Raw genomic sequence first — 70731 nt, forward strand, 5'->3', positions numbered from 1 at the left:
GATGCCAATCACTCTTACCAACAAGTGGGACTGAGCATTTTAATCCATTTGTTCTCAATAAGTAACAATACAGTTAATTGTCAAATCTTGTGATTCATCTTCACTCATTTTACATTTTTGAAGAGGAATGTAAAGTTACCAAACATCCAAGATTGAATTTTCTTTTTGTAGGCTCCTATATTTGTAGTATGTCTATCTTAATGAATAATCATAGACAATGTCATTATATGCATTAAAAATATAATTTATTAAGAAATTTAACAGGCAAGAATGATTACAATCTTTTACCAAATGGACAGAGAGATTTGTTCAAACACTGGGAACAATTTGGTCTAACCGGAAGACAGATGGTCTGTCCAAACCCTACCAAAAGTGGATTGATCTCTCGCCAATGTTCCCTGGAAAAAACAAATTTTTAATTATCATTTCTAAAAAATAAATTACAGATCTAAAACTGAGTAAATTCTCAAAATTAGAAGACAGCTGGATGGCAGCCTACTGCTGAGGACCCAGGATAAAAAAAAACTAGTCATTTTTTGGGGATCAGTCTCTCATCGTCTGGCTGCCTTCTTGTGGGTTTGGCCAAACAATGAGTTTTCTAAAAACAAAAAAAAAAGGGTCATCATAATGTCCAAGAGTTTAAAAAATTCTTGATTAGTAACTGGATAGTATTGAGAATTATAGGAAAATATGTTTACATATGGAATAGATAAATTATTAGCTCATTTTTTAAATTTAGTATTTAAATTATGTACAGTAAAACTTTCTCAAAATCAAATGTGATGATACTAAGCAGAAAATTTAATAGAGGATTGTTTTTATTAATTCTCTTCTAGTGTTGGGAAGAAATGGCAGTGTTGTATTGTCAGGAAAAGTTTCTTAACAAAAAAATGCTGTAATTTTTGTCAGCAAGAAATTAATTGTATCCAAGTCAAAAAGTTACAGCATTAATTACAATTCAGAATTTAGCTAGACAGATTCCCAGCTTATTTTGTGTACAAAATCATTGTGTTCAAAAATTTATTTACCATTTAGACAGATTTTACTGTGCATGTTTACAATGCCTTAAAATAGTTCATAAATTAATAAACAATGTTCAAAGTATATGATTTGTTAAACAGACAGACATTTTTGTTATATAAACATCTTATATGATGTGAGGTTTGCTGATTGGGGAGAATGTGTCGCGACAATCGAGCGGTGAGCACTGTCGCATGGGAGTGGAAAAACTTATTGAGACAGGTCTTCCATCGCAAACTGTTTATTAAATATAAAAATTTCACTTACAACTACTGTTTTACTTCGGCATAAGGCCTATCCGCAGAGTGAATCAGTTTGTAAATAAAGTTCAGTCTTTTCGACGATCTTCTCTCCTTCTGGCGAAGATGATGAGGAAAACGTAGGCTGCGGGGCACACAGCACAACTTGAAGGGGTGATTCTTGTAGCAGGTTAACTTGGCGAAACTTGCCAGGATGGGATGGTGAAAACTTCTTCCAGAACGACGACCAAGTTTCCGTTGTTGAACCGCAGGAAAAATCCAGGAGCAGAGCACATCGAACTAAGAACCAAGAATGTCACATCCTTTTTTTTGTGCGGTTTTTATAAGTTTTTTCTGGGTCCCAGATCGAACATTCCGATAGGTCAATGCCAATCTACCCCTGTTCTCTAATTGGTCCCCCCTCCCCATTATGAATTGTAACGAGATCAGAGCCCAGATCGTGGGGTGAGTCAATACCGACCAACAATTTGATTCCTATCGAAGATATTAGATCTAAGCACTCAAATTCATCTATTGTTTCATTCTGAGAAATTCGTTTTTTCTCAGAAATTTCTACAGATATGTCTTTATATGGACATAAAATATTCATTTTGCATTTGATGGTTTCTTTTTACAATATGAAATAATAATTATAATTATTAAAATTTTTTTTCATACGAAATTAAAACATTTTCTGTGCATGAATTTTGACCCACTTCTGGAGCTTCACAATGAGAACAAAAATCAGATATATTGAGTTGTTCGGAAAGTAAGTTCGTTTTTTTTATCACTAGACGGATTAGTGGTATTTTTCCCACCATTTTCGTTCTAAACCGTATTATCATTATATATTTTGACAGCTAGCATTTTATGGCTTATTTGTAAAAAAATTTGTTTGATTTCGTGCAATTGTTTATTTTTTGTGTCCCATGAAATATGGAAGATCAAAAGCAGCATCTTCGGCATATTTTACTTTTTTATTACCAAAAAACAAAAATGCCATTCAAGCGAGAAAAAATCGTGTGACATGTATGGTGATGTGTTGACAGAACAACAGTGCCAAAACTGGTTTACAAAATTTCTTTCTCGCAATTTCAGTATTGAAGATGCACCATGCTATGGACTGAAGCCAATGAAAACAAATGAAAACAATTGAATTTGAATTGAAGCCAATGAAAACAAAATAAAAGTACCGATTGAAGCAAACTGTGGAATAACAACACATGAAATCACTAAGAGATTAAATTTGTCAAATTAAACTGTTTATGAGTACTTGAAACAAATTGGTTTCGTTTCAAAGCTCGATATATGAATTCCATGAGTTCTTAAAGAGAAATGCTCTATTTGGTGGGAAATTAAGAAAATTTTTTTTGGAGCTTTTACCAGACAATTTGACAATTGATTGGAAAGTGAACTGCATTCGAGTAAACAAATTGCATAATATCATCAAACAGAAAAAGCCAGCCAGAATTGATAAAAAAAAAGAACAGCTGTAGTGTTTTACCATAATAATGTCAAATTTCACACAAGTTTGGTAACTTGTCAGAAACTGTTACAACTTAGATGGGACGTGCTATCACACAAACTGTATTTGCCAGATCGAGCACACTCGGATTATTACTTGTTCCGGTCTATACAATTTTTTTAACTGTAAGACATTTACTTGAAATGACAATGTCAAAAATCACTTGGATTGGTTTTTTGTAAGCAATGATCAAAACTTTTATGAATGTGAAATCGTGCTACTACCAGAAACGATGACAACAGGTATTTGACCAAAATGGTCAACATATAATTCAATATTCTACAACACGGTTTGAAAATTGGGGATATCCCCCATACAATAAAACTTCTGTTTTGGAAATCCTCCATACAAAATTTCACAATTCTTTGTTATTTTTTTAAATTCAAGTAAGCACGCATGTGATCTCAAATTTGTCCATGAATTTTAGAATATTGAAATTTTCAATTATTTCACACTTTTGTCAGGTTTACTTTAATGAAAACTGATAGTGCAATTCTCTTCTTTGTTGTCCTAACTTTCCTATCAGCCAACTGTTGTTGCTTTCAAACATTAGCCCTTAATACTGTCACTGTGTTTTTTTTTTATAGATTAAATAAACTTTACTAAATATGAAGATTAAACATTTTTAGATAAATGCTATTAAACTTTTTTTAACCTGTAGGTAAGCAATCATTCATAAAATGAACAAAATATAGCAGTATCTTTGTATTCGGACACAAATTCTGAAAAAAAGTCACTCGGTACTTGACTGAACAAATGCAACCCACTAGAACAAATTTTCAATTAATAACATATTTTTATTTTGTCATCTATAAGAATTTTTTTTGATAAAACTAAAAATATGAAAATGTTGCCGCTACTCCTGATGAAGATTGACAAAAAATCTGAGATGACAACAATACTTTGTAAAAAGAAAAACACCCCAATTTAACTAAAATTAATATTAATATGCAATACAGTACTCTTAATTCTGATTGTTAATTAATTATTGATTGCTTTAATAAACATATTTCTTTTAATAACAAGAATTGTATACTTTTGCTAACTTCTGGAACATAATCCCATGTTTTGCATTAGTCCTTTGTTTCGTATAGCATGGATTTGCATAATATGGCAGTTTTTCGGAACCTAACTACCACATTATACGAGGGATAACTGTACTATGACAAGAATAACTTATTTGGAACAAATATGGATCAAGATGAATAAAGTCCCAGTAACTTTGTGTCAGAGAATGAATCCTTCACATGATCCTGAATACAATCCATTTGATTCAGCTGGAAAGATGCCATAGAAAGTTTTTTATAAAGTTTAGATAATGCAACTTGGTTATTTTATGCATAAGCTCTTATAATAGCATTTCCATTACCAGCAACATAAAAAAAGGCATTTTAAATTCCAAAAATACAAAGATTTGGAATGGGTGATTAACTTTTTTGAAGTAAAAAGGTAAATAGAAAAGAGTTGTAAGAAAAGCATATTTGAAAACAGAAGAAGAAAGACTGATGATGATGACACTGGAGAAGCTAAAAAATATTGACAGTAATTATAGAAGATACACTGAAGAAAGGTATGAAAATTTCTGGAGCAGAACAGTATTTTGTGAAAGAAGATAAAAGTAATTTAATGGTTAAGACAGTTTTTCCTGTATTGTTTTATATTGCATAAATGATGGTTTGAATTTATAATTTCTACCTTGTCACTTTTACATTTATACTAACAGGCTAAATGTAAAAGAGATAATGATAAACCAACTGTTGAAGATGAGATATTTGTTCTGGAAATGATAAATCAAACCTTCAGAAAGTCAAAAATTTTTCAGTTATATTCTTGTTTAGGCCTGTTTATGAATTTTTAACATTTTTACATGCAATTCAATAAAAATATGTTCTGAGATATATATTTATTGAGTGTGTTTTGTTCATCTTGACTCTCTTTCTTGATCTATTTAAAATAGGCTGTATTTATAAAGGCATTTTAATCAACCTCTGATCATGGATTTTTGCATTGTTGTACATATATTGCTGTCATTGAACCTTGCTGAAACATATTATTATTAGTTGAAAGATATACTGTAAATGATATAATCTCCATACAGATAATAGTACCTATAGTAGGATGTTTGCTTTGTATATGTGTGCATGAAACAAAGCAGTAAAGAAGCCACCTCGTCACTGTACGCTAGAAAATACATCTCCCTACATTATCTGTCTCATTATAGAAGCAACATCAGCATCCCAATAAAGCTGTAAACATCCATTAATTATTATAAAAGTACTAGAGATAACTGTAAGGGAAAAAATACTGCTTTTGCAAACTATTTCTTGAAGAAGCATCCACAAACTTGTAGCAAATGGACTATAGAACTGTTCAATACTTTATATAGTTTAGTTTTTTTCTGTTGTAATGTTGCTATATATCTAACCAAATGATAATAAGGATACCTGAAAGCTAACAAATATAAGTAACTGAAAATTTTCTGTTACAAGAATAATACATAACAACAAGAAAAACACTAGGTTTAAACTTGGATGTCCACTTAATATCAAACATTTTATAGTTTATTTGATTGATAAGGTCCAAAAATCTAGATAGATTATTAGGGCCCCTCATTGATTAAATGTAACAGTAGGCTTCTTGTAGAAATCACAAGATTGCAAGAGAATATAGCAAAATCTAGCAGTTGCATTCTAAAGCAGGGTTGTTACATCAATTCTGCACATTTCTCCAATCTATCGAGCTGATTTTTTAACTTTCCACTCACTAAATATCATCGAAATAGCCACCACTTTGCACAGTTTTCAACTAAGAGAAATTCAAGTTAGATAATAATTTCCTAAATACAAATACTACTGCATGAGATTGTTAGTATGTTGTCACTTGTGTGGATGCAGAAAAAAGCTTTCTGAGAACTCAAGTTCTGGAAGTATGGAACTTACCGATTGGAAAAATTAATTTGACAAATCAGATGATAACGTATCACATGAAAGGCCTTACCTCAACAAGGAAGATTGGAAAAGCATTCTTAGACATTATACGGGATGATGATTGATTACAACATGAAGAATATGTGAGGAGAAAGAGTAAAAAAAAATGTGTGAAACTTCCCTCTCCCAATTTTAATCTTCAAAGTGAAAATGGACATTTTATGTAATAAATTATGTAAATTGGGTTTTCAAAACAAACAGGTCACTAAATAAATATATAATTTATAAATGGGGCCTTTATAAAACAACAAAATTTTTTGATGAGAATCAATTGCAAAATGAAAAATTTATGCTTTAAAACATACATAGTGATGTGCCGGATCGTTAAAAATGTATATCCGCGGATACGGATACGGATCATTCGTGTCTAGATCCGCGGATACGGATACGGATCTCAACTTTCGTACTCAGTCGGCGCCGGTGTGTGTGACCTTGGACCGATAGTTGACGCTTTGCGTTAATAACGTGACGTGTTTTGACTTGCACTGCGCGTGTTTTTGTTTATGGTGTAAAAATGTGCTAAATTAGAATTCACCACAAAGGCAGACAGGATAAAGTAACAAAAGTTGATATAATTTTCCAATTAAGCTATTTCGCGTCTTTATACAGATTCTATTTCGGGGGATTCCAACTTCACGGTACAAACAGTAGCATGCGAAATTACAGCGATAATAATAGTTCGCTGTATCCAAAGCACGTGTACAATACAGATCCCGATCGCGACAATATAACCCGGAACCTTAAAACTAACCTTAAACACTAACTTAACACTAATAACAGAAAAAGGGATAGAATTAAGAAGACAGAAAAAATGGTAGATAAGATAGAAATAGGGATATCTGGGGTTTTGTCCCTTTTTTCGGCTTGTTTCTTTATGCGTACTGTTGGGTGGGATAACACACGTCCTTCTCCTATAACTGGCCAGTTCTCTTCTTCAATAATTAGGATTTTTCCTTCCACAGTCGTCAATACGACCTTAAAACAGGATCTTTTTTCTGAACTTATTTCTGAACTATCCGGTCATTGAAAATACGACTCCCAGTATTCTCACCTCGTCCGTACACTCTGCCGTCCGGTTTACGAATGACCTGCTACGTCACTTCTCTTTTTTCTCCGGCTCCTGTTTACACCTTTGCTCCTCAAATTTCTAGGAACTGCTCATCCCACCCAAGGGACAGGGAATAGATAAGAAAGTTCTAGAAGAAAATAGAACAATAGAACAAAGGGTAGAAAGAAGAAACGAAACTAAACTAAAATTAATATTTACAAAAATATAGCGTACCGCCACAATAGTTTAGTGCAGTGTTTCCCAACCTTTTTTGTGCTATGCCCCACCTAAGCCTTTCTAAAATTCTTATGTCTCCCTAACATATACAGCGGCTATACGGTTAACTCAAACTCTGGACAAGTACAAGTCCATTTTCGAATTGCCTTCTTTAGCAATCCAATTGCCCCCTGTGGGGCGTGGGCCCCACGTTGAGAAACACTGGTTTGTGGCTAGTGTGACACGGGATAGCGTAGATTACGTTTGTTTTTTGGAGAGTGTTGAGTTAAATTAAAATAAAAACAATGTTGACAAAAAAATTTAGTAGTGTAATATGGAAATATTTTACGATAGTAAATGACGAATGTGCTATTGCTACCTATCTTTAAAATTTCATATAAGTAATGAAATTCATTAAGATAAAAGATCCGTTAAAGATCCGCTAAAAAGTAACGGATATGGATATGGATACGGATCTTTTTTTTCCCTCGGATATCCGCGGATACGGATACGGATATGGATATCCGGCACATCACTAAACATACATTTCTTTGATGATAATCAATTTTAAATTGGAATTTTATAATTTAATAAAACATTTTTCATTACTAAATAGGATTAGTCATTTTATTTGACGGCAGATCATTTCAAACAGCCTATCAAATGAATTTATATAGCCTCAAAATCCAAGTTATAAGCATTCTAGATCTATAGTTTCTAGAAGAATTGTTTTATATTTCTGAAAATGTTAATAAATATTCAAGAAAATTAAATTGTTTTACTAAATGCAATAATTATTAACAATTTTTTTTGTAAGGATGTTATTCTTCTGGTATATTCTAAAACAGAATTTAAAGAAATTTATATCTTAATATAATAGTTACAAAAGGAATTTTTTTGACTCCACCCTATGAACACTAAGCAGGCCTTTTCTCAAGTTTATTATACATTCAGCCAGGCCCACAATAGAGCAGCTTGACTTTTCCAAGCTGCCCTATATGGGTCTGGCATAATTAAGATAGACTGCCCATGTAAAATTCTCAGGATCACTTACTTTGATCCTGGTTCCTCAGAATGACAGGCTGACATCTGTGTCTCAGCTATCTGAACAGCTCTTAAAAGGTTTTAAATATCTACTAATTATCAGGTTTAAATTTTTTTCTAAGAATTTAAATAAAAAAAAAATCTTACCTAGGTAACCAACTTTCTAGCTGAACACGAGTATCTTCAGGTGTGGAAGTCTGTTTTCCAACCCAATGCAGCCGGTTGGCAATTCTGTGAACGTGGGTGTCTACTGATATACCCACTGTTTTCTTCCAAGCAATCGACATTGCCAGATGTGCCATTTTTGGTCCAACGCCTGGAAGCAGACATAACTCTTTCAATGTGTCTGGGATGTCTCCATTATATTTTTCTGACAGTATTTTGGTTGTTTTACGGATATATTCTACTTTCCTCTAAAATTTGAATGTTAGTTTATAGAAGTATTTTTATACCTTTATAGAAAACTTTTAACTGTACCTTCCAAAATCCTACAGGATATATGAGTTCTCCCAACTTCTTATCATTTGTCTTTAAAATATTTTCTACTGTCAATCCGTGTTCTTTCAGGCGTGTCATTGCTGCATATGTAACATCATCTTTGGTTTGACTTGAAAGCATCAAGGATATTAATGTCTGATAGCGATAAACCTATAAATGAATGAAGGTAATAATTTAAGTTTATAAAGGTATTAATGCATCTTTTTGCATTAATATCTGTAGTAATTTAATTATAAACGAAAGAATTATGCAATATAACTTTGCACATAAATAATAAACTTAACAATGCAGGTACAGTAGAGCATCGATTATCCGAAACAATTCAGGATTGGGGTTGTTTGGATAACCGATTATGTACGGAAAAATATATTAACCTATCCCATGTTGAAATTCATTCAAATTCTCGTGTGTCCTTAAGTACCCTCTCATGGTTGCGCCAGTGCTGCCAGCTAAAATACGCACACCAACAAAATTAATATTGGAGTAGCCCATACTAAAATTGAAGTAGCCCGTACTACATGTTATGTTAGTATTGGAGTAGCCCATACTACATAACAATTGGAGTAGCCCATACTAAAATTTAAATTTCCACTAGTGCCACAGCACTAGTGGAAATTTAAATTTGCCAACTGGAATGCTGTCGATTAACCAATGTTTTGGTTGATCAAGGATAATCAATGCTCTACTGCAGGTGTGGCCAAACTTTTATCGCTTAGGGGCTATGTTTTTGGTAAAATATAGTCTGCGGGCAACTATGAATATGGGCAAACAATTCTAGGATTTTTATGTGTGCATGCATTAACATTCATTTGCATTGTTCATCGGAATAAATACAAACAGTATGGGTACGTTGCAAAGACAGTCTATTATTGTAAGAATAAATTATCAAATTTTAAACATTAATTTAAGTGAAAGCAAATTGTTCAACTTTAGCTTCGTGGGCTACTTTCAAAACCTTTGCAGTCGACCGGTCAACCACAGTCTACGTGTTGGCCATCCCTGCTCTACTGTATTACTATAGTTTTTACATCAATATAATAAAAATTAATCAAAAGTCCTTTTAAACTTTAAATTTAAATAAACATTTTTGTATTTCATTACATTAAAACAATATATAAAATTAGTTACATGAAAAATGTAAAAATAATAATGATTATACCAAAAAATTACAAATGGAGTTAATTAGTTTGGCCTTGAACAGCTCATTTACTTAAAAATCAATATCATGTAGTGAATATCCATAATATTTAATAGTAACCAGTAGTTCTTTAAGCAAGGTGTGACAAATAAGTTCCAAGAATTCTTTTTTAACAAATATGAAGTGTTGGCAGGTATATGTTGCACTGCACCCTAGAAATTAGCTAAACATTAGGGTGTTTGTGTACTAAATATCATCTTGGTGGCTCACAAGTAGCAGAGAAGCATGAAGATGGGAGATCATCTGTGGTGCTGGTGTTGCATTTCAAAATGTCAGACTTACAGGAGCAACTTCAAATTTCAAATTTTGTGTAAAATTAGAAAAAAAATGGCCTCAGAAATCCACAAACTGCTAAGAAGCCACAAAATGACAGTAAAAAGCATGGTTTATTCAACATAATGCACCATGTCAAGAGGCAGTCTGTGAACCAGTATTTGGTCAAAATTGCATTGGTTGAACACCCTCTCCATTTGTCAGATTTAGATTCTTCCAACTTTTTCCTTTTCCAAAAACTGAAAATTCTATTGAAATAAGAAACTTTCAAAGATATGGATACCATACGTGAAGACGTAATAAGTACTCTGAAGGCCATTGCAAAATCCAAGTTCCAGAACTATTCCAGCTGCTCTAGAAATCCTGGAAAGTGTACAATAAAGGGTAAACATGCCAAAATCAAGACACTGAAAATTCCCACAAATAAAAAAATGAACAGGAGATACAAAATTAATCTTATTTATTTTAAAATAGCACATTACTTTTGTAATTACAACACCTTAAGCAACACCATAACCTGCTGAATGGACTTTACAAAATTACTAGTCAAGCTTATGCACAAGGCTGTTAGTTACTTTATTTGATGCCCAAATCCATTTGCATTAAAAACTTTCTTCATTTTGAACAATTTTACTTGTTTTCTTTTCAAAATTCTTTTAACAACCAACCAATACTGTTCGATTGGCCAGAGTACTGGTGTGTTTGCTGGTAAATTCTCTTAGAATACAATACTATTATCCTGATACCATTTTTTAACATCATTATAATACTATAGTGACAAGGTTGAAGTCTGACAAGAGCAGTGGCTTATCAGTATGTAGCTTCAAGAAAGGCAAAAGTTTTAAAGACATTGTTTTAAAAGATTGTCTGAAAAAATGTCTTCAATGTTAGATGGCTTGCCATATCATAAAGTAATTAGGAAACCTAGCCATATTTATTACCTTATTTATTTATTACCTTACAGTTTTTTATTATATTTATTACCTTACAGTGCTCCATAGCATTTTCACAATTAGAAGAGGTGTAAAAATCTGAACAGCAAGACTTTCTAAAGTTGGCAAAACAATATCTTTCATCATCCATCACAATACACTGGTACTTGGACAACAAACTGTCACTATCTGGATTTCACTACTAAATTTTGTTTTGCATCCAGATCTGGAACAATCTGGGCTTTGTAACTCTTCAGTCTAGCTCATAATTTCACTTTTTGAACATTGAGATATTTTCAATTTCAATAAGGTTTTGATTTTCTTTGAACAATTATCAAACCTTTTGCTATTTGTCAGAATTAAATTCCCTATTTATCACCACTACTGTACTTTTCCTTAATAGCGAGAAATTCTCTGAAGTTTTTCAAGGCTTTTGCAACTGTATATTTTGAAAGTTTTACACTCTGTGCAAGATTTTTACACAAAGACATGGATCTTTCACTATACACGTGCAAAATCAGTTTGCAACATTCCAATTCTGATGCCAATGTTTGGACAGTTAGTGAATTAAATGCTATTGTAATTTTTTATTTCATACATATACCAAGTACCTTTTGCTAAAAAACCATTAGCTCTAATTGTTGAATTTAAATCTGTATAAATTGATCATGGTGTCCCAATTTTGGCATGTTCACCCTTTATCTCAAGGAGACTACTTTAATGGTGATCCATTCTAAGTAGCAATAAGTGCTTTCATTTATTTAATAAAAAATCATTCTTGGAACTTTTGATCACACCTCATATAAATTTACAGATAGCAGACAACATATAAAATATAAAATCTAAATCCATCATTGCGTGGACATTATGTATTTCATTATACTGATAATTAATATCAGTTTCATTATAATGATTGGTTTAATACCTCTATTGAATAGTTGCTTGTTAAATTGTTATGAAAGCATTTCAGACTAGAGAATTTACGTTACAACAAATCTTCCGTACAATAGAAGGTAATCTACAAAATATTTTTCAAAAAACTAAAAGCATCACATACACAATCTGGAGCATCTTCATCTCCACATCTTTCAGCACCCATGCTATCAACTGGTGCATTGCGATTCTTTCTCATCTCTTGTATATTCTTTAGAACATCTTTCCAAGAAGGTGGTTCCCATCTTTCAATCTTATTGTCTTGTTTGTCGCAAGTAATGCTAATGTGCTTTCTTTTTTTTGCTTTACTTTTCCGACTATTCTTCTCTAAAGTCAAATTTTTACTAACTGATTCAAAATTCTTTTCATCATTTGATTCTGTTGATTTTTTATTTGATCTTGTTAACATTCTCAATAAACTTGGCAATTTTAAATTACAAACAACTTTAAACATATGAAATCGAACATAGAACTAAAGATTCTACAATTTTGGCATGTTTTTAAAGTATACTTTTACCCAATTTAAACCAAAACTGTATAATTAACGACAGTAATTCATAGAAGAATGTGTATTTAAACTAACTGAACAATTCAACCGCAATTTAAACTTAAATTTAATGCATATTGATTCAAACGGTTATAAAAACCCGCCAACCATTACCACGTGTATTACTACAGCGCCACCTAAAATAATATGAATTTTGAAGTGTAGGAGGCAGTGACGTAATTATAAAACAGAAATGCTTTCTGTTACTAATTAATTTTTTAATTAATATTATTATTAAATGTATAAATAAAATTTTATTAGTTTTATTAAAATTATATTAAAATTCAATAAAGTTTTAATTTTAATTTTTCGATTCAATATATTATGGACAAAGTGTGGCCGCTCCGAGTAATTGCGTTCGAACTTTATAATTTAATTCTAATTTTATATATAAGAAATCATAATAAATGCGTAATTAATTACTTCATAATTTACAAGTATTTATAAAAATAATTGTTTAGTATTTGGGTAGAAGCGATAATATTTCGGAAAACACAGTCGGACCCGCAATAACAACCACCTTTAAACGGCGGCCATTTTTTCTGGAACGGTTTTTTTTAAATGCTTTCGAAATAACTTCTAACTACCGCCACCTCCGAACAACGGCCATTTTTTAATGTTTTCTTCAGTGACCGTTTAACAGAGGTTTATCTATATTTTAATAAATTTATTAATTTTTCTATAAGAATTTTAATTAGGAATAATAAAATTAAAATACACGAATCTACATTTATGTATTTATAAAAGCAAAGATAGAAAATTTGATAATCATTCGGGTGGCGATGCCGCATTCGGTCATGCTTCTATTACAAGGCGCTGAATCATAACATTTGCTTCCTATGAGATGCGGTTTCTATTTATTATTAGATAAAATTGGAAAGAAGAAATTAAAAACATACAAACTGAAAATTATGCTCAAATAATTTTGTTAATATTGTAAGTTTATTGGTGTTTGAAATTTGGAGTTGACCCAGGAGCGCGCAACGTATTGCTTCATAAACTCGATTTTAGGACTCGTAGATTAAGTTTTAACCTAATCCACGAGCGAGAGGACCGAGTTTCTGAATCTAAACATATAAAACACATTATTTCAACTTCTAAAGAAAGCCTAAATTGTTTGAAACTCGGTCACATTTCGTGCCCGGGTTTATAGTTAGACAGACACGAAGATATTTTTAGATTGCACAATGCAAATACAACTATTTTTGTGTTTGGAATCATAATAAACCCATTGTGCTTTGCGTAACAGTCCTATAATCCTACACTCATTAATCTTGTTTCTTTGGCCCGTCGGGTAGACAAAGCGAATTTCTTTCATCTGTGTGGTTTCGGATACAAAACGGTTCTCGTGGCAATAGTCCAATTTAGTTCTTCTATAGTATTCTTTTACAAATATCAATTATATAAATATCGTGAAAATTAATTATATTTTTTCATAAATTATAATTAACACAGCTTATACTTAAGCGTCCAAATTAATTAAATGTTTATTTCGAGTAAAAAAAATGAGGGCACAAGAATTCAAAACGGCGAAGAAGAAGCGCTTGAACTTTGATCCGGGAGCGGCTACTCTGCCGGTTTTCTTAACAATCTTTTCTATCTCACCTTGAATGCGGCTCAATTTTCTTGGAAATTAAGGGCATTCCGTATGCGGCTCCATTTCTATAAAATTTATTGTAAAAGTCGAACTAGTTTCATAAAAAAATTTACGAATTTCAAAATATATATATGAGAATAAGTAATAATTTCATCAAATAATTACTAATTAAATTAAAATTTTAATTAAAAGTGTTTAAAGTATTTTAAAAAGAAAATTTTTGGGAACACAATATTAAAATTTTAATATTTTTAGATTTTAGACAAGTTTCGAAAGTTGTTTTTAAAATTTAGGGGGCGTTTGCACATCCTGTCTATGCAAACATGACCCTAACCAGTTTAAGTTTATGTAATATTTAATTTATATATTTTTCCCCTAAAAGGTTCTTATTAATATTCAGTTTTGCACCAAAAACAAAAATAAATTTATAAGACTTTTTTTGTTTTCACCACTAGAAAAAATAAAATAATAATAAAAAATGTTAGGAAATCCAATTATTTTTAAAATGGCGAATTCTATTCGCGTCATCTAACTTGAAGAGAAATTTTTACTTTTTCAAACACTTTTAAACGACTTTTAAAATTAATTGGCGTGTTTAATTTAAGCATTTGAAATTCACGTTTTATTTTTTACTTAATTAATATTCGGCTCAACAATCACTCGAAGCGGGTCACGTCTCGCGTTTTTCAAACCCGAAATTTTGCTTCTCAATGAAGATATTTCTAAACATATTTTCATTCATAAAGTGTGTATCGTGTGCCCCACTTATCTATATTAAAAAGTTTGCAAATTCATCCTCTTTTATTGTTTCATTGTAAATGTTTTTACAGTAGTTGGAAAATTTGCAAATTTCAGCATAATAGCTACAGAAAAGTTTACCGAAAAATGTTCAGCTTAATTACTCCAACATTTTTAAAAGTCTATCCACCCTGTGGGCGCTAAGAAGGTCTCTTTTTTAGCATTCTCCTGGACCCATAATAGACGGCCGAATGGTTAGGGACGGGCCCGGTATTACGAATGGGTCAACCCCGAAAAATTCCTGGGCTTTTCGATTTATTCGGATACGATTTTGAGTTCCCCGGGGCGAAACGGCAGACCTTAATCGATCGGCATTTGGTCCGAAAAAGTGACTACGAAAAGTGCTTCCTGTAAGTGTCCCGTATTCTTTAAACTCCACTTGCCTTTCTCTATGCTTTTCCTCTTTGTATTATATTATTGTCTTATTATCTACGAATCCCTCTTGTTTTCCTCTTACTCGTCTATTAATCTCGTGTATTCTTTAGCCTCCTCTTGTATTCCTACGAGTCTTGTTGATTTCTTAATCTTATCTTTTATGAATTTCCCTTATTTTTAACCTCACTTTGCTCATCTATGAAGATCCTTTGTCTCTTCCTTTTTTCCGGGTTTCCTTCACATCTAAATAGGGACAAACCCATTAACAGTCCTCTCAGGAGTCATCGTCTATTGGCAAATCGCCCATGTGCCGCGTTATGCCATTACTCCCCTCCGCCTCCTTTGCTTTTTCTTAATCTTTTATGAATTTCGTTCGTTTCTTAACCTTCTGTTTTCGCCGTGTTTCGACTGTTTCTAAAACTCTTCTTGTTTCCCCGAGAGTTTCCTTTATTTCTTGGAGTTCTTTTCAGTTTTCCCCATCTTCCTCATCTCGCTCCTATTAACACTTAAAACATTAATTTTCTTCCTCTTCGAGAAAATGTAAGTGCATTTTTACCAGGAAGCTTCTAAATTCTGTTACGTTTACGCAATGCAAATTCAAATCGCTTCGAAAAATACAAGATACCAAAACAAGGCAAAATAAATATTGCAAAGGTCGAAGGCGAGCGTGACAACTCATCAATTCTAACACCCCTACGGGCATATCGACTATTAAAAGCGGGTTTAGTTCCAAAACTACTTCACTAGTTACAATGTACGGGTCATAGTTCACCCATCAAAACTAAACTAATTATCAGAGCAACGTGTATTCCGAGGACATATCTCGACCGGAACGACCCTACTAACTAACACGAACGGTACAAACTGAATTTTAAAGCTTTATCGTAAGCGTTATTCCTTTCAAGATGAGGAATATTCGTGTTAAATTAGAAATAATCTAGAAGCGTGAAGAGCAAGAAAGGAGTAGGAGGAGCTCGCCGGGCTTAATATATGGCATGACTAATGTATATAAATTGCCAGACGAGATTCCTAGGAAGTAAAGAAAGAAAACAGCTGGAGAAACGGGTCGGCTCGTTCGGTTTGTATTCTCCTGACATCTGTATTCCTCATCAATTTGCTGTGTTTAGTACCCCTGGAAGGGGAAATTTTACTTCATTTTCTATTGTAAGAAGTGTACTTGAAGACATTACTTCTGGCAATGTCTCGATCTAAGGCAATCCAGTATCGTCCGATATTGTAATTTATGAGCTAATTATAGTATAGAAAAAGGTGAAGGTCGTCATAGGAGGTTCTCGGAAATGTCATATGAATAAATCTGCAGGTGTAAACTTCAGGTGTAGATTGTTTTGACGAAAGAACTAGGAAGTGTTGGTTAAATAACTCTATAAGCAAATAGCACTAGAAAATATATTAACAAATTCAATAGCTAAGAAAGCGACAAAGAACTTTACTTTTCTACCCGAGTGTCTCGAATTACGCAATTAAAGAGGTCACGAGCTCGTATGAAGGATCTAATCACATTCTGAGTGACATTAAGTAAAATATTAAATTAAAATAGACATATTTACTGTTTACTTATTTAATAAAACTAACGAGAACATTGTTTTTCTTTAATTAAATCTAAAGAAATTAGATTTTTACAGCTTTAAAATTAATTATCGAGACACAATATTAGGGCAAAAATCCACTTTTTGAAAGTTAATTTAAACGTTAAAAAAATTTTATACGGAAAAATGGCATTTTAATTTGTTAAAATTATAAAATTAAGAAGTCATTTAAGTTGGAGAATGCCAGAAAAACAGAATATAATTAATTTATTTGATTTTACAACCCGAGGGATCCGGAACCATAGCACGTTGTACTCCTTCACGTTCCTCTAATTTACAGTAATTTCTTTATTTTTCAATAAAATTTTGTTAATTTTATAACACAATTCTTTGAATAAATTACTTAAAATTAATCGTAGATCTGTAGATACGTTAATTATCATTATTTTTCTTACTCTGATGATATCAACCCCCATGATTATTCGAAATTTTTTAGGTCGCAAACATATCTTCGCTATCTTTATAAAAATTAAATCGTTAAATAAATAAATTTAAATTAGCTAATTTATTTATTCAAACTAACTTAAATTCTATAAAAATTCGCCACTTTTTCTTATTTGAAACCAGGAAGAGCGGCGCGACACTAAGCTCGGACTCGTCCTTTTCAGTCACACAAATGCTGACTACTGTAATTTGGATTATAAAACTCTATCATTAATGGCAGCTTACGAACCTTAAGGTTAGACCTGGCCATGCCATACCGTAGGATCCATTCCAGTTCATTAGAATTCTGTACGCGTGAGATAACATCTAACACCCCGAAGATCAAATCGCCACACTTCAGAGTAGTTTATCTTAAACAAGGTCTCTTTAGATGTTTATCTTCCTGTTTATAAATAATAGAATAACATAACGGTTATGAGACCCCCAAAAACTTGAAAAAATTCCCCTAAGTTCGAGGACAAATTTAAATTATTGCTATTAATAAAGATATTTATGATGATATATGGCGAGGACATCTCTTTTCGCTCCATATATAGAAAAGGGATGTTTAAGGTGCGGAGTTGGAGAGATGCCAGAGTATCGCGGCTCACGAAAGAGGAATTTGTTGTTTTTTACGGATTCCGAAACTTCATAAATTACCCGTCCACAACTGCATGCAATATGTGTCATGGTTAGTGGACGTGTGGGGGAAAGTGAATGAGATCTGTAACGATGTTATGCTACTTTTTATTTCATTCTATATCAAAACTGGAAGTCGTCTTCCCCTCCAGCTATGTACATTTCTCTATTAATATTCTGTGACATTTATGACAAAAAGTGATAGAATAATGAAATGATATTTTTATTATTTATTTCATTTTATAAAAATTAAGGAATTTTATTTCAAATTTTTTGTATGTTATATAAAAGCTCCCCTAGTGAATAAAATTTAAAATGTCTAAGGATTTAAGTTTTGTCACTAGAGGAGCTTCTTGATTTTAATATATAATTTAAAAATTGTATAGCCCAAAATCAGCAAAGTATTTTATAATTAATCGAGATGTAAATAATTTGATTTAAGTTTATATTATTGTGTTCGATATTAATTTAAACAATGTAGATATTTCTGTAATATTATAAGGCTATTTATTCAAATATTTATGAAATAATGTGATTACAGTATTGTACTTACCGAAAAATCTTCAAAATAGAAGAGTTTCTTAATCAAAAATGAAAATTTTTGATGAAATTCTTACGTTGTTTCCTTTTATTAATGAGATTTTAATGCGAGAACCTAATAAATTTAATAAAAATGTAATTAAAGTTGTGAATAGCTTTCAATTCTTCGTGGTTGGGGCAATTTCACGCTTATTGAAGCGCACAGTTACAATAAGTAACGGCCGAATTGCAACGTCTAAAGCTTAAAAACTTATTCATAAATGCATCCAGGTTTCATTTATCAATCCGAATTTGGGATTTATATATAAAAGAAGGCAAATATAACTCACGGATGTCGTAAATTTCAAGATTATGCAACAAAACGCGCGAATTTATTCTCGTATTTACATAAGAAGCCCGCTTCTGGTTATACATCTTACGGTAGGGTTTTCATTGAATACTAAATTTAGGGTATAACAGGGTAAGAAAATTTAGTTAAGGGGTTACAGCGTAACGCCAAATGATGTTTCTTAACGTAATGCTTAAGACCGGTTGCAGCAGTTTTTGAGCATTCGGTTACCTGATAAATGGAACTGGTGCAAATAATTTAAAGATTAAATATAAATAAATTATAAATTTAGATAAAATAGAAGTTCAAAAACCTGTTCGAAAGCAGTCAAATTTGAAATTTTGTACTGTTTATACCGTTTTCTGCAATGGATCTTCCTTTGCGAGCTGCTGAACTCCGTAATACAGAGAGGAAGAGTATGGTTCGCACATTCTTAAAGATATCATTAACATGCTGAACCTGGCGGGAAAAATATATTTGTTTGTTTAGCAATACGGAACATTCGTCCAAACACTGTATATTATCAGCAGTTTACTTAACCTAGTTAAGAGAAATCGGTGAAACTTCGCTATTTAAGACCAGAAGTTGAGGTTAGTTCGAACATAATGAGTATCTCGATTGATTTATGGTTACTAAAATATGGAAAAATGGAGAAATTTTCAAAAATCGTAGCACGTCGATGTAAATTATGACCACGTCATTATCAAGGTTGCGAAGACACTCCGATGACACCATTTTTCTCTATTGTTATGGACGACCTATCGACCCCAGTTAGACATCCGTCACTGGTACAAAAGTATAAATAAGAACACACGGGATCTTCGCAACATCACAAGAAGCCATACGACATGATTAAGGTAAGGACAATCGCTTAATAGTGTGTAATTGGGTGGATCCTACTTTGGGTTCCTCCGTGCTTCAGGTTTCTACAGCTCTTGTACTAGAACGAGGGCTTCGGATAATCGACTATTACTTATTGTATTCGACTTCTTGTTGCTTTCAATGCACTTTTTCCATCAGTTTCTTCAACTTTAAAAATTTTACGTAACAATTGGTTCTCTTTTATAGTTGGTCTATCTTGCGGCGTGTTTGCTCTGTATTGGGGCGCAACTGGTAAGTAAAATGTCAAGTTTTCTAGCTAGATTATGCAAAATTTTTATATATTATAAAATCGTAATTTAAATACTGCTTTTAAGTAATTGTAGCAATTGAGATTTATATTACGACGGGAATCTTTATTGTTCCTATTTGTTTGCTGAAGACCGTAACGCAAATTCTTGATTCAATTAATTAATGGAATTCCGATAGAAGAAGGCTAATGTATTAATAACTAATTAGCCGTGTTACGTTTCAGGCGGATAAAGACGAACGTCCGAAACCATTTAAGTTCGAATACACTGCACAAGGACCCAACGGTACGAGCAATCACTTGGCGCAAGGAGACGAAAATGGCAGAGTTTTAGGGAGTTACGGGTTGAATCTAGCCGACGGTAGATTCAGAATAGTGAAATATATCGCCGACGAAAACGGTTACAGAGTGGAGAGCATCGAAACCAACGAACAAGGTACCAGAAACGAAAATCCTAATGACGTCAATTTTTATTCTTCTTACGAAGAACCTAAGCAACCCGCTCAACCTGTACGTCACGTAACGCCACGACCCAGAGCCACCACAAAACCACCTAAGGGTAAATTTGTACTGGTTGCAGAGGATTACTTGAAGCAACTAGGCGGTGCCGGTCAGTAAACCGTTATATTTCTATCGTTAATCACACGAGAAAATATATGGTTTCTACAAAGAATGGTTCGTCGGGGACAAATGCCTTCAAAACTATATAAAAAAAATTAAAAAATTATAGAGCAACATCGTTTTGTGTACCTGGTTTTGTTGTAATTAAACTACTGCAAATTTTTTTTTTGTTTCGAGTATTTATTTGCATAATGACACCGATAGAGAAATGCCAAATATTTATATAAGATATCGAAATATTTGAATATATGGACTTTTTCGAACCCGAAAAACCCACAAAAATCGCTTATAATGCCGAAATTTTATTATTACTCTCTTAAAAATCGCGTGAACTTCGCTTAACACATACATTTCCAACTATAATCAGCTTTCGTGGCATATTCTTCACGTTTCACGGAGTTACGAATAGAAAAAAAACGTACTTTTGATAGAAAACGCGAGTGAATTAAATGCCGTAGAACCTACAATACGTCCACATATCTATAGTAAAAATTTACACCTATTCCAATGCGTGAAACTCCCATAACTATGTGTGACCAAGGACAAATTTGGTGGATCGAATGTCGATTCCTCTACGAATACAATGGCCAAGGGTGGGCGAACATCAGTCAGTGTCAGTCAAGAATACACCCAGAGCTAATGTAACGTAAAAACTACATTTTTCTTGCTACCCTTCTACTTAGTTTTTGCTAAATTAAAGAAAGTGGAAAGAATTTTTCTTTATATTAAAACATCTTGCCGAATTAATTGTTCGCTTTAAACTTTTGCTGTTTTTAAACGACGAATTTTAACTTTAAATGTTTTTTTGTATATTACTGTACTTAAAAGCTCCCCTAGTGAATAAAATAAGAAATAACTAAGAATTTAAATTTTGTCACTAGAGGAGCTTCTCGATTTCAATTTAATAATTTAAAAAGTTGTACAGCCCAAAATTAGCCAATCAAAATAAAAGTTTAAACGCGTAACACACGGGTGTGTGTTACGCGTGTTTAAACTATTAATCGCCTTAATTTACTATTTAAGCATTTGATGTATTCGCGTAGTGTTTTCTCTGTGCAATTTCCTCTAACAATGGTATTACATAACTATTCAGTCGTTTCATTGAAGATGTTTAGTGTTACAGTTATGTATTGTAAAGTTGAAACTCTAATAAATAATTTATTTTGAAGTATTATTGCGGATCCTCTATAACGCTTATTTATTTTGCACAAACTACTAAATACCTCGATTTAATTATTTAATAACGATTAAATACCTAGAAATGCTTACATATTTAGTGGGAAACCAAATGTTTACATATTTAGTAGGGAATCACCAAAAGAGGCATTTCGCCTCTTTTGGTGATTCCCCACTAAATACGTAAGCATAATATAAGCATAAAAATAAAATTCTTTTGATTTAGTGGGAAAATAGTAAATACTCTTAAATATTCATTTCTATAGTAGGAAACCTCCAGATACTACTCATTTAGTGAGAAATTAGTAAATATTTTATAATGTTTATGTATTTAATACGAAGCTACTGAATAACGAAAAATATGATGTAGTAGGAAATTAGTAAATACTTGTTTAGCAAGAAACCATCGAATGACACGAAACATGAACCAACCTATTTAGTGGAGAAGTAATAATACCTCCAAATATTTATGTTTTTAGTAGGAAACTACTAAACCAAAACATAAAATACTTCGTTTTTCAGTATTAAATTAATAAATACCTTTAAATATTTGTTTATTTAGTAGGAAACTACTAAACCGACATACCTACTTATTTAGTGGAGAACTAGAATAAACCTTTAAACTTCTAGTAAGAAACCACTAAATATTTGAAAATACTCATTTACTAACTACCGAATAACCCAAATTACAGGTTAAGTTATTATTAGAGACTACAGAATTAAAATAATACTACTAATTAGCGGTTATAATAATTCTTCGGTGAACCGCAACCATTAAAAAAAACTCAACTTTCTGGAGGAACTTTTAATGGTTGCAACATCGCGTGCATTTGTATACTAAAGAATTCTTGCGTTAACTCACTGAATTCAAGAAATGTAAACACGCTAGCTACATCTACATTCAGTAAACAGGGTTTAAACGTGTTCGGGAAGTAAACTTTCCTTTTTAATTCATGTTTTATGTATAAAAAATCAGCTAAGCAAAATATTTATTAGCAGGAATATTTATTCAGTAGCGAGACATTAACTGCCCCTAAATATCTACTGTATCTAGTAGGAAAACTACTAAATACCTCCGTAGATCTACTAATTAAGTAGGAAGGTAACAAATACTTTTACGTATTTAGTTTTCTAGTAGGAGATGGCCGAATACCTCTGCATTTCTATTTATTTAATAAAAAAAAACTACTAAATACTACTATCGATCGGCTTTCTTAGTAGATTACTACTAAATTCTCCAAATATCTCCATATATTTATTTATTTAGTAGAAATGTATTAAGTACTTGGAAATATATATTTGTTTACTAAAGAACTGCTAAATACGTCCCCATAATTATTTAGTAGAAAAATCACTAAATATCACCGAAAATTTCTGTAGTAAGTTACTACTAAATACGAACATATTTGTTTCGTTTTTACACTGATCTACTGATATTGTGGAGATATTTAGTAGTTACTATTAAATTCTCTCATTTAGGCCTATGTATTTAATAGAATACTACTAAAAACCGCTATTTGCTTGTTTATTAGTTGAAATCCAGTAAATACGCGAACACCTATCTCTTCGTTTAGTAATATTCCGCATTAAAAATATCTCTACATATTTTTAAAGGAAATGTTACGAAACACCATCACATATTTGTTATTCGGTGGGAAAACCATCGAAACCTCCGCATATGTTGCGTTTATTTAGTAGCTTACTACTATATACTTCTGCATATTTATATATTTACTAGATAAACCACTAAATGCCGCACAATTTATATATATTTTAGTAGGAAAAGCGCTCCAAATACCTTTTTCTAGTTAACGTACACGGACGGAAGTGGCAAAATTTAATAACTTAAATTGCCTCTTTCCTCACGATTATTGGAAAAAGTATCTAAAAACTACACAACAGTTGAGCAACGGGGGACGGAATTAAAGTTTTCCTTCTTAATTTATCCTACTGTTTTTTCCTGGTTAATTTATCCGTCGTTAATTCTCTAACATCGTCGCCTAAATCGGCGCGCAACCGGTACCGTCGCGTAACAGAACCTAATTTGCATATTTGGCACGACGGAGGTCCGTTTTGAGGTTTTTCCAGGGGGTGGTCGCGAGCGAAACCCGAATAATCGGGGAGGGGGTGGCTCTTAAGTTAATATAGTCATTAGATCCCGCCACGGACCGTGACTTTCGGAACCTCGCTTGTTATTAAGGGTGGCGAAGGTCACGGTTTCTCGTCCCATAAGGTAACAATGCGCATCATCATTATTAATAAAGATAAACACCGGATTCGCAGAAAATTCCCACGTTGGAGCAAACGTATAAATAAGGCCAGATGGAGATGTTTGCGGCAGACCAGCATCAACGTTGACACCGGAACATGATTAAGGTAAGTCATCATCCCAGTAGACTCTTAGTACTTTTACTCCGTCTCTAATTTACTTTACTTACTTACAGTTGTGCCTTTTAGTAACTTTGGTGGTATTTTTGGTCGAAGCGCAGCGCGCGGTAAGTATTTCCCCTCATTTTTTTGATAGTTTTAATGGTTTTTTCTGAATAAAATTATCAGATTACTGTGTTTTTATTAACTATTTCTCACCCTATTTGAAAGCATTTTAATATTTTTTCAGCGCTTACCATTTAAAAATATAGCTTTACTAGCGGTTTACACTAAAATGCAACTGTTTTAGCCATCTAAAAATAATTATTAATTAAACACAATATATTTGTATTTTTTATTAGTTAACTGCCACATTCATCATTTTGTTAGTAAGCCACTATTTCCAGCGATTTCCCACTAGGCCGACTACTTTTATGGAAAACTACCGTCTTTAGTAGTTTACTACTAAACTCGACAACTTCGCGCGTTTAAGCCACTGATTTTTTTAGCGATTTGCCGCAAACAATGCAGTAAATTAACATTCGCTACCACACCGACATTAAACAACGAGGTTGGCTAGTCTCTACCTCCGATCTCGGCATGGCAACAGCTTGTAGTTTTAGAGGATTTTAGTACTAACGACTTCTATACTTTGTAGCCCCAGGACGAACCTCCCAGGCCTTACAACTTCCAGTACGACACTAAACTCGGAGGAAACGGCCAAGTAGGGGGATCTCTCAGCCAGAGCGAAAGTGGCGACGCGGCCGGGCGCAAGGTTGGCAGATACGAATTCGAAGTGGAAGATGGAAGAAAAAGAGTGGTAGAGTACGAGGCTGACGAAAACGGATTTAGAGCCGTCGTCAAGAGCAACGAACCGGGATTTTCCGAAGACAACCCCGCAGACGTAGTCCACAACCGTTTCAGAAGGAGAAAGTAAAGCGTCTGACAACTTTCTCTTTTCAGATACGCCATTTTGCTTCGCAACTTTCCCAGGTGGCTTAGTCGATCGATTTCCATGGGCTATAGTTTGTGTACGTGTACATAAGCGGGTCTCTCGCAACAAAATTTGTACCGCGGAGGAAATTTCATTATTACTGTACTTTTATGCCGAATAAATATAAAATTTATTGTCAATGTATTATTCTGTAGCGTAATTTCTCATTGCCACACTTAAATATCAAACTAGTGTGACACGGTGTGCCGAACAGCCCGTCGAACGGGTGCCATCAACGCTTATGTAAACCGAGAAGAAAGATATAGAAAGCCAACTAAAATTACAGAGGGTTTGGGGTATTTCGGAGGAATTCTAAACCTCAATTCTGATGTCCCTACCAACCGTCGCCCGACCTAATTCCGCTGCAACTGGACCGCATTCTTAGTCGTGATTACGAGAAACTGGACAAGGACCGTAAAATTCGTGTCGCTAACTTATTTATTTTTTGAAAAATCAGATAAAATTCTATTTAAAAAGTGAAAGCGAAGGCTAGATCCGTTAGAAACTAGGTGCTTGGCGGTAATTTCTACCGACGTCGCTGTACATTTATTTTTATTACCGGGTTTCGTTTTCACTAATGACTTACTCCATTTCGAACATTCGAAATACATAAAACCTGTTCTCGAGGAATAACTGGAAATATGACATTTTGGCATGTTTTCCGTATTTCTAACATTCTTAATTCCCAGAAAATGTGTTATTTGCCTGAAATTCGCAAGATTTAGCCTATTGACAGAGGTTAAAGTATTCGTTTCACTCTGTAACAACAACAAAAACCATGCTTTACAAAGAATTTAGAAGAAAGTTTCCTGTTTTTGTCGCAAAGTCGTGAAAAAGACACCCCAAAATCAACGGTAGTTTATCTCCCTTCTCCCGTTATATTGACTTACGAAACAGGTAGCGTTCGCATTTTTGAAAAGACTAAACAAATGTCCAGACTTCGCGTGTCGTAAGTGGATAGTAAGAAACCGGTTGTTCACGTGTCCCGAGACGAGGAAATTGTGGATTTTTTTACTTCTTAAGTGCCATCTAATCACCCGAATATTCCAAAAAAAAAAAACATAACACATACGACCCAATTTCTCTGGCGCGATATTTAGGACCATCTATCGATGTTTTCCCGGCTGAAAATAAAGGTTTCAAATACCATCTTTTGTTCCAAATACTCCTCGTCTTCTGTACACACGCCTACAAGAGAGTTAAAGATTGATTTAATTTGACGAGGGAGCCATTTTGAATCCTCCAATATCGATTTCTTCTTCGTTTTCATTGGATTATTCTCTTAGAAATCGATTAATTTTTGGTTAATTTAAAAAAATTAGTTCTTTTAAAAGAATGAATAAATTTGAAGCGAATATCATCTTTTAAAATCTAATAAAACAGGATTTTTTTGAGTTAGACACGTGTTTCTGGAGGGATGATGTTTATGGAAAGACACGTGTTTAAAAGAAACGTGTCCTCGTAAACGTTTCGCAAAGAAATGAGGCTCGGAAGGGAGGTGTTTTACTTAAAAACAGGCTCGATAAACAAAGGTTTTAGTAATATAGAAGCGCAATAAAACGTGCTTTCTTAGAAATGGCACAATTAAGAGTGACTTCTTTTTATAACAAAAAGTGTATTTAAAAATATCAAAAATGTATATTTTTTGAAGGAAAATATTTGAAATGATGTTCAAATGTTTTTTGGAAGAACAGGCCCAATACACGGGCAAAAATGAAAAATGATGCTCATTAAAGGACACTATAAGAAACACAATTATAAATATACGAATTGCCGAAAAGTTATTTTAAAAATCAAATAAATAAATAAATACCTAATTGTCTGCTCGACGAATGAAGTTTAGGAGAGACCGTTTGTATTTCAGAACAATTTTTAAGAAATTCTTCTAAAAAGTTTAAAAGATTCCTAAAAACTGAAAAAAAATCTGAAAACTTTTAAAGGACATTTTTAGAATTTTGATCAAGTTTTGAAAGCTCTCGATCTGTTTTTCTCCCACATTTTCGGTATTCACCCGTCCTACATTTTTCAAAAACACGATCTCACCCTTCTATTGCATTGCCAAGTCTTAGGCGTGCCACTTAACGGATGCACGAGGGGAGGGATCCTTAAAGGCTGTTTCAAGTACAAGTAAACCTCTTCGGAAAAAGGTATCTAAAAATACCGAGACGATAAATAAAGAACGATTAACTCATCACCCGATAATTTAGGGGCTGTAAAGCTGTTAGCCTCTTTCCTAATTTATAATAACGTTTGGGGTTACAAATGTAGTTAACCCCGCTTCCTCTAGTTGGTAGTTTTCTTTTAAGTAGTTGCGTGTCGTTAACCTCTTCTACAACGGACCAAAACAACGTTTTTTTAAAGGTTTAGGAAAGTGGATAACCTCTTCTTAACACACTTAAAACGAAAGATTAACGGGTTTCGGCTACTTTCTACTGTTTTTTTTTTTGTTTGTTTGTAGTGGCGTAAATATGGCCGTTACGCATCGCTAATTACGCGTCATTTAAAACTAAATTTATTAAAATGTCAATAAAATTTTAATAATTTTGAAACTTAATTTATATTTTAATCGATTTCCTACCCCCATACTCAATTATCTGGGCCCGATTCACCCTACGATTTCGATTATCCGTGTTTGAAGAATTAATGTACTGTAACGATTCAGTATTTTAAAAGTTAATTTTGTGACTTTTCTTCTTATAATTTTATTTTAAAACGTTAGAGTCGGTAATTTAAATTTTAATTATTCGCAACGATAATTTGTATACCGATATCGTTCGGAGGTCGGCGCAATGACCGTTAGGAAATTGGTGGCGGTAGCCGGCTTGGCAACACTTAATCAAGTAGGACGAGTTATCTTACCCTCGAAACCATTATTCATGGTTTATAAATATACTACTGCTAATTTGGGTTCGTCTAAGAGGTGTTGTTTTCATAATCCTGTCTGATAGACCACGTGTTTCCGACGCTAGAAACACAAATATCGTGCATTTAGGAACAGATGTTTTGTTCGCAGCGGGTGGAAAACAATTTTCGCTCATACTAAACAAGTTTTTTTATGTACACCGGGGCAAGTTTCGTGCAGCTTTTGCCATCCATTAAACCTATCTTCGTAGCATCTTTGCATAAATCTGTAATTCTAATGACGTATAACGATTATTTTAAAACAAACAATTATACGTATGTATACACATGTACACGAGACGTGTCTCAATATATCTTTATAAGTACCTTCTACACCCGTGTGTGTTATTACTTCTTCGCTATAAGGAAGTAAATGCGCTTTGAAATATTAAGCGTTACCGACAGACAAGATTTTAATGCATTCGCTTTCATTTACGAACCACTAGCTTTAATTTTAAATAAAGAACACTTAACATTTGTTTTACGGAACAAAAACGTTCCTGTATAATGTATAAAGTACAGTGGTACCAATACCGAAAATATGTCTCTCGTTACAGCGACACGCGGCGCTTTATCGAGATAAAAAATCTTTAGTATTATGATAGAGACGATCGGATCCGATGCCTCGTAATTATATAAAGTAGATATACATATATATAATATTTAAATACATGACATACTTTATCAGATGTCATCTAACCAGGCGAAGGTCGTATGTAAATTAAGAGTTATAAGTTTTTCATAAATTATTCTGTCTTTCCCACAATTTTCTGCCAATTTCTTTTTTATAGAAAGATGTTTTGCTTCGAGGGTGGCTCGAGTAAGGAAACGAGTTTATTGTTTCTGAAAATTTACATAAAACAAATTTTTTGAAGCCATTCCCGGAAGCAGAATCCACGACGTGACGTTAGCACCCCACTAAAAACTGCCAAGTGTCACACGAAAAACTGAAAAATGGGGAAAAGATCAATTTTTTCTAGTTTTAAGCGCAGGAATACTTTCGGACTTCAGCTCGACTTTCGAGGGTTCAAGGATTATCTGACATTATTTTATCAAAATGGTCATCAATGTCGGTGCGCTTCGAACCTCATACAATGCCAATTATTTTTATGGGGGATCGAGATGACATATTTTATAAATCCGTTATCCATTCTTTCAGGTATATCAAGTTTAACGGGTTATACAAACGTTCGAGCGAAGTAGGAAACGTACATTTGAAGGAACTCAACCTATTTTCGATTCATCTGCGCGCCCGTGTTCGTCTGACCCCTCGAATCAACATTAAAATTATCGTGCGCAATAAATCATAACTTTATGCCCATTCCAGGACCTCAAAATTACAAAAATATTTCCGAGTGATAAGCTTTGAAATATTCTCTTGTAATGAATTCTCAGGGAAAATGGGTAGAGCCATTAACGGGAATAACGCTTAACTCATGTCGTTCGGTCTTTGCGCATTTATGGATGACGTGACACCCGGGAGGCGATAGAAGAATTTTCACTGTCTCAGGGTTAAAATGATGTGTTCTATTCTCGTTTAGCGAGCGCAGTTCCTCGCACTCCTCCCAACATTTGGCTGGAAAATTAGTCAAGTGTTAATGCAGAATTTAACACAACCCTCGAAGAATCCTACATAGAAATAGGGTATCGACACCTTTAAAATTAGCTAATTAACTTAATAATTACGTTAAATTAAACTAAATTAATTTAATTTTAAATTCCAAACGAAATTGATACGGAATCTTCACGGCTCCAAAATGGCGCCGGCCGTCTCAATTATTCTCGATGCGGGTGTATATTACACATAAATTTATCGATTAAACGGAGACGAGGGGCATAATTTCTTAACTGTGACACGTATTGATAAAATATGATCACGTCAATATCAAGGTTGCGAAGACACTAGTGTGACACCATTTCTACTTCGTCGCGATGACCTTTACGACCTTGAACAGTTTGAGAAAAATATATAAATATGGCTGGAAGATAGGTACATCATATCAGAAGAAGATACAAGATGATTAAGGTAAGAACATTTCACTAAATTCTGTCTCGTTTATCAGAAAAAAGTATTGATATAGCTGAATACCCACGAACGTCCCTAGAAGATTCCTAGGGAGTACCCACGAACATCTCTGGGAATCTTCTAGGGATGTTCGAGAGTGCTCTTCGTTCTTCTTCCAGGTGAAATTTTTGCTATTTTAAACTCTATTTCGTTTTGCAGGTATTGTGCTTCATCGCTTTGCTCGTCTGTGTGTTGGCACAACGTGCGGTGAGTTTTTATCTCGCATAACTTTCTAGCATCTCGATACCGGGTGTATTTAATGATTCGTGTTTTATAATTTTAGCCAGTGGACGAAGCTCCAAAACCCTATCAGTTTGAATACGCGGAGCAAATCGGAGGAAAGGACGACGTAGGAGGATCCATCAGCCATAGCGAAACTCAAGATGCTCAAGGAAAGGTTCAAGGAAGATATTCGTTAGAAATTGGAGACGGACGAAAGAGAGTTGTGGAATACGTTGCGGATCAAGATGGATTCAAAGCCGAAGTGAAGTCTAACGAAGGTCTTCCTCCACATAATCCCGCAGACACAATCTTCAACGTGTTTAAGAGAAAGTAAACACCACCTCCTCCGAAATGGACTTAAGTTAAGATTGGCACCCGTCCCGATGGCTTAGTTTTACGTGTTTAATTACACCAGCCCTCGTACGACATCCTAGTAGACGGTTTCTTGTTAAGAAATGTCTATTTGGATTTCGTGCGAGGAGGATGGATCTTCTTAATCTTCTTCCTTCCGTTCTTATGGGTTGTGGTGGCAATCCTATCTGGAGTCTTAACATCCTCGATGCCAAGATTATTTGTTGTTATTGTTTCTGATATTTTATTGTATAAAAAAAGTAGTAAATAAATTTTATAGTTGCAAGTTATGTTTGGTCCACAACAGCTTCACAACGCGTGGCAGATTTATTAAAATAAATTTAAATTATATTTAAATAGTTATTTTTACTCTCTTCTTAGAAACGATGCAAATTCAAACTGCGCGTTATACACGATTTTCTCGCTTTTTACTTAATTTCTTTTCGATTTTAAGCAAAGTTTCCATTTGTACTTATTTTTTAAACAAACTAAAAATAATTAAAATCACGTTTAATAAATTTATGTACATTATAATTTGCTTCTTCTTTGGATAACTGTATCATTTTTCTATTGGCCATTAATATGGTGGTTACGATAAGTTTGGGTTTCCAGGCATATTAATGGCCAATAGAAAATGAACAAATTTAATTATATTTTTGTCATCGAGGTCGAATTTTCTTCGCACGAAAGCGCGAAAGTAAAAAGTTGAAGTTACTATGATATTTATTGACCTTTTGTACGGAATAAAATAAATAATTGAATTTTATAGATATACGCGTATAAAATATAATATAAAATCTATATTATTCGAGTTTGAAGGGTTATAACGGAATACTGACGCGTTGTAAATTGTCAAAGATGTCGCACTCTTTCTACAACTCGTTCTACATGAAATTATTCATTAAGTTGCTCGGAGTATCATCTGACCCAGTTAAAATAAATAAAAATAACCCCGTAAGGGCGAAAGTTCGATTTTAACACGTTAGATTCACACGAAAAGTGCACGATTTCTTCATTAAAAACAGCCACCATTACACGATAATTACCACCATTTTATAAAAATAATAAGAAGAAATCCGCCCTTGAGTAAATGATTTATGGTTCAATAAAACTAGTTGCGATGAAGATATCGTGGTTTTTATTAAAGTATAAATCAGTATTTTATGATTCGTGGCAGTTTCTGTGTAAAACGTGCATCGTGGTTCTCGTCTCGGCACACGTGGCACATCTTTCTTTCAGAAACTGCATATATTTTATGGCAATTTTTATACAAAGAAATTGCCTATAAACGATGTGGCACCGGTTTACGTGGTCCTCTTCGAATGAAAATGTGCGACATATTTCTATTTAAATCCATGCAGGAATTTCCGCGGCAAAAACATTTAAAATATATTTTATATATTTATATTAAATCAGAGATATTGCTATTAAGACAATCGCAAAGTCAATTTTCTGCACGCGCAAGAGACAATTGGATTAATGGGCCGATGATTTCAAATGGCGGACTGTTTGCAACGGTTTCGGGCTAATTCTTTTTGGATGAAAATGGGTTATTTAGTGGAAATTAACTTCAAAATTAATCTTTTAAGTTGCGCAATTACAAAATTTTGATAGAAGTTTTATACTTTTTTCATGTTGCAATGCTCAACCTAATGTATTATACTAGGAATATGAAAATGGAAGCTATAGATCTTGCAATTTTTTTTATTTTTTTCTATAATATAGTGAGAATTAATGTTAGCAATGCATAATTAATTAATTCATTCGAGATCGGGCAATAAGTTAATTATGAATTTGCATCAACGTCCCCTCTGTAAATGCAACTATATCTTCAGAAAAAATGAAAAGGATTCTCGTATAAATTACCAAAATTTATTCTACTTTTTTAGCTGTAACGCAACACTGAAAAGTATTCGCGAAGTAATAAATACTTTCTATAAGGTAATTAAATAAAAAAAGTGGTGCCGTAGTTTCGCACGTGAATATGAATGAATAAATGTAGGTCATACCATACATAAATATTTGAACCTCAAAAATAGTCGTTAGTAGAATATGCGTGGATTAAAAAATTAAATTATACCCGATAGAATACATAAAGCGTGTGTGTTAGAAGTGTGAGGTAGAGATTTTGGAGGCAACAAGAAAAATTAATTGATTTCATTTAAAATTATGAAGGCTCATTAACTAAATTGTGCGCATTATATACTACAGTTAAGACCTACGTATTATTGTAAAATAAAGAAAATGAATTAAGAATAATCGGTTTTTAATAGTACCCACGCTTCTGTAAATCTGCGTGTCTACGAGTAGCGCAGGATTATCGAGTCACGCATCGTGTAGAGAAGAAATAAACAAATTAAAACAATTTTACTCCGCTCTATCTCCTCTTTGGAGGTCGTTTTAAACATTTTAACACTGGAAAATGCAGAGAGGAAATGAAAATTGCACGAAATTTGGCACCGTCAACGTTGCAGCATCGAGAGATGTTACGCTCAGAAATGCCATTTTCGAGCCAAAGCTGGATGCGATGGTCTTTCCACTTTCTATAACTCGTCCTACATGACGTCATTTATTATTCCGAGAGTCGCCTGACCCACTTAAAACAGAAATAATCATTCAAAAATACGAAAAATTTCGATTATAACCCGTTACATCGATATGCAAAAATACGCGCCAACGGGATGAGACGGGGATGAGGAGCGGGGGAAAACTAGACACCCGAAACAATGCAATTCGTTAGAATTATGATCACGTCAATACCAAGGTTGTGAAGATACCCGGCTGACACCATTTTTCTCCATGGCGACCGACCTTACGACCCCGGTGGGACTACGAAGACCTATAAAAAGGGTCGAGTGAGAGATGCCTTCAACAGAAAAGAACACAAGATGATTAAGGTAAGTGTTTTTTCTTAATTGCTCTTTCTTATAGATAATGCAATGCGTCGTCGACTTCTTCGGGAAGCTGTTGCAGCATTCAGCTAAAGAAAACGATGCTTAATAGTCCCTCTACTCAATATTGTAGACTCTATCTTTTAAGATTTTATTCAGATATTCACAGAATTTTTCACGATTTTTACTTTATTTCCAGGTTATTTGTATCGTCGCTTTGTTCGTATGTGCTTTGGCACAACGTGCTCCAGTAAGTAACTATTTATTTACGCTTTCTTCTGCCGTCCTATGTTAACATTGCTGCTCAAAACTTGAAGAATTTCGATCAAACTTTTAGAAACCTCAGATTAATTAATGGTTTAGAGGTTCCCGAAACTCTCTTCAACAGTTATACGCCAATTTCTAGCGATTTCAAGACTAAAATTTTCCAACAAGAATTTCGAGCTAATATTTCTGATACTTTTTCTACTATTACTCAGCAATTTTTATAAGGAAAGTGATTTTAATACTGAATGATTTTTAACTAGGGGTTTTCCACTAATTTCTTACTAGTGGCATCGGAGAATCTTCCAGCTAAATTCCTCTCGGGGTTTCCCCGACTAGAATCTCCGAAATTCTAGTTTTCACTATATCTAACACTTTCTACTAAATTTTCGATGGTGAATTTCTCTGTTACTAGCGATAAATGTGCAAAAAATCTCTATTTGCAGATTGTTGATGAAGCTCCTAAACCGTTCGCCTTCGATTACGCAGCGAAAGTTGGAGGAGAAGGAGAAGTTGCAGGATCCCTCAGTGCCAACGCGGTAGGAGATGCTCAGGGTCGAGTAGAAGGAAGTTACTCCTTCGAAATCGAGGATGGCCGCAGGAGAGTAGTGTCGTACGTTGCCGATAAAGACGGATTCAGAGCCAACGTACAGACCAACGAACAGGGAACCAAACCCGAAAGTCCCGCCGATGCAGTTTTCACTGCCTTAAAGAGGAAGAAGTAAACGGTATTCTTACGACACTCGCTTCATCAACAACGCAAGAACCTATCGAGTCGGGATCCAGCCCGTCCCGTTCTAACATGGACCGTCCCGTTTCAATTATTGGTATAGGCCTACTTCCTGAGTTTGGATGTGTTTGTAACGCACGTGACACTGTTTTTAAAAAAGCTATCAATGTCGCTTTATCCTGCTTTGTTAACGGGTGGGAGAAGGATCGCTTTACTCTCCTAACATCACTCTACTACACTCTTCCTCTCTTGATTGTATTTTTATCGATACTATGAGAGAAATTCCAAGTTTTTTATTGTTACGTTATTGTTATCGATGACTTCTTGTTACCGTTAGAACTTTCTCTCGTTGTTACGTATCTGTGATGTTTTTTGTTGTACAGAAACGATGAATAAAGATGTACTTTTATGCAAGTCACTCGAATACATTTTGTTATATTTAGTACAAGAGCGAGTTGGGGTTAAGGGTAGATCAAGGAGCAGAAAATCAAGTATGACGAGTAAATAGTTGCTTAGTATCTACAGTGTTTGGTCTGAAGGATTTATTTTTAAACTATAGAAATATTCCGAAAGTTTCACTGGCGGATTCCAAATCTGTTAAATTGAAGTCTGGTGTAAGAAATGACATTAAATTTTGTTAAATATGGATAAAAATCGGTCTAAAATAAGTCCCCGTATTAAAGCACGTTTCGTTTTCCTACGATAATTTTAAACTTTTATTTTTACGCATTTATCCCGATCTTTAAGGTTTTCACATACGCACTTTCTAAGTAATTTGCTAGAAAAAGTAGTTTATTTATTATTCTATCGTGATAGTTTTATATAAATATAATAAAGGTAGGATTATGCAAACGATTTACAAAGAATCGTTTAAAATTTTTAAAAATTTTCGAAAAAAATATAAATTTTAATGCCATTAATAATACTAAGAAATTGAAGAAAATTTCGGATATAATTCGAATAGATTAGCAAGTTTAACGGATTATAGAACGTTTTCGTATAATTTTATAACGCTCAAAACGAAAATAATGCAAAAAAGTGCCAAGTAAGATGGCGACATTCGTAGAAACCGGTAAATTAAGGTCGTCGCGAGTGAGAAAAAAAGGGGGAAAAAAGTGAGAAAAAAAGGGGGAAAAAGAGCAACCAGAATTTGAAACGATGGCTTCGGGGAATGTAAACAAGAATGGAAATTTCAATGCTAATTTCTTTCGTTGCATTAATTTATTTCTTTAAATTATATTTATATAAACGTCATACATCGACAATAAGATAGATTTAAACTATTTTTAAAATTGCGTAGACGCACGAAAAACATTTTGGACTACAAAGAAGAAGCGTATCGAGTAATTTTTATCGTCAAACTTAAAAAAATATTGTAGATTCGTTTTCTATTTGTATGAAATTATGAAAAAAATGTCACTTTCTCTAATTGTTACGAAAACGTTTCAATTTCAACTATCGTTACGCGTTTCTGTTGTTTTTCCTGCGCAGAAAAAGTGTCAATTTCTTTAATTGTTACGCGAATGATGAAATTTTCGATACTGTTACGTGTTTGTGGCTCTTTCTTGGCGGAAAAAGTATTAACTTTCTAATTGTTACGTAAACGGGAAACGTTTTAGTATTATTGCATTTTTGCGTCGCTTTCGTTAGTCAGAAAAAAAATATCATTTTCACTCATTGATAAATAAACGACGGAATTTTTCTATCGTTACGTATTTCCGACGCTTTCGACGAGCAGAAAAAGTATCGTTTTCTCTAATTGTTACGTAAACGATGGAATTTTGGGTATTCTCGCGTTTCTGCGTTATTTTCCTTATTAGAGAAACGTGTCACTTTCATTAATTGTGTGACAAACTATGGAAATTTCATACTATTGTTATGTATTTCCGGTTTCTTTGCCTAGAAAAATGTCGTTTTCTCTAATTATTGCGCGAGTAACGAAGTTTTTACCGTCGTTACGCGTTAGTAGAAAAGTTTCCGTTTCATCCGTTACGTAAACGACGAGATTTTTTAAAATTATTTGTGTGTCCGAACCTCGTTAGCGGCGAAGAATAGATAATTCGAACGGTTTATAAAATCAATTAAGCCAAGTGCGGGGTGCGCATTATATCGCGAATAGAAGCGTGTCACGCGGACGCTTCGAAAGGGGATTCCTCGATAATTGATGTTGTTTAATTTCAAGAAAATCAAGAATAACGAGTTAAACATTTGTCAAAACTCGACGCGAAGCGTCATGACTTTTGTTCAACCCGGAAGAAACCGGGCTTTAAAGACCTTAGAAGTCATCAATAACTCGCTAACAAACGGTTAGAATTTATAGACGAACGGACGCCCTGTTTGGGAGATGCAACTTAATTTTAATAAATGGCATCGCAATTCGGTTTCGTGGAAGAATCTAAATGGTCTCCGCATACTCGACACCCACCGCCGGCGAAGAACGAAGGATTTAGTATGAATGACAACTTGGAATAATTATTTTAAGATGTAAAGTTATAAACGTTACATTCTTCACAAACGCGTCACGTTGATGTAAATTATGACCCAAATTCGAATTTTCGTTACGGCCTTATCCATTTATTATTATTATTTTAATAATCCGCCAAAGTATTTTTTTAATTTTGACCACCAGAGGGATAATGCCGAATGTACCTCTGGCGGTGTAAATTAATTTATATTTAATATCGGAATATCCGCGAATTAACTCAAATTTGTAAAGTCTTTATTTAATGTTTTTCAAGAATTAAAATATTAAATTATTCGACGACGATTAAGGAATTTTGAGAATATTTAATTATAATTTTTATAATTCTTCCTCTGGTGGTGAAATACGGCTTAATCGAAAGGGATTATAATTGGTGCCGTGCCATTATTACTTTATCGGAATATTTTAAAAGAAATTAACTGTGAAATTGCAATATTTATTGAAAAATATGTTAAAATCATACACCAATGACCATTTCTTTACAATATATATAATTACGCGCGATTGTTATACAGTTATCACAGATACGCCTATATAAAGTAAGACAAAATGCCACAAAAATTCCCATATCAAAAGCTGTTGCCGCTTCTTCCCAAGCGTATATAATTTTTTCTTTTTTTCTTTTTTATTGTGCGCAACGTTTACGCGATAGACAATATAGGCGAGTGTTCAGACCCAAGATTTGACGCCCCTGTTCCAGTGGATAGGCGTTGAAGGAAGAGCGGGCACGGGCTGTCGAAGGTCGGGCGTTAAATGTAGCGATGTAGACAGAAACGATACTTCTGCTGGGCTGCTACTTTTTGTACCTGGCTCGTTAGTGTCTACGCTAGCTTTGAAACCTCCCGCACCCGCTGTATAATCTACTTTCCTGCTCCTGCCATCTTTAACATTCAAGGAATAGCTCCCTTTAACGTTTCCGGCGCCGTCGGATGACTCCCAGCGAGAGCTTCCCCCTTCCTTACCCTCGGCTTTATAGTCAAAGGTGTAAGAAGCGGCTCCTTCTCCCGCCTGAAAATAACTCGTAATTAGTACCTTAAAGCGAATAATGGAGATGTTAAAGTGTTAAATATTATTACATTTAAAGAAACGGGAGTAAGAATACTTTTAGGAGCGGGAACTCCCCCGCTAATAACTGGTAGTGCGGCTGAGGAGAGGAATGATACGTGAGCGGGATTTTCGCTCTTAGTTCCTGGTTCGTTAGTATCCACATTAGCCTGGAAGCCACCCGCGTTTGCCGAGTAGCTGACCTTTCTTCTCCTTCCATCCTTGACATTTAACGAGTAGCTTCCTTTAACGTTTCCAGCGCCATCTGATGATTCTCGATGAGAATTTCCTCCGTCGTCACCCTCTGCGGCGTAGCTAAATGAGTAAGGGGATGGGACATTTTCTCCTCCGGGTGTTATCTATATGTAAAAATTAGTTTGAATAACAACGCGGTTATGATAACGTTAGAGCGAGGAAAGTTAGAATACCTGGAAAGATACAGCCGAAGACTTAGGTGTTCCGCCGTAAGCGGGAGGAAGTGACGATTCTAATTTAACGGGATAAACTGGAACGGCTGCCGGAAGTATAGGCGATATCTGAGGATCGGAGGAGTAGAAAGTCACGTGGGCGGGATTATCGCTCTTAGTTCCAGGTTCATTGGTGTTTATACTGGCCTTGAAGCCTCCTTTATCGGCGGTATAATCGACTTTTCTGCTTCGTCCATCTTTAACTTTTAAGGAGTAACTGCCTTTGACATTCCCCGAACCATCTGATGTCTCCTGATGGGAGCTACCTCCATCGACTCCCTCCGCGGTGTAGCTGAACGAATAAGGACTTTTCGCATCGCTTACCGTCCCCTTTAAACGTAATATACAAAAATTATGTTGAGATAAATCGATCGTAAGTTAGAAATATATATTTACTGTAAAAACACCCCCGTTTGAAGGAGCGTACGAAGAAGGTTCTCCCGTAATCGGTGCAATTGGTATAATAGACGAAGCACCAACGAAGACTGGTTGTACTTGTGGTGCAGTTGAATGAAAAAGTACTTGAGCAGGATTTTCACTCTTAGTTCCTTGTTCGTTGGTATTTACACTGGCTTTAAAACCTCCCGCATCGGCTGTGTAATCGACTTTCCTCGTTCTACCATCCTTGGTATTTAAGGAGTAACTTCCCTTAACGTTTCCAGCTCCATCGGATGATTCTTGATGAGCACTTACTCCATCGATACCCTCAGCAGTATAGCCAAAAGAATAAGGTTTAGGAGCTTCTTCGCTTCCCGGCGTTAACTAGAGAACCACAAATTTGAACATTATAACGTAAAAACACTCATTATATAAAGAAATTATAACTTACATCAAAAGAAACTGCGGAAGAACTAGGACCACCACTATAAATTGCGGGTATAACGGGAACTTGAGCGATACCAACGGGTGCTATTTCAGGGGTTGCTGAAAGAAAAGTTACTTGTGCAGGGCTTTCGCTCTTAGTACCTGGTTCATTCGTGCCGATAGTAGCCTTAAAGCCTCCAGCATCGGCTGTATAATCGACCTTCCTTCTCCTCCCATCTTTAAGGACATTTAAGGAGTAAGTTCCTTTAACATTTCCCGATCCATCGGATGATTGCTGATGGGAACTTCCACCGTCATCACCTTCAGCAGTATAGCTAAAAGAATAAGGTTTAGGAGCTTGTCCGTTTCCTGGCGTTAACTAGAATGTATTAAAAACATAATTCAAAATAAAAGAAAAACATTAAAATTTATTCAATAGTTATTTAAAATTACTTGGAACGAAGTTGAGGAATATCCGGAAGTAGCTCCTGTAGCGGGCGCTTGAGCAACGACGGATTTCTGGATAGGTAATAACTGAGGAGCAGAGGAAAGGAAGGACACTTGAGCAGGATTTTCACTCTTAGTTCCTGGTTCGTTTGTATCTACACTCGCTTGAAATCCACTGCTATCGGCAGTATAGTCTACTTTTCTTCTTCTTCCATCTTTAATACTTAAGGAGTAGCTACCTTTGACATTGCCAGCCCCATCTGACGATTCCTGATGAGAGCTACTACCATCGACTCCTTCTGCAGTATAACCGAACGAGTATTGTTGCGCTCCACTTTCGGGTATCGACTAAAAGTTAGAGAAATACATATAACTGAGAGGTTTATAACTTTAAAACCTATGTGAGAAATGCGTTTTCTAGTTTCTTAAAAATTTCCAAAATAGTGTTTGATGTAGTATTTTTGAATGGATGAACTACCTGAAACGAAACTCCGGAGCCTTTCGCCACTCCTGAAAATGCGGGTGCAGACACATCTGTAGCATAAACAAGCTCGGGTGACGCCAGGGGTACACCGGAGTAAAAGGTTACGTCTGCTGGGTTGACACTTTTAGTTCCAGGTTCATTGGTGTTTACCGAAGCCTTAAAGCCTCCCGCACCAGCAGAATATTCCACCTTTCTTCTCCTTCCGTCTTTGATATTCAAGGAGTAGCTCCCTCGGACATTTCCCGCTCCGTCCGACGATTCTTGGTGAGAATTACCCCCATCATCACCCGTTACCGCATAATGGAAAGAATAAGGAGCGGGAGCTCCACCCGTATCCACGCCAATTGGTCCAAATACCTAGAAAACGTATACCATTGGTTAAAAAATTATCACGTCATAAAATTCAAACGGCAGATGGAAATTGCAAATTTACTTGACTTCCTCCATTATAAAGAGTGGATTCCTGAGTGGTTGAAGGAGCAGAAGAGCGAAAGGCGACGTCAGCTGGATTAGCACTCTTCGTACCCAACTCATTAGTATCAATTTTGGCTTTGAACCCGGAAGCATCCGCATTGTACTCCACACGTCTGCTACGTCCATCATTAACGCTTAAAGAGTATCCACCTTTTACGTTCCCCGCAGCATCCCAGAATTCTTCTCTAGAGCTTCCTCCATCTGCTCCTTCCGCCGAATAACGAAAAGCAAATGGTGACGCTACGTCTATCTGCGCCTTAAAATTAAAAGATCTTAAAAATATGCAAATTTTAATGTAGACGGGTGAATTGTGTCAAAGATTACCTGACTTTGCGGTATAAATTGGTAGATCCCTTTGGCTCGGCTGGGCGAGCAGATGCTGACTAAGAAAACGGTAACTGCGAGCACCTGTAATTCAAACAGTAGCCTGTATATTGCTCTACAGCTGGAACAATGTTAATTTCTTTCCCTGTTATCCAATCAGTAATATTTTGCAAAAAAACTTCAAGGATATTTTAATCGACTAGTTAACCTTCAACAAATTAACAACTGTTTTGAATAGAAGAAAAGGCTGAGTCACGATTTGGCTATCTGCATCGATAGCTAAAGTTACTCAATTGACAATAACTCCAAATTTAAAAACAGGCAAGAGAAAGAAAATCAGAAACAAGAGCTTCGCAAATTACTAATAAATCCACAATACACCCGGCATCATTAAAATTACGCAAACATTAATATGGGTGGGAAATTATGGTGCGGAGAGGGAAATTCAAACTATGGCTTCCAGCATTTTTACACGAAATTTAAATATTCAAACCATAAAATTACGCGATCAGACTGTTTAGCATAATAAAATCTCTAAATTTTTAATTTATTTAAAAGAATTTTGCATTTTTAGGAAGAAAAATTTTGGTTGTTTCCAACTTAGTTGTGGCGACGGGTTATCAGAATTTTTGAAAATTTTGTTCCATAAACACATTGTATCGTAAAACTTATTATTTATGGTCAGAGTTAAGAGTTGAATAGGATTAAGAGTAAGAGAAAAACGAATGTTCTTAAATCCGGATCTCTTCAGTGGTAAGCCAAAGGTATTCAACACGGCCACCTACACTTATCGTTTGCCACGATTCGGGAGCCATCCTAAATTTGTTAGTGGCAAAGAAATTATCGTCGAGAAAGAATATATATATAGCGGGTGGAAATATAGATATATTTGCCCGTTAAATCGGAAGAAGAAAGCGCGGGTTACTATATCATACTTACCTTTAACATGGTGAACTGGCCAATGCCCAAGAACAGCGCTGCCCTCATATATAGGTGTGGAACCCGGATAAAAACGACGTTTCCGATAAGTTAGTGATTGGTCACCAACACCAGGAAGATACTCGGCCAGGACTTTCATTGTCCTTGATGGAGAGAAAGATATTTTCTGACACTCGTCCTTGATGAGCCTCGCCTCTTCCCTCATCGCGATTATCTTTTACCAAGGTTTGTCGATAATAAGTAGAACAAACAACGTGACAAACATAAAATGGGTGACGTACCTAATTGTTCCAGATGATAAACGGGAGGACGTTCATTTTTCTTCCCCCAAAACCCGCGGGTAGCGCCATTTTTGGATTTCGTAGAAAGGAATTAAGATGGGGATTTGTTCGAGTTCGTGTAACGAGTAATTCTAATCCTCTTTAGGAGGACAAACGCGTATATCCCAACGGGAGGGACGTATTGATCAAAATACTCCGAATCCACTATTTTCCGAGTATGGTACTTACGGAATGTTTTGAATTTTCAATTCGGCGGGTTCTACTGTACGATATTTATAATGCATTACGTATAAACCAGTAATAAATTTATTTAAATATAGGGTTGAGCGAAGCCGAGATGAGATAGCACTACTTTTCATGCAGAAAGTTGCCATCCTCTTAAAATTATTCCGAGTTATTGGACGAGTTCCACGCTTTATGAGATTGCGTGTGGTAATTCTATTATTAACGTGGGTAGGCGAACGTAAACATAGAAGAAAGCATTTATGGCCAAACCGGCCGACTTACGTAAATTGTAAAGAATGACCCCGAAGTTAGATAACTCGACTCCACCCTACATTGTTACCAGTTTTGTTATTATAGAAAGTGAAAATCCAGCGTACTTTCTCTTATCGCAGTCATTTCCTCGTTGCTCTCTCCAGGTAATTCGTTCGAATATAATTTTCTGGGGAAAGATGCTCCGGGATGAGTTCGAAAGTTTCAAATTAGTCGCACCCACGGCGCCGTGGAGAAGGACCAAGGTCGCGAGAAGCGAATGCCTGCGAGGTCGAGCGACAGGTATTGATAAAGAACGGAGACGAAAGGCGCTCTTAAGTGATGAATGTGACAGAATCGGAAATCTGCCCTACTTTCGTAAAAGGCTAGCGGTCCCAGCCCCGGGCGCCACCTATTTTAGGGCCAAGGACAGTCCGTTCCGGGATGAGCACGTGATACATCCGCGATTTTCTCTCGGGAGGAATACCCCGAGTGTAGGAAATCCCAGGAGTTGCATCCACGGAAAATTAGTGGATCTTATAGGGATTATCAGCGCGTCGAGGATGAGCAACACCCTTCTCTACCCGCTTAATTAACTTTCACTAAAATAGAAAAGAAGGAATATCATTCTCACTGTATTTAGATGCGCGAAGAGAAAACATCTCGGAACGATAACCAACGTCAGAAAATCTGCCAAAAAGGCGATACTAAACGTGCCGGAATGTAGAATAACGCCATTATGTCTATAAAACGGCAGTAAATTTAAATTATTCACACTGGTCTCGGACAGATGGACGTAAGTTAACTTATCGTTGTTTCGATCGACTTCTTATCGAACTTGTTTCGTTGCCATTTTCGCATTGGCAAACGTGCCAAACCCGACAACGTGACTAGAATCGCCGTTAAGTTACACTTGGACGAACAATTTCATTTAGCATCCGCGTTACACGCCGACGAACTCGTTAAGAAATGACAAATTTTTTCCGTAATTTGAAAAGAATTTCACATTTAAGGCTTATATTTTTCAATTTTATAGTTTTTAGTTTCTATTCGGACGGTTAAAATCTAATACGTAACGTAAAAATAGGAAAGTCGAACGATGAGAAATTCCGAAATAAATATGGCGGCGAAGAGACGGTTGGAATTTTATTAATAAATTAAAATAATCGAGTTAATATATTTTGAATAAATGTTTTCTTTAAACCAAGTTGTTTCTACGCTACAAAAAGTCGAGTAGCCGTTTCGTTGGTTCTCGAAATATACTAATGGTCGACTGATAAGGTTAACTAGTAAAATAATTAAATAAATAAACCAGCCAGGCCGGTGTTATTTATCAGCCATATTTTTTCTCTGTTTCAAATTATCTCTATAACGAATAAACAAAACCATTAATAAGGATCATTACTGCGAAACAACCAGGGGTGGTTTCCTTCGTAATAATTAATAAAATCAATGTTTGTTTTATAAGAAAAACAGCCGCTAGGCTCGATCTCCGACACCGTATTCTTTCTTTCAATGATTAATACGGAGTGTCCAGCTCGTACGGGCTATCTATTCCGAGAACGACAATTATACATGAAATGGCCATACGCGCGCGGGGGAAATAATGCCTTCCGGGAGGTCTTTCGAGGGAAACTGCCTCTATTCGGGCGTTACGCGGGTGCAGAAAACCCGGAAAAGTCCGAGCCGGGCGCCAACCCACCACGAAGACCGCTCGGCCACCGGTGGCGAATACCGAAAGTTTATATTTTCGCTTTTAAAAATTGAAGACTTACGAAAGAATTTTTATTTTATCATTCGTGAACAATTTAAAGTAAAAAATAGTTTAGACGCAAATATAAAATCTCTGTGTCAAGTGAAGATTAAACTGTTTAGCGCTACAGTTTCTTAAATAAATGTATTGAAAATTAAAGCCGTGTTTGCCGGATGGTGACGAAAATTACGTCGTCGCATCTTCAAAAATCTACAAAACCTGCGGAAATTTAAAGATTTCTATTAAACGAGGAGTTAAAACTTTAATTTATGAACCTGCCGAAAGTAATTTTTCCATCTGGATTGGTAGCGCGATACCGGAAGACCCACGAAATATTTTGGGCGCGTGAGTAAGAGAAACAAAAACGTGTAATCATGAAAGGCGTTTATTATATTCTCCATTAATCCCTAGAAAGCCATTGTGCGTAAATGAATCGCTTCTTGCAAATTAGAACCCCTTTATCACAGAAAGGAGACGGGCGAAAGCTCGAAGAAAGATCTATGCCCACGGTTTATGACCGGAGAGAGGTACCAAAATGAATTTGGAGTGACCGTGTGCCGATTTCTTTCCCTCGTCGGGCAGCTTGGGGGACGGGCCCGGTTGGTAGTGATCGGGTCGGCTCTTCGTTTCGGGTGGAGTGTATTCCGGAGCCGAGGAATACAAAGAGATGTCGGCGGGGCTATCGCTCTTGGTGCCCGGTTCGTTGGTCTTGATGGTGGCCCTGAAGCCCCCTTTGTCGGCAACGTACTCCACGATCCTTTCCAGGCCCTCTACTAAAATCGAATATTTGCCCGTCACTGTCCCTTTTCCGTCGGCGCTCTCCTCTCGACTGCTGGTGGAGCCGTTCTCGTCTTTTGCGGTGTAGCTGAACTCGAACGGGGCGAACTCTTCTTTTTCCTCTTTTGAGCTGTACGGGCTGTGAGCGGGAGGTTGATGGGCTAAGGGTTGTCCGCCGGATGTTCCCTGAGAATACAGAAAACCAAGAATTAGTACCCAGTACGTAGCGCGGAATCTATTATTATGTGGTCACTCTTGCGCTACACGTTGCTGGCCTAAAGAAATTTTCAAGACGTGTTAACAGATAAATTGGGGAAGATGTAATAGATGAAAAGTATACTTACCGAAGTTTTCGACTGGTCGAAGTGCAGAGGTACCAATTGAAAGTAGGGCTGGCCGGAAAGCCGTCCGGCTCGAACCACCGCTACCAAAAGAAGAAGTAATGCCAACTGCAAAGGACAAAATCTGTTAGTTGAATAGAGGAAAAAGTTAAGGGAGAGCGGGGCCTTGGCGGGACACTTACCCTGATCATCGTGTCTGAATGCCAACTGCGCTAGAAAGGATTCGTGCCTTTATATACAATGTCGAATCGGGCCGGAAGCTCTTCTGTCACTTCGGGTGGTCCTCGACGCGCACCACTTTCGCTCCGCTGGGCATTTTTTGAGAGGGGTCGAGTGTTGCCGCCTCCGTCGGGAGTGACGGACCAGCCCCGAGCCGTGTTCTAGATTTTTCCAAGCTATTGTCACTCACTCTCCCTTTCGCTCTCTTTTTTAGGTTGCCACTTTTCCTCTGACATCACTTATAAATTCGCCTCCGTATGTTATAAGTTACGACTTGCCGGGGGTCTTTTTTAAAGCTCTTTTTTATCTGATCTGAAACGTGATCTGAGAAATGTCCTTGAGTTCGACACTTTTTTGATTCTCACCCCCTCAATAAGCCGCTCCTAAATGAAAATGTAACCCGAGCTAATCTTAACTAAAGCTTACGCATACGAACACGATAAAACTGACATTCAATACTAGAATGTAAACAACGTAACATCCGTAACGTTACGATTGGAATATCTCTACGTTACGCAAAGTGCGTACGTTTGCATAATTTCAGTTTCATTTTTTAATTTAAATACGACACGGCTAGTAGGAACAGAGAGGTGTAAGGAGTATCTCACACCCTTAAATGCAGCGATATAAGGGTTGCTAGTAAGAACCCTACTTTTAATAAACAACGTATTCATAATTATGGGCCCCGGAATCTTAGAACTTACGAAATACGAGCGTTAATACGAGGGAAACATTTTCGTGTATTGTATATTTGAAAGGAGACGAACCGTGGGTGAAAAGTTCGCTAAATTCTAATTAATTAATTAATTAATGACTGGGTGGAAATAGGAGGAAAACGGAAATCTGAACACGAACGAGTAATGGGTTACGCCCGGTAAATAATTCAATTAGAGGGGGAGGAAGAATGGCGCGTGAGAATCACCTTTTGATGGCCTCCGACCGAGAAACGGGGCCTCACCTCTTCCACTTCACCCGATTTTTTCCGGTTAACAGCCGATTGCTCTCTACACTTAAAAATATGACGAAATCTCGATTTTATTTAACTATAAATAATTCAACAAGTAAAAAAACAACTTTTACTAATGGCGTCATTTTGTTTTTGTAGTGCCACAGAACACAACGACACTAGGAGAGATACTTCTTTTATGTACTTTGCTTAAATCTTGATAGAAACAAGCCCGATGGCACACGCACCCGTTGTTACCTCGAGGTGTGCAATTGTGTATTTAAAATCAGTAACACGAGTTTCTTCCCTTCTATGGCTCGCGTTATGTAATACATCCTGCCAGACAACCGAAAGGGTTCTATTGAATTGACATTAAATCCTTCAGATCCCCCTCAACCGGTTCACAAAACCGTAGAAATTCTTTCGGTAACACCCGCTCCACCCATGTTTTAGGGAAGAAGGGGGTGATGCCGCATACTGTAATATGTATTTTTGCTGGCTTATTTAATTTAAAATAGGAAATAAAGCGTTAAGGAGAACGCTAAAACGTCCCCGAAGCAGAATTTATTCCTCTTTTTTTGTATCGCCGTCTCGATGGTATGTAAATTCGAGACGCCCGCAAGTATGCAAATTAGGAGGCACGATACTCGTGAATCATGTAAATGTAATTAGTTAGAAGAGTTAGCAAGGATAAATCTATAAAAATGAACGAGGAAAATAAAGATTTTAGTTCATTACAGTGACATTGATATATCTGCGTGAGGTGAAGCCATGTTGTTACACCATCATTCTTCTTCCATGTTAAGAGCGCTTGGCGACAATTGCAAAGGTGTAGCGAGAAACCGAGGCATTGGCTTTCTTCATTAATCGTACCTTCTTTCTCTGATGGTATAAACTAGGATTCACCTGGGGTCGAGTAACAAATGTAATAGTGCGAAATACTTTATAACAATTAAAGAATAATCAAATTCATTTACGGTAACAGAGAATAACCGCGCTGCTATTATAGTAATAAATTGAGTTTATTACTATAATAGTAAGAAATTGCTATATACAGTAGTAACAAATCACTGCGACTGATAATGCTGGGGTAAGGAAACTCTCTTATAGTAACGAACAGAAAATAATACTAATCATACGCTACCACGGTAACAAAGCGCAACTGTAGTGACAAAATGGAAAAAAGAGTTTGCTTTAGTAGCAATTCTAGAAAAGAAAATTGTTACTATAGTAGTAAAATTTACTATAGTAACAAATCAAGGATAACAAATTGATGTTATAGTAACAACACCGAGGTGTCAAAGTTATTAAGTGATAATAACAAAATTGCTATTGAATTAACGAGTCAAGCGTAACGAAAGTGTTACAGTAAAATTCTAGAGCAACAAAACTCTCTTAAAGTAACAAACGAGTGATCGTAATACTCGAATGCTATCGTAGGAAATCGAGAGTAAGAAATGTGAAGTAGGAGAGGGTGGAAAGTGAGGCTATGGTAACGAGTGGGCTGTCGAGAGCGTTACGGAACAAGTTCGACCTAGAAATTACTTCTAAAGGGTAAAAAAAAGATCTGTTGGTAGCAAAAAGTGAAAGAAAAAACAGGACGTTCGTTTGTCGATCCGTAATCGTCGCGGGGCAGAGATCCTCTTGGCAACATCTGTCATGTTGTCGCTTCTCGAAGACAAGGGTCGAGAATGGATTTGACCCACTTCGTCGAGCGCTCCAAATTCCCCTATCGACCGGTTCTTCTTCCTTTTAAGGATATGATAAATCGCCATTAATAAATAGGCGGTTTGAGGGAGGTTAATTAATAATAAACAACATTCCTCCGCAAATATCATCGAGGTCGCGTGCGATCGTCCTCGCGCCACGATACCATCGATCGTTACTCTTCGTTACGCGTTAAGTGTCGCGATACCATCAACCGCTAAATGATTTTTTAATGTTTCGAAGTGTGAGGCTGCTTTAGTATTAAATTGGGGTCTACAACACGTGAAAAGGAAGCAATAAAACTCCAAAAAGAAAAAACTAAGCAGGGCGTAACAAAAAAGTTATTAATTCTGCAGCAAGAATTAAAAGTGAGAAAAAGCTGTTACGAAGACACAAGAAGCGTAACAAAAGCGTTATTACAGTTGTAAATGCAAAGTAACAAAATGGTTATGGTAATATAGGGTAAAACAAGACCGAAAGGCATTTGTTACCGTAATAGTACTTAATTTTGTCACGTTCTCGGCTTAACAGAAATAAGTTACGATGTTACTGCTTCTTGCTACGTTTTACAGCTGTAACATAATTTTTGTTACTATAATAGCGTTGTATGACATACGTAACATTCGTCAAATATCGTTACTCTACAGTAACGATTGCTGCTATGTTAACAGAAGAGTTACTCATTTTAAACCGTTAATTACTCAAGTAACGTGATTTTCACGTGTTACGCATCGTTAATGCTTTAGATACGTGATGATAGCGGATAATCAAATGTTACTGTATTAACAAAATGCAGGCACGTGTAGAGAATACGTAACTCGCGCTGTTTACAGCTTCAACTAGTTTTTTTCTTTTTTTTTGCGAAGACCTTTGATGGCCTTCATTAATACGTTACGTTAATGACAAATATTGATCTATTGCACGATCGATCAAGCTACTATCGATCGATTAATGGCTGATTGATTCAAGATGGACGAGGCGCTATATCTATACAAGGTCCCAATACTTCTAAGGCACTACATGTTCCTGAAGAGTCAATTGATCAGGGTAGAAAAGCCCAAAACTGGAAGGAGTGCCTACTTACAACTGATGTTCACCTTCGTACTCTGGGGTTACGTCATAGAAACGACTAATTTAAAATTACGAATTATGCCCTGGCTGTCCGAATTGGTAGGAACCAGGGAGGGCATATCCATAGTCGCTTCGGGCAATGAAAACGTGGCCGAGATGTACAAGACCCTGATGACCATTTACTTCTTAAACGGGGCCCTAATGGTTACGTACAACAATCTGCACCATGCAGACGTAACGTTCATAAAGCTATGGAACCAGATGCATTCCACCTGCAAGAATGAGTTCATAATTAGCAGGTTGCAAGTTTGGATACTCTTCGCGGGGTTCCCCCTTACGATTTTTGGGCTAGTAGGGCCAGTTTGCCAACGTTTACTGACTTCTTTCGGAGAGTTCAGGAGGAAGGTGGGCCTGCTGGTAGCCCTTTATGCCTCTGTAATCATGCCGTTCGGATTCATCAACAATACGATGATTCACGTGCTCTCTCTTCTGTACTTTTTGGCCATTACCAGCCGATTGAAGCACTTGCTGCAAGAACTAACCGATGAGGTGAAGGCACTCGGGGCCAACTTGGATTTGATTAATTTGGAAGCGATCCATCGACGTCATTTTGATCTGTCCACCATGATTAGGATGGCGGATAAACACTTAGCGTGTTACATATTCGTCATCTATGCCTCATTCATCCCCACCATGTGCATGGTGCTCTACCATTACCTCTTCCTAGCCACAGATATTTGCTCCTTCCTCATCATGACCACATTTATCGTCATGATATTCGGAACGTTCATGATCGTGATGCTAACTTTGGCAACTACTTCGACAGTGGTGAGTGCCAGATTCGCACTTAATTTATCTGACCTTAAAATAACCCTAACGCAATTTTATAGGCTAAACAACCCTACCACTATTTGTACGGGGCCATCCTATTTGCGGACCCGCCCCCACACACCACAAATCAGGTAAGTAGACACTCGAGTAATTTAAGTTAATCCGACAGAATTTACTCAATTACCCGACGTCACGACTTGCTTATAATGGCAACTGATTCGAATTTTCATTGTTAAACCAATGTGCGCCACCTCGCGTACGTAATTGAAACTAACGGGTTAATTGACTGTATGAGTTAATGTAGATGATTACGAGGATTTGAGATGTTATAGTGCCACCAATGGGACCACGAAATTAACAGAATTTTGTCTTTCAGGCGATGATCTTTATGGATCAACTGGAAAAACCCAATGGATACACGTGTTTAGATCTGTTTGTATTCAGTAAAAAGTCCATTTTGAGCGTGAGTAATCCTGATCTATTTCATTTTCTGTCATTTCATTTATTAAAATGTAAACGTTTGTTCACAGATCCTCAGCACTTTCACCACTTACTTCATTCTATACATGCAGCTACAATCGTGAGGCATCCACATGCTCTTGAGACCTCAAAGCAACGTAGTGACCACGAACACGCGCACACCCCTTAGACAAGGGGTAAACTTCACTTTACTTCTACTCAACTTTCTTGAGAAAACTCAGTAAAGTGAGTTCCTTGAGGTACACAAAATCCTAAGTGTGTAATGGTGTCTAAGATTTGAATCATATTTTGGATTGTAAAATTCAGGGCTGTTGAGTCGCGTAAAAATCTACCGACTCCAACTCCGACTTTTCTTTATCATCCGACTCCGACTAAAACACCAAAACTCCACGACTCCGACTCCACAGCCCTGGTAAAATTACAATTTACACACATTGTTGTATCTAAAAGATTTTGCAGTGTCATTATTCGTATACAAGTATCATAAAAGTTAATTGAATAAATCTTGCAAGTAGTTTAGCACATCTGTGTGTCGATACTGTATTCAGATTACATTTACTCTACACACTGATGACATTTATCAGTATTGCCACCATTTGGTATGTGTATGTTGGAACACTTATGAGAATAATATGCAAGTCGAATTTGGTCTTTGTACACAGTTGGCAATAACTGTACGGTCCAATTACAGATTTAAAGGCAATTAAGCATTACAGAGGATCCTCTGTACTGCTCAATCCTTGTCTTTGGTAGTAATTAATTATCTAAACTGCAACTTATGTCATATATTGGGATTAAATTATTCAAAAGCACTTTTTTGCTAAAATCTTTACAGAATATGCAAATTTCAATTTAAATGAGTGAAACATGAATTAAATTTGTATCTCTGTAAAGGTAATTGCACACTTGGCAAATGCTCAGAGCAGACGTAGACAAAAAATCCATCCATAATTTAAGTTACTGATGGATTTTTCCTATCTGTCCACTGTTCAAGTGTGTACTCTAACAATGGATGGTGAAAAAAACTACGTTTGCACATTAAGATAAAATTAATTTATATTTGTGTAATTCAAATGTAAGTTAATGTACAGGTATAATTTTAGACACTAGAGCCAAATGTTTCATGAGTGTGCTATGGTGCTATATTCTTTAGTGATTAATGGGCAAGACATGAGTGGTTACAACTGTCACCATGGGTTAAAAAATTAAATTAGACTGGATGACGTTTATCGTAACAGGTCATACGAGGATGCCGGAAAGGTGCAAGCGTATGGAAAAACCGGATGTTACATACCAAATTACACAATACTAATCAATAATTAATTGGAATGTGCAACTTTATTTATGAAGATATAGTAGAAAAATATACAAAAATCAACTTCAATCCCAAATTTACAAATTTCCTACTGTCCGAAACAGTATCTGTTCCAATTTTGTTGGAAACTGTCATCGTCTGTTAACTGTACAGTTTTTTTCACATATAAAAACTCAACGGAAACCAAACCTATTTTGATTTTTTTGTTATTATTATAATATATATATAATTTTTTTAAAAAGCGTCGTGACACAGAGTTAAGCAAAGTGGTAAAAACCGGTACGGGGTTAAAAAAAAGATTCGTCGTCCGCCCGAGCTCGCCGGAGAACGGTTCCGGGAGACGTTAACTTCGTTTTGATTTTGGACTGGCGGTTGAACTCACCACGGTTCGAGAGCGCAGGTCTTTCTTTGTGTTTTGATCCACCTCCGGGAGTTCGTTCACATCGTCTTCCGACGCTTTCCTCACTGAAAAATGGGATAAAATGGAACGTTAGTCTTGTTTGCTGTAACGAGACTGCAATTTCCTAATCTTATCCTAAGTTTTGTAACCAGTGATAGATTCTACACATTTCAAATGTGTCTGCGATGTCCTCGTTAGATAAATCTCATGCATTTTTATGAATTACGACACCGAATGAACTCTCTCGCTTCAGTTGCATTTCCATTTTTAGCCAAATTATGTCCCATAAAATTATCTACAAGCTTGCCCATAACAACAATGCAGTAATTACAAATTATAGCATAGAAAAAGAAATGTTTAATGCTAGCAATCTATAAAATAAGAATTTTTAAAAAGTTCAAATTGGTGTGCAGCCCTTCAATATTCTAAAGGAAAGTAATTAAGTAACACGATCATCTTACTGATGTACCGTTTTAGATGATAATTTGTCTGACCTACAAATTAATTATTCTGAGCAGATTTGTCTGTCAGATTCAATTTTCCTGTTTGTCACCTCACTCCTGACTGGTTTGATGAATTCTCATCCCTTTACTTAATACAAACACCTGACTTAACCACACATTTTCATTAGTGGCACATATTTTAAGACCATGCAAATTCTGCCTTTCATAAGTAAAATTAATTCCATAGCTTAGGTCTCCATTTTTGCATTAATGCTTGCATATTCATAATATTTAGTATTTATTTAAATAGGAGCAGCAATCTAATAGTCAGAATCAGCAGTAACATGATTAATGGTAACATAGGAGCAAACATTAATGAAAAAATAGGGACTAAGCCTATTTATACGGATACAGGATGGCCTAAAATTCTGTTAAAAAAGGCATATTTTGTCACGGTAGTTTCATACATGCCTCAGTTAAGTAACTTTTGGCCATCACGCAGGTAACTTCATGCACACCTTTCTCATACGAGATGCAAACATACAAAAACTCCCATTTACATTAAGTAAAAGTTTAACAGGCCAAAAAGTTAAACATAAAATTCTTAAATAATTTCACATGCAAGAAGTACAATGTTAATTTATACAGACACAGAACTCAATTATGCAATGAAATCTGTATATATAAGGTTTTACATGCAGAATTTATTGAAAAATGAATTAATTTCAAGGTTTTGTTAGAAAATTAACTTTGGTGGCAATCGGAGTGTAATTAGTTTCTTCTAAGAGACAGAGCACGAGAATCAAAAGTTTAAGAAAATATTAACTGTTAACCATGCAATCGAGTTACTGAGAATCAAATACTCCAAATGCTTTGAAGTACTTTGATGTGTGTGAAGCATCATAGACACCCAATTCTAACTTCTTAATAGGTAATTTCTTTGGTGGCTAGAAGCAAAATTTCCTAACACCTTAACATTTTAAATTTTAGTTAGTTTTATTCATTTTATAAGGTGTATACATCATTTATTGAATCTTATCAACATCAAAAGTAAGGAAGACATGTGATGAGTCTCACTTACAAAGAAATATATACAAAGTCTTCAAAAATAATCTGTCTTATGTTAATTATTACCTGAAAACAATTTAATATATTTTAAAAGAAAAAAACATTCCAAGTTTTGTACCTGTTTATTACAATCTCTCAATATGTGCATCTCGACATGCATTCAGCCAACAATCATCTTTCCAGACTCGCTGCACTGGCTGTTTCCTCAACTGAATCAAGAATCTGATAACTACATCTTTGAACAAGATGGGAATTTGCCTCATTTACATAGAGATTTGCAAAATTTTAAATCACGTGCTTCTTTGAGAATGAATTGGACACCACAGGCCAAATGATGACCCATTAACGTGCTGGCCACCCAGGTTTCTGGAAAGACTATGTGAAAGACACTGTGTCTATGTGCACCATTGCCCATAGGACAATGAATTTACAGGAGCTGCAGAATCAAATTACAACTGTTTTGGAGAAGTACTGTACAAGGTGGATATGCTGCAGCAAGTATGGGAAGAAATTGATAATCAGCTAGATGAGTGTTGTATGACATGAGGTGCACATATTGAGAGATTGTAACAAGAAAACTTGTAAAGCTTGGAGTATTTTTCTGTCTTGATATATGTTAAATTATTTTCAGGTTATAATTAATATAATTTCAGTGATTTAAAATGGCAACGTTCTTTTTGAAAGATCTTGTATATGATTATAGATGCACATTTCAGGGAATGAATAGTGCTTGTAAGAAGGATAACCATTACGTGAGGCCCAAGCGATATTCAAGCTCACACGTTAAAAATATCATAAAGGTGTCAAATCAAGGGATCAGGCTGATTCTATCGCTCGTAAAAATTGGAAAAAACATCTAAATAAAATTGGAAAATAATAAAATTATTAACCAAGAGAGAAAAAAGTTTTTAAATAACCTTAAAAGGAGATGCAGCGCTGATATCGTGTGTCAGACTCATAAGAATTCAAAACAATTAAATACGAGCAGGAGCTTCAAGGTGAAATTAATTTCCCTTGATCAGATTAAAACACAGTGTCGAATTAAACCTTTGGTAGCCCGAAATGGTCTGTCATCTGCTTGGATACAGGAAACCGACCAATCAAAAGCTAGAGATCTGTGGAAGAGAATCTTTTAAAAACCTGGATCTCGAGGACAAAGGCAGACTTTTTCCCTGCTTCCCCTAGTGAAGTTAATTGTAGAGACTTCTTCCCTTCAAATTACAACTGTTTTGGAGAAGTACTGTCCAGACTTTCCTCAGCTAACAACTACAGTCAACTGTCCAGACTTTTCCCTGCCTCCACGAGTGGACACCATCCAGTTTGAACTTTGGGCTATCACCCTTCGTCACAACCTCCCAGACCATCAAGCATTGACTGACTGCCCCGGGGCCAACTATTTGAACTGTCCAGAGCCCCCAGAAGACAAGACACACTAGATTGTAAGACTTAGTATAAATAAATGGGTTTGTTTGTCACTCTAGCTATTTGCCTCACTTTCCTTTATCCCACATATGATAAGTCCTGACATTTGGATATCACATATCACCAATTCAGCAACCTTCACAATCCAATATTCTGTCCTATAAAGATCATGGACTGGCAGGTAAGAAATGATCCAACCAAACTATAATTTCATACACGTGTAAATTATGCCAGGGTTTTATTCAAATGTGACTGCTTCTTTGGTCTATTTGACTTATTTACTCTAATATAAGATTATTTTTAAAATGTTAATAATGTTTAAAGCATAAAATTAATTAAAGCATTTTAAATTAATACTTATGGGTTACATGATCTAGATTCCAGCATTAATTCAATATCTCTAAACTGATCTTTTTATTCTGCCAAAAGCAAATCTTTATTATTAACTTGCAAAAATGAGAAGAAATTTTTCAAGTTTTATATAATTAATTCACAGACTAAAGTTATAGTAAAATTGTTGTTATTAAATTTGTTAAAAGCAATTACACACAATTTCTTCATGAAGGAGTTTTGAAATCCATCCAAAAACTGATTTCTTTCTTGAAATGTCTGCAAGAATGTGTACTTAACTAGAAAGTAACAACTTCATAATAACTTAAAAGAAAACTTTACAAAGAAATTTATATTCATTTGAGAAAAATCCAATGCAAAGATTCTGTAAATAAAGTTTTACATTGATAATTGGGCAAAATTTTATTTTTAATGTAAAGTAAATCTACAATACTTAAGACAACAGTTTCATTTCTGTTCTGTTGGCATTAAGTAACAAAATATTACAAGTAGTGTCCACAACTTTTCAAATTAAGAAGAAGTGGGTTCTATACAAAAGCAAGAAAACTTCAACTCAATTTCAACAGAGAACTTGAGAACAGGACCACAGTTCAACAGAACTTACATGTGGAGGGAAAACAGAGATACACAATGACACTATAATTAATTGTCTTTGCTTACAGAAAATAAATCCAAATGTTTTAAATTGAAGAGTGTGTCAGAAATTAGTATAATATTTATAATTCAAAACTATGGCACAACAAAAGTTGAACTTACAAGAAGGAGTTTAGTCACACTACCAATCAAATTTGACTATGCAATGAGAGCAGTATCAACAGACCCTTTGCAATTTCTACTTTCAATCAAATTACTTCAGAGTTTCAAGAGTATTTAATGTTAGAAGTTAAGATAGTTGCATAAGAATTTGCTAATCGAACAATGACAAACTTTAATGAATTATAAACTGACTTAAATCTGCAACCTGTTGACACTGTATCTAACTCTGCTATAAAATAAAATATGAATTCTATGGAGTTTAAATATCTGATGAACACATATCTTATCCTACATTATATGTACATGATAAGGAGCAAAACCTTCACAATCCTTTCATAAAATTTGCAGTTATGCATCTGAAAATTGGCTGCATATAATAATCTTGAAACAAACTTGTTATGGACTGTATTCTTGTATTTTATATAATCTTGTTGAATTTATTCTGAAGAACCTGCATGATATTGTAAATGGGACACACAAGTTTAGAGATTTGATTTCGATAAATTCTGCCAAAGTATACAGATTTTATCGCAGTGCCAAGTCGGCAGCATTACTGACCTTTAAATAAAGTTGAGCACATTCATTAAATACAGAAACATCAATTAATACCTTCTGATGGTAAAAATGTAACCAGGCCGTGATGTCTCTGCACCTTTTCTTTGTTATAAATTTTCTAAAGGAGTGAAATTACAATTATCAGTTTCAGTTTTTCTAATTACATGATGCAAATAAATATTTTTTAAAACTAACAAAAATCTCATGTAAAACACTGTCAAATTATTAAAGTTTAAATGTACAAAATAATAATTTTTATTTATATTTCTTCATTTAATGTGTACATTGACTGAATTAATTTGGCATTTACTGCAAATGATGTTTATGCCTCAAACATAATCCCGTAAGATGTGTGTCATAGAAGAAAATGCATCATATTGTGGTGGAACAATGTTAGATACAAATTAAACTTCCACATATTTTGCCATATACACTGAATTACTTGTCCTAAAGTTGTGAAAGTTTTGATATTGTTAGTAGAATCACTGTTAAGACCATATTGGCTGCTTTGCTATCTGATGAAAACCTCTTTCAGGAGATGGTTTCATAGAGATACAAACTAAGTAATTAGTTACAAAGTCTCTAGACTGTATACAGCTCACAATGTCCTAGTAATGTGCGACATGTTGGCTAGCAAATATAATCTGTTTGAACCTCTGAAAACTCTGGGATAAAGTTTTTATCACATTACAAGGCACTCAGTATAATCCACTACTAGTTTTGCAAACAGAACTTGAGAATTCTATATGCCAAGTATGCATTCTCTTTCACAGCATTAGGATAAATATCTCAATGAATATGGTGAATACATGAAAGTATAGTATGTGTAACTAACATTGTCATCACGGCATCCAAGCAGTGAGAGGTCACAGTTTGAAGGTGGTTTAAAACTTACTTTTCAGAGTGTATATCTGTTGATCAACAGATATAAATGCATGGTTGTTAGTGATAAATTCAAACCCTAGCCTTCAAGAGAAGACTATAGGTGTGTGCTGTTTAATGATGAGGATATGCTCTGAGAAATATGTCATTAAATTAAGCAAACACCAGTGTATTTATAATTTATATTATGTATAGCCTATTTGAATAGTAGACTAAATATTTAAGTATATAAATGTAGAAATACCATTATAACCTTATGGGAATTCTTTTGTATATGCAGCCCACTTAAGAACAGGCCAAATATGACATTTAAGTCATACAAAGTTTAAATCATCTGCAAGGTCAAAGTAAGTTCTATTTATTTTAGAAAATTTTGGTAGATAACTGATTACTTGTATTTACAATACATCAAAAACTCTTTTTTCATTTAAATAAAACATATGGGAAAATCTGTTTACTAATTGAGTTGTTTGAATTGAAACTAGTTTTAACATTTATTTCTGATACTAAATGTCATGTGTATCCATTCTGTGTCATTTTGTAATGATTTATATTGTAACAAATTAAAGAAATTCTACTTTTTAGAAGTGTTCTATCATTAAAAAAAACAAACAAAAGAATCATGCAATAAAATCATAGGAAATAAGCAGTTATTGATTAATTGCATTGTTAGAAGAAAAGATTGCATTAATAAATACAAAAAAAACTGCAATTCTTTTAAATAAAATTTCCAACAATTTCATCACTTACTTTCTTCTTTTCTAATTTTCCTTTCCTTCTTTGCAAGAGCCTTCTTTTTGGTGCTGGCCACTTGGGCAGCCTTCTCTCTCATTCTCCTTAAGTGGAAATTAATAAAATTCCACATCATCCAAGCCTGCAGAAGGCACACAGCAACCAGACAGTTTACACTGGAGAATGAGAAGAATGATCCAAACATAAGTCATTCATACTAGAAATAAATTTTAACACAGAAGTGCCTACTTACCGTATGAGTGACGTGTTGAAGTTTCCAGTGGCCACTTCAATCTTCCCCGCAGATTCATTGAGGGCAAGACCATACCAGAATGTCAGAACAGACAGCGTAATGGAGGCAAGTCTCACCAGAACGAATAGTGTGTTCCAAATCATAAATCTGAAACAGATTAAAATTTAGTAAGGAAAAAAAGGGACAAAATCTATTAAATTCCTTTTACGTTCCAATGGAGATTGTATTTGCTTTCATTATAGTTAAATAATTATCAGGATCCTTAGAAATCAGTATAAGTCATAAGGGATTGTCAATAAATCATGTAATGCTATTTTTACCTTTCAACTACCATCCGACCTCCTGTAATGTTCCATAACACATCTGCATACTCATATTATGTAAGACATCATAGATCAACCCTCTTAATTCTATTAAGGAATACAACATAGCACAAAAAATTGAACATTACATTATTTTATTAATTACATATAAAGAAGTGACAAACAGTACAGTTTGTTATGCAACTGTTTGGAAACAAAAATGAATCATTCTGTTACCCAAGGGTTGAGAACCTAGCATAATAATTTTGTAAATATACCCACCCCCTTGTGAAGCAATGTAACAATCATCTGCATACCCATCCATTTATATCTGTGTTAGGTAATTTATGGACAGCCCTCTATTTATAAAGCAAAGAATGATTTAAGCTGTGTCAAATTAAAAAATTAATAAAGTAAATTTTAAAAGACAAGTGAAATAGAACTGCACTATAATGGAATGGATATGCCACTATTATTTGTTTTAGACTATAAACATGAAAATAATTAGAAAAATATTTAATAAATGTATAACTACTCTCAAAATGTATGCAGATTATAACAAACTCTTAACCATTCTGCAGTGATCGACGGATATACCCATCAAGGGCAATTATGTGGCACTGGAAAACGTCATCTATATGAGTAAAAAAATTTTGTGGATATCACCAAAAATAACCACGAAAAAAATTCACATAAAAAAGGAATTATGTGACAATAAAGAAAGATTTCTCTTTACTAGACATGACCATTTAAAAATTTTTTTTTCCAAAATGGAAATGAGAAAAATGTATGGGAAAATTCTTAAAAAATTTCCCACGTTTATTCTTCACTACATAGTGATAGCACCATATCTGACTAACCCTCTCTACAAAGGTTAACTCAAAGTGTGCTATAACTCTTTCAGATCTTCAGTTAAATCATGGAAGTGAGATAGAAATAATGGCAGCACTTCCAGTTTTCAGGAGTGCAATGTTAGACTACTATGATTGGTAGAATATAGATCACCTGTTGTAGACAAAATTGATTCTGATTGGCTATGAATGACACTTTTCTATGCTTAATTAATCCTGTATATGTATGCACTAGATGATAATGTTTAATGTTAGATTATGAGTTGTTTGATTAATATAGATATCTTGTTGCAATAAAAGTTTCAACTTTACACAGTAATTTAGCACAAAATTAAAAGTAAAACAACTATAAAAACACTTAAATTTACAAATGCACCTTTTATTCATTGCTAGAAAGACAATTTGATTCTTTTGCTTTTTAATTGCAGTTTCATGCATCATTCAGAATATGGAATATTAGACAATATCATAAGCAATCACAATATTTCTTAAACGTTCTTACCCATAACTGGCAGCTTTTGATTTTTCGGCAAAATATAACAGTCGAGAGAGATGGAAGATGCATTCGACGACGTAATGCATCGTGGTCAGGCAGATGGCAATTCTCGAAAAGCTTAAAAAAAATTTATTTCAGAATTAGAATTCATGAAACATCAAAAACAATACTTTTCATACTATAATCAATATATAATTTGCATAACATTCTTGAAACCATGTTGGTATTTTTTCCTTTGTTTTCAAACATGATGTAGTGCAATCACTCCACATTTCTCATCATTATATGCATATCAACTGAATAAAAATTAAAGTTATTTGTACACGTTTTGGGCTTAATAATGCCGCCTCCTCAGTCAACTAAAATTAATAAAATATACACAAATCATAAAATGCAATATACACACATCAAAGAGCCATTGCATTATGACCACCTGTTTAATTCAACATAGAACCACCTTTCACCCGCAAAACTACTAACACACATTTTAAATATCAAACTACACATACCTCAAAATCTGAATCACCTTTTTTAAAAAATCTACTTTAAACATTTGTGTCACCAGTGTTATAATTTACACAAATAATTATCTTCACTTATCTAATAAACAATATTTATCAGTATTTGCGTTACTTAATTTAACTCTTAAACACATTTTTTAAGATACCGTCACATGTTGTTCCCCTAAGTACAGTATTGTTCGCACACTTGCACATCTTCCCAACAAGTGTGCGAACAATACTGTACTTAGGGGAACAACACGTGACGGTATGTTAAAAAATGTGCGAGTTAAATTAAGTAATACAAATACTGATAAATACAGGTAACCCTCAGCTTGCGCTGCAGTTCTGTTACTACAAAAGCCAGCACAAATCGAATCAGCGTAAAACAAACCCGTATTTACAGTGAGGTATAGGGTTAGGTTCTACATAAGTGAAAAATAAGCTAATAATTTTGTTTATTAATACAATATAATACAAAATACATATAAATTTTTAATTTTTAAATGTATTTTATCATAAAATAAAGTAAAATGTTTTTATTTAAAAATTTTAGTTTCGAATTTCTTACATTTTTCGAAAAAAGTATCCATCTTTAATTGTTTACATTTTTGATTTTTTTCATTAAAAATTTCAGAATATGGTCGAATATAATGCACTTCGCTCCCAACATTGTCTAACTCACAAACTTCATTCGTCAAATTTTCCTTAGTTGAAAGGATACGTTAACCCGACGTAGAGCTACAGACAAGCGAAGACACTGATTGGTCGACCATTGGTCGCTGTAGTGCATATATAAGTTTGAGCGGGAAAATTCAAGGTGGCTAAGGAGAGATAAATATCCTCTGGCCAACGAGAAGTAGATTTGTCTCACTAACGATAATTTGTGATCGCCGGAAGTGCTATTGCGTTGTAAGGTGTTTTCCTGAATGAACTGATATGGGATACATTCATTGGCACTATGGATTCGAACGCCATTTATTGGACTATTAAGTTTAATATCTTGACTTGTGGGTACCTAAAAGTTTAGTATTTTAATATTAATTTAATGCAAATGTATACATACCAATAATATTAAACAGAAAAAATAAATATATTTAATAAAAATCTTTGTTTTAACGAATGTACAATGTTGCGGCTCAGTAAATACGTCAACACTGAAATGAAAATCAGTCTAGCATAGGGAAAATCGGGGAATTACACCTCGAAACGGCAAATTTTGCAGCGGTGTTATTGCGAATCAGCGTAAATTGAACAGGCATACACTGAGGGCTACCTGTATTGTTTATTAGATAAGTGAAGATGATTATTTGTGTAAATTATAACACTGGTTACACAAATGTTTAAAGTAGATTTTTTTAAAAAAGGTGATTCAGATTTTGAGGTATGTGTAGTTTGGTATTTAAAATGTGTGTTAGCATTTTTGCGGGTGAAAGGTGGTCCTGGTCCTACGTTGTATTAAACAGGTGGTCATAATGTAATGACTCTTCAGGGTATGTATATTGCATTTTATGATTTGTGTACATTTTATTAATTTCAGTTGACTGAGGAGGGGGGTGTTATTAAGCCTGAAATGTGTACAAATAACTTATACACATATCAACTGAATAAAAGTTACTGATGAAAAATGTCAAGTGGTCGAGTGATTGCACTACCTTGTGCTTGAACAACGGAATATAATGTGCAGATACAGAAGTCAAACCTAGTAGCTTTTACAATGCTAGTGACAGAGAATTCTGGTCTTTACATATCTAAACTAATTAACTGCATAATACCTAAAGCCAAAGTGGGTATGCAAATAAAATATCTCTTCAATTTTCCAATAAACTCAGCAAGCTGTTTGTCTGTATGGAATTGTAAATAATTTCATGATATGTAAAGTTGCCTTTCCATGCAAGCTTATTAGCTACAAGCTATGTACACTATAATAAGGTGCGTCCCGTAAATATAAAGGTACAATTTGTTATGAAAATGAAAGCTAAACTAATTATCATATAACAAAACCAATTTAATTTTGAGGTAATTACAACTTACAAATAAACATACTAAAAAATCACGTAATTATATTGTTTAACAACTTAACAATAAATTAATTTAAATGAAAATCACATTTCCTGCTGTCCCAAAAATATAAAGGCAGGTTCAGTTTTCTAACAACAGAAGTCATACAGTACCACAGTGTATTTCAAATGTTTATTTCTGTTACGTATTGATGTAAATGAATTGTTTTTCATCACGGGACGTGCAAAATCCTTAACAGATGTTTAAAAAGACACGATTTCAGCTTTAAGAGATGAAAATTACTCAGCAAGAGCAATTGCAAAATAATTAATTGTTCTCCAACTGTAATTGACAATTTCATAAAGCATGGAGACAAATATGGACAAAAGAAATCAACAGGTTGACTTTCAAAGCTTACAAATAGAGGAAAATGTAGTATTTTGAGGGAAATCAAAAGCAACTAAACATCTTTATGAAAACTAGGATCAAAACCAGAGCTTAATGTATCAAAATCTACAATTGGAAGAAGAATTGTTAGCACATGTCAGCATCTCATCTATAAGAAGAAAGATCCTGCACCACTACTAACCATTTCTATGAGCAAAAGCACTTGCAGTGGGCATGGAAGAAAATTTGATGGACAGACACATGGAAGCACATCATTTGGAGTGATGAGAAGAAGTTTAGTTTTGATGGAACAGATGGTTGGACTTGTTATTAGCATGATTTGATGGGTAAAGAAGAAATATTTTCAAAATGGCAGCATGGGGGAGGTTCAATGATGATATGGGGTGGGTTTAGTTGGTTTGGCAAGACAAATACTGCATTCCTCAGTAGCCGAACGAATGCAGATCATTATCAAGACATGCTAGAAAGTTATCTTTTGCCTTGGGCTGATGTAATTGATGGAAATCATTGGTTTTTCCAACAAGATCTACACAGCTAAATCAACTTATGAGTGGTTTTTAAGTAATGGAGTCCCAGATATTGATTGGCCAACTCATTCCCCAGATTTGAATCCAATGGAAAACCTCTAGGAAATCTTAGCATCTTAGCTAGAGCTGTATATGCTAATGGGTCCCAATATAACAGTGTAGATGAGTTAAAACATACAATTAATATCCATTGGAAAAAATAACTACAACAGTCCTTCAAAAACTTATACAATCAATATTGGACTGTATCTACAACGTTATAATGAAAAAGGGGAATTGTATTGGTTATGAGTTGATTATTAAAGATTTGTAACAATACTTTCTACTGTTCTAGTGATTTTGTATTATGCTTTTATATTTTTGGGACAGCAAGAAATGTGATTTTGATTTAAATTAATTTATTGTTAAGTTGTTAAACAATATAAATACATGATTTTTTAGTACAGTAAGACCCTGCTTAATGCTGATTCAATATAACGCGATCTGCTTGAAGCCTTAAAAAAGCTCAAAATTTATGCTGATTTAAATTATCGTGGCATTTCATTAATTTGTTTATAATACAATTATTTGCAAACACAAACCAATCAGCAAAAGGTGGCAAAAAGGTGTACTTTTTTCCAAAATTGCATAGATTTAAAGAAAATATCATATATAGTATGTTAACTGACCGTGTTCTAGTTGGCAAATTCAAATGTCCGCTAGTGATATGGCATTACAATATTTGGCTATGTCTTGGCTACTTTAATATTATTTTTGTTAAATTTTTGCGTGTTTTAGCTGGCAACACTGGCTCGACCATGAAAGGGAAGCCAGTATTCAAACGTGGTTTAATTTTCTAATTATAAGTGGTTGTTTGTTTTGTGAGCAATCGAATAATTTTAAAATAATTTTTAACGATACACTAGCGACGATTATTATTTTAAAAAATTTTGTTAGTCTTAACATTGATAAAAATTCAATGCAAAGTAGGTTAATAGTGATATACTAATATACTAATTACATGGGATATACTAATATATCATACTAATAATGTATTTTTTCATACTTTTTGGTTATCTGACCAACCCTAGTCCCCAATTGAGTCGGATAATCGATGCTCTACTGTACAATTTGATCAATGATTTTGGTTAAATCGTTGATCAAATTGTAGCAAATGATCCAGATTTTAAAAGGAATGCAAAAGCAAAACAAGGCATTTTGGATGTGATATTCTGCTACCAACATTTGCTTAAGGATAGAAAAAAGCGACAAATGAAACTTTATGACTTTATCGCAAAAGAACAAGAATTTCAGAAAAGTCAGGACCTTTGTCACAAAATATGAACTTCACATTTCTGTGTGCATATGTTTGTGTGTTATTTAACATATTTTTATATTAATTTGTATAATAATATAACTTAAAATTAAAGTAAAATTTGTTTATTTTTGGTCACTTGTTTCCCTATCCCTATTTACTCTATGTTAAAATGACCTCATTTAATGCTGTTTCGCTTAGCGCTTTGTTGTCTAGGAACGCATCCCCCGCGTTAAGCGGGGTCGTACTGTATGTTTATTTGTAAGTTGTAACTACCTCAAAATTAAATTAGTTTAGCCTTTATTTGCTTAACAAGTTGTGTCTTTATATTTATGGGACGCACCTTAGAAGCAATTTATATAAATCACAGGTAATGTTATCAAGTCCCAAAACATTACTTAAAATAATCTTTTATGATTTTCTTATAGTAATCAGAATTTGAGTTATAGCTATCTACTATGTTTAAGCTGTGTTTCTTATAAATCAGTGGAATTCCTATGACAATAAAAACAATTAACAAACACAATAGAAAGTTAAAACCTCTCTTTGGAATATATTTCTAACTAAGAACTCAAAGTATAATCATAATGTAATTTAATGTGTGCTCACACCAAAAAAATTCACAAGTACACTCTACTCACTCAAGAAATAAGAAAAATGTGGAGGAAGGATAAGATATATTTTGTACCTGTTGTCTTCTTGTCTACTGGTGTTATATCATATATATTACAAAAAAGTCTAGAAATGTTAACCTTAATGAAAACATATACATGGCACTATAGAAAGCTGCAATATTGAACATGTCACATTGTTAGGAAATTTCTAAATGCTGAAACCAATACCAACCACACAGAAGCTTAATGTAACATTTGTTTGGGTAGCTATGTCTTGACTTTAGTTTGGCATATCACTTGGCCCAGTATCAGCTGAAAATGAATGACATTCATAACATAATAATAATAAATATTTAAATAAAGGAGATGGAAATAAAGCCAAGTGTTTATTAAACACTCAAATTTGAGTTCGAAGTCCAACAAATTTATCAAACATGGTTTCAAAGACAACAAATAATAAATATGTTGAATTATGAGAAAGTTTTTACTAAGAGAACATTTAAGTTTAAATTGAAATATTGTATGTGGTGTCATCTGTTATAAGATTCTATTAAAAATTAATTTTATATTATTATAAAAAATAAAATGCTTATCTTTTGACAGTAGGGTTAACTTTTTCTTTTAAAATTGTAAATTCAAATAACAAAATTTTCATTAAGTCTGACCCAGCTTGAGATATGACACAAGACTCCCCTCTCTATCTCCTGCCCCTTGATATTTAACCATAAAAAATTATGAGCATCAATGCCCTGTATATAGAAATAAACAAGTCAAGTTTCAAAATTTTTAGTTAATTGGGTCCAAAGACTTAAGGCAGAATAGATATCAACACACACAGAATTTTAGGGAATCTTATTTTGCATTTCTGGCCTCCTGGAGTATGAGAATGTCAAGAAATTCAAAAACCCAATAGTGGAAACTTGACCAATCACCATATGTTTTCTATGCTATATTCCATAACAGCTGGAAAAGTGAAAGACTAAGAGCAATACGTTATCTTACTGAAAAGGGGAACTCTTAAGTGACAAGACGACATTGCAAGAGAGTATCAAGAGTTATTATCACATCATACTTGCTACTTTAATTCTTAGTATTTTGTTGTGCTCCAGTGCAGTCTGTATACATACTATGCAGTATTAGGTAGTGTAGGTGCATTGCTATTGTGTGAGTGGATGAAATTCAACTTTCCTACTTTTCTTCCAAACTCTAAGCCAGTCTACGCTCAGTAGATGCCAGGTAACAACTGCATTTAACAAGTCTGAGCTGAAAACTGGCTGCACTCTAATTTTTAACTGCAGTGATTTTATAGAAACTAGTATATTTAGCAAGAGCTAGTAATTGCCCTAGTTACTAGACCAAAATCAAAAATTCTATAAATTTTTAACTTTCAAGAAAATATAAAGCTTGGCTGTAATCCAAAATTTCATTCATGAATCCCGTTCAATCAAGATTGGCTACAACTACAATTCTTTCTGAATCATTTGTATTAAGATGCTAAACTTAAATTAAAATTTTAAAAATTTCTATATAAAGCCCTAAGCTTTTTTGAAAATCTTATAAATGTATTTAGTGAATAAAATGTTTTTGCCAAGGAAAGAAAATATCAATAGAACCAAATTCATCAAATAAAATTAGAAAATAAAGAGAAAGCTATTTTGAATTATTTTGTTTTATTTCTCCATTCTCAAACGTTTTGATAAAATGTGGATCAAATTCTACAATAACTTTTTACATACTTAAAATATGGGAGCACTGACTCAATGTTGAATCATAGACTTTGAAGCTTCTTGCATAATATAGAATGTCTCCTGTCTTGTTTTTAGTTGTGTCCCTTTTTTTATAGTCTGCAGCTGCCACTGGATGTCCAAAATGCATGCTACTTCTTTAAATATTATCTCATGCCAACATTACTCTCTTTCTATTAAACTCTTTTCATACCTTATATCCAAACACTTTCCTTCTTTTGTGCCATTATCTTATTCAAATATTCATACGAGCACAAATATAAGACAACACAATTCAAATTTCAAGTGTACTGAAAAATAATGCTGCAGACTCAACAGTTCTGACAGTTTGAGAAATTCTGCTTGATACAGTTATATTTTCTAATGAAATCAATCTTTTGAAATGAACTATTCTAAAAGAAAGTGTATAATTTTAACATTTATAATTTTATATACCATATTTACTCACGTATAAGACAATCTCACATATAGGACGAGGTGTGACTTTAAAGATCAAAATAAAGAAAATTAAATTTATTAATACAATTCTAATTTTATTTTTTTTAATCACAAATAAAATACTATCAAATGCATGTATTAACGCAAACAATCATGTTTGCCTTAATATGTGATAAATAGAAAACGTGCATGACCAGAAAAAGTTTATTTTTAATGATTCCGAATCTGCTAACATTCGTTAAAAATAACAATTTAACAAATATGAAATAACTACATTTATAATCATTGCTAAGTGACCAGTATTTCATTAATGATTTTATAAATAACGAGGAACTATTTTCTGCAGATGAATGAGATGCAATGCAATTTCTAATTGGTGGATATAAACAAAAGGGATGTGTCTTAGTTTATTTACAGTAGGTGCCAACTTACGACATTTGAGTGTACCAGTAGACCGGTATTTGACGAGCCAGAAACAGCGATCGGCCATTCCTTTCCTCAAAGTTATTTTTGAACTGTCTCTTAGAAAGTAACATTCACCTTGACCACAATAGCACCCTGCTATAATGGCAGCATGAACTATACACAGTTCACAGAAATTATTGCAAGGATGCAAAATCCTTTGCTCGCACATATAGGACCTAGGTTTTTCAAGCAGTGAAAAATGAAACCTTGTGTTACATGCAAGTAAAAATGGTATACCTTGTATATATATGCAGCACGTGTAATGAATGTGCACTACACTTTTAACATTGGATAAGGTCAGAGAGACACTGATGTTTCCAACTCAATTATTAGCTGATAGGCCATTATCAGTCTTTGTTCGATAATGGCCTATCAGCTAGAAAACATTAGCATCTCTCCAACCTTACTCACTGTTATTGTTTACTTCATTACATTGTGGTTAGTTCAACTGTAACAGCACATGTTAACATTTTAAAAGCTCAAAAACACATGGAAAGAGAGAGAACACTAGAAAAAGATATTGTTCTAAACAAGATTAAGTCCATATTAAAGAGAGAAAGAGTGGTAATGTGCTGGCTAGATATGTAACCATAGATGTCACCCACTTACTGACTAAACAGATTGCAGTTTGACTGTATATTAAACACAATTCCAATCTATAGGGTAGCCTTGCTGTCATAGTTATTAAGTGTGACTGACAGGCTCAATGGCACTTAAAAACAATGCAATGGAATTAAAATTTGATGAACTGATGTATTTAAAAAACATAATGAATAATTTTTTGTGTACGTATAATGTAAATATATTTAATTTTGATTTCAAACTATAATTTAGACCAAGATTCACATTACCATTTAGTACTTACTTAAAAATATAAGCAGAACCTAAAAATACCAGATATAGAGTAGCATAGGTTATTCTGGATGGCATCTCGTCCTGAAATAAAAAGTTTTTACATTAATAACCATTCAAAATTCAAAGTAGATTTTATAATTAATAATAATACTATTTTTAAAAATAATAAATCAAATCAATGACTCAAATGTCATTGGAAATTGCCAATCTCCGATAATGTTGCAGATTTAAAATCATTAACATTCCTAAACATAAATTGGTCCAATGTACAAATTTATTTAAACAATAAAAGACTCATTACCTACTATAAATCCTTGAGTATTCTCAGGATATAAAAGAAGGATCAGTTAAATGCTACAAGTCTACACTCAAAAGAATCAGAGGTTAAGTAAGTGAAAAAGATCAAAAGACAGTAGTCTAGTGTAATGCCTATGTTTATTATGTTTGCAGATTCTTATCTGTATCAGTACATCATGTTTCAAAGACAGTTTTAAATAAAGTGATCATTACAAGACACTTTTTCACAAACTACACACAAAATTCCATTACATTTGTTAAAATGTCTTAAAGTGTTCCATCTATACACACAATTATCAATTCTATTATGTAAAACAATTTCTGTTGCAGAGAAGTGTAAATTACATAACCACCCAAATATACAGCTCTAAGTGTCATTTTTTAATAATACATCAAGTATTCTAACCATTAAGCTATCAGCATACACAGTACACCCACCACTTTGACTTTATCAATTCCCAACAAGCAGTCCTCCTTCATGTCAGAAATTGAAACAACATTCCAGGAAATAAAGCAGCATTTCCAGATGTATACAGGTTGAAGAACAGTGTTATCTGACAATGGAATCATATTTTAAGCATTGAAATAGGATGTAAACATTAATGTTATGAATGAAATTTTGAAAGGAGTGAATATTATTTTGTTTATATTTCATTCTGAACAAAATCTTGGCAATAAGATTTATTAACAATGATTTATCCTTAAAGAGATTAGTCTTAGAAAGCAAAATTCAATTTCCAAACAGATATGCTCCAAATTATACTCAATTTACAAATCTGAATATCTTGATATCTCAAACTTTTTAATTTGATCAATGCAATGTGATTAAAGTCTTTAGACACTCTGAACATTACAGAATATACAACTGTGTTTAATGCAGTAATAAAGAAAATCTATATAATAATATATGAAGCTGGTTTTGGTTTTCTTGCATTACC

The 70731-nt window shown here is 34.4% G+C and overlaps 9 protein-coding genes across 15 annotated transcripts in view; 5 read left to right on the top strand and 4 right to left on the bottom strand.

The window, feature by feature from the left end:
- Nucleotides 1-209: 209 nt before the first annotated feature.
- On the bottom strand, nucleotides 210-12610 carry LOC111629488 (endonuclease III-like protein 1). 2 transcript variants are annotated; one of them, XM_023373405.1, is made up of 4 exons: nucleotides 12038-12609; nucleotides 8557-8727; nucleotides 8227-8492; nucleotides 210-398 (listed from the first exon to the last, which is right to left on the bottom strand). In XM_023373405.1, exons 1-4 carry the CDS (start codon nucleotides 12365-12367, stop codon nucleotides 275-277), a joined length of 891 nt encoding a protein of 296 aa, XP_023229173.1. In that variant the 5' UTR covers nucleotides 12368-12609; the 3' UTR covers nucleotides 210-274. The 2 variants fall into 2 exon arrangements, with proteins under 2 accessions (XP_023229173.1, XP_023229174.1); XM_023373406.1 differs by lacking the exon at nucleotides 210-398 and adding an exon at nucleotides 1181-1559 and having other exon boundaries at nucleotides 12038-12610.
- A 6928-nt stretch (nucleotides 12611-19538) lies between these two features.
- LOC111629502 (cuticle protein 16.8-like) lies at nucleotides 19539-20625 on the top strand. The gene is made up of 3 exons (XM_023373420.1): nucleotides 19539-19624; nucleotides 19836-19880; nucleotides 20122-20625. Exons 1-3 carry the CDS (start codon nucleotides 19616-19618, stop codon nucleotides 20512-20514), a joined length of 447 nt encoding a protein of 148 aa, XP_023229188.1. The 5' UTR covers nucleotides 19539-19615; the 3' UTR covers nucleotides 20515-20625.
- A 3339-nt stretch (nucleotides 20626-23964) lies between these two features.
- Nucleotides 23965-25296, top strand: LOC111629503 (cuticle protein 10.9-like). Its single transcript, XM_023373421.1, has 3 exons — nucleotides 23965-24069; nucleotides 24138-24188; nucleotides 24719-25296. The coding sequence occupies exons 1-3, from the start codon at nucleotides 24061-24063 to the stop codon at nucleotides 24995-24997; spliced, it is 339 nt and encodes a 112-aa protein (XP_023229189.1). The 5' UTR covers nucleotides 23965-24060; the 3' UTR covers nucleotides 24998-25296.
- Nucleotides 25297-29972: 4676 nt separating this feature from the next.
- On the top strand, nucleotides 29973-30879 carry LOC111629483 (adult-specific rigid cuticular protein 15.7-like). The gene is made up of 3 exons (XM_023373398.1): nucleotides 29973-29981; nucleotides 30180-30227; nucleotides 30304-30879. The coding sequence occupies exons 1-3, from the start codon at nucleotides 29973-29975 to the stop codon at nucleotides 30574-30576; spliced, it is 330 nt and encodes a 109-aa protein (XP_023229166.1). The 3' UTR covers nucleotides 30577-30879.
- A 2524-nt stretch (nucleotides 30880-33403) lies between these two features.
- Nucleotides 33404-34890, top strand: LOC111629482 (cuticle protein 10.9-like). Its single transcript, XM_023373397.1, has 3 exons — nucleotides 33404-33490; nucleotides 33684-33734; nucleotides 34195-34890. The coding sequence occupies exons 1-3, from the start codon at nucleotides 33482-33484 to the stop codon at nucleotides 34471-34473; spliced, it is 339 nt and encodes a 112-aa protein (XP_023229165.1). The 5' UTR covers nucleotides 33404-33481; the 3' UTR covers nucleotides 34474-34890.
- Nucleotides 34891-37385: 2495 nt separating this feature from the next.
- Nucleotides 37386-42044, bottom strand: LOC111629461 (cell wall protein IFF6-like). 2 transcript variants are annotated; one of them, XM_023373379.1, is made up of 10 exons: nucleotides 41944-42044; nucleotides 41005-41088; nucleotides 40640-40930; nucleotides 40201-40563; nucleotides 39729-40070; nucleotides 39301-39654; nucleotides 38868-39233; nucleotides 38433-38801; nucleotides 38037-38363; nucleotides 37386-37968 (listed from the first exon to the last, which is right to left on the bottom strand). In XM_023373379.1, exons 1-10 carry the CDS (start codon nucleotides 41989-41991, stop codon nucleotides 37630-37632), a joined length of 2883 nt encoding a protein of 960 aa, XP_023229147.1. In that variant the 5' UTR covers nucleotides 41992-42044; the 3' UTR covers nucleotides 37386-37629. The 2 variants fall into 2 exon arrangements, with proteins under 2 accessions (XP_023229147.1, XP_023229146.1); XM_023373378.1 differs by having other exon boundaries at nucleotides 40640-40936.
- A 2905-nt stretch (nucleotides 42045-44949) lies between these two features.
- LOC111629469 (pro-resilin-like) lies at nucleotides 44950-46186 on the bottom strand. Its single transcript, XM_023373387.1, has 3 exons — nucleotides 45752-46186; nucleotides 45573-45677; nucleotides 44950-45414 (listed from the first exon to the last, which is right to left on the bottom strand). The coding sequence occupies exons 1-3, from the start codon at nucleotides 45758-45760 to the stop codon at nucleotides 44950-44952; spliced, it is 579 nt and encodes a 192-aa protein (XP_023229155.1). The 5' UTR covers nucleotides 45761-46186.
- Nucleotides 46187-49523: 3337 nt separating this feature from the next.
- LOC111629443 lies at nucleotides 49524-51211 on the top strand. Of its 3 annotated transcripts, XM_023373344.1 has the most exons (3): nucleotides 49524-50340; nucleotides 50720-50806; nucleotides 50874-51211. In XM_023373344.1, the coding sequence occupies exons 1-3, from the start codon at nucleotides 49531-49533 to the stop codon at nucleotides 50925-50927; spliced, it is 951 nt and encodes a 316-aa protein (XP_023229112.1). In that variant the 5' UTR covers nucleotides 49524-49530; the 3' UTR covers nucleotides 50928-51211. The 3 variants fall into 3 exon arrangements, with proteins under 3 accessions (XP_023229112.1, XP_023229110.1, XP_023229113.1); XM_023373342.1 differs by having other exon boundaries at nucleotides 50720-51211; XM_023373345.1 differs by lacking the exons at nucleotides 50720-50806; nucleotides 50874-51211 and adding an exon at nucleotides 50403-50541.
- A 931-nt stretch (nucleotides 51212-52142) lies between these two features.
- The window catches only part of LOC111629442 (translocating chain-associated membrane protein 1-like), a 31216-nt gene continuing 12627 nt past the window's right edge, over nucleotides 52143-70731 (bottom strand). The window contains exons 7-12 of one of the 3 annotated variants that reach the window (XR_002757330.1): nucleotides 69507-69577; nucleotides 60656-60766; nucleotides 59001-59147; nucleotides 58766-58923; nucleotides 57137-57251; nucleotides 52143-52603 (exon numbers count right to left, since the gene is read on the bottom strand). Coding sequence is in view for 1 of the 3 variants with exons in the window: in XM_023373341.1 (XP_023229109.1) it covers nucleotides 52482-52603; nucleotides 58766-58923; nucleotides 59001-59147; nucleotides 60656-60766; nucleotides 69507-69577 (609 nt within the window). In the remaining 2 variants the exon portion in view is untranslated. The remainder of the gene's footprint in view (nucleotides 52604-57136; nucleotides 57252-58765; nucleotides 58924-59000; nucleotides 59148-60655; nucleotides 60767-69506; nucleotides 69578-70731) is intronic. The other 2 variants (XR_002757331.1, XM_023373341.1) reach the window with 2 other exon arrangements.

Source organism: Centruroides sculpturatus, unplaced genomic scaffold (genome assembly GCF_000671375.1).
Source record: "Centruroides sculpturatus isolate CEXI.00-Female unplaced genomic scaffold, Cexi_2.0 scaffold85, whole genome shotgun sequence".
Classification (NCBI taxonomy): Eukaryota; Metazoa; Arthropoda; class Arachnida; order Scorpiones; family Buthidae; genus Centruroides; species Centruroides sculpturatus.

Excerpts from the sequence above, each read along its gene's own strand:
- LOC111629443 (XM_023373342.1), top strand. The coding sequence starts at position 49,531 with ATGTTCACCTTCGTACTCTGGGGTTACGTCATAGAAACGACTAATTTA. Across the intron at positions 50,341-50,719 it reads TGGCAACTACTTCGACAGTG|GCGATGATCTTTATGGATCA; the intron begins GTGAGTGCCAGA and ends TTTGTCTTTCAG.
- LOC111629469 (XM_023373387.1), bottom strand. Across the intron at positions 45,415-45,572 it reads TCGACCAGTCGAAAACTTCG|GGAACATCCGGCGGACAACC; the intron begins GTAAGTATACTT and ends CTGTATTCTCAG.
- LOC111629483 (XM_023373398.1), top strand. Across the intron at positions 30,228-30,303 it reads GTGTGTTGGCACAACGTGCG|CCAGTGGACGAAGCTCCAAA; the intron begins GTGAGTTTTTAT and ends TTATAATTTTAG.
- LOC111629503 (XM_023373421.1), top strand. Across the intron at positions 24,189-24,718 it reads TGGTCGAAGCGCAGCGCGCG|CCCCAGGACGAACCTCCCAG; the intron begins GTAAGTATTTCC and ends TATACTTTGTAG.
- LOC111629461 (XM_023373378.1), bottom strand. The coding sequence starts at position 41,991 with ATGAGGGCAGCGCTGTTCTTGGGCATTGGCCAGTTCACCATGTTAAAG. Across the intron at positions 40,071-40,200 it reads GCTCCGGAGTTTCGTTTCAG|TCGATACCCGAAAGTGGAGC; the intron begins GTAGTTCATCCA and ends TCTAACTTTTAG. Across the intron at positions 38,802-38,867 it reads CAAACGGGGGTGTTTTTACA|GGGACGGTAAGCGATGCGAA; the intron begins GTAAATATATAT and ends TTACGTTTAAAG.
- LOC111629488 (XM_023373405.1), bottom strand. The coding sequence starts at position 12,367 with ATGTTTAAAGTTGTTTGTAATTTAAAATTGCCAAGTTTATTGAGAATG. Across the intron at positions 8,493-8,556 it reads ATCCTGTAGGATTTTGGAAG|AGGAAAGTAGAATATATCCG; the intron begins GTACAGTTAAAA and ends TTCAAATTTTAG. Across the intron at positions 399-8,226 it reads CTAGAAAGTTGGTTACCTAG|GGAACATTGGCGAGAGATCA; the intron begins GTAAGATTTTTT and ends TGTTTTTTCCAG.
- LOC111629502 (XM_023373420.1), top strand. Across the intron at positions 19,881-20,121 it reads TCTGTATTGGGGCGCAACTG|GCGGATAAAGACGAACGTCC; the intron begins GTAAGTAAAATG and ends GTTACGTTTCAG.
- LOC111629482 (XM_023373397.1), top strand. Across the intron at positions 33,735-34,194 it reads CTTTGGCACAACGTGCTCCA|ATTGTTGATGAAGCTCCTAA; the intron begins GTAAGTAACTAT and ends CTCTATTTGCAG.